Here is a 72089-nt window from a genome sequence, read left to right as displayed (position 1 = left end):
GCACATGTACGCATATACTTCAGATGAACCTTGCGTACAACCAACAATCAGAAGAGATTCAACAACAAGATGATGCATCAACAACCCCCAGCTTTTGCCTGAGGTATTCAAAGGTCTCCCTAGGCAATGGTTTGGTGAGTATATCAGCAACCTGTTCCTTAGAAGGAACATACTCCAACTTGACCTTTTGTTCAAGCACTTGTTCCCGGAGAAAGTGATACTTGATTGGTATGTGCTTGGTTTTTGAATGCATGACTGGGTTCTTTGAAACGTTGATTGCACTTGTATTATCACATAAGATGGAGATGGGTGGTGTACAAGTGATTTGAAAATCCTGCAAGGTCTGCATCATCTAAATGAGTTGAGTGCAGCAAGATGCAGCAGCAACATATTCTGCTTTAGCTGTAGACAAGGCAATCGAACTCTGTTTCTTGCTGAACCAAGATACTAATCTGGAACCCATAAAGAATGCACCACCACTTGTGCTCTTCCTATCATCCACGCTTCCGGCCCAATCTGCATCTGTATAAGCATGAAGTGTGAGATCTGTATCTCTAGGATACCATAAGCCATAGTTTTGAGTCCCTTGAAGATATTTGAAGATTCTCTTCACTGCCTGAAGATGAGTTTCCTTTGGATTTTCCTGAAATCTTCCAACTATTCCCACTGCATGCATGATGTCTGGTCAGGTACCTGTCAAATAAAGTAGACTTCCAATCATAGATCTATAAGTTGGTTGATGCACTGCTGCTGATTCATCATTTGCACTGAGGTTACATCCTGTGACCATGGGTGTACATACTGGTTTTGCTTCTTCCATACCATATTTCTTCAAAATCTGCTTGAGATACTTGGTTTGAGACAAGAAGATCCCTCCTTCATTTTGTTGGATTTGCAAACCAAGAAAATATGTCAATTCTCCAAGCAAGGACATTTCGAATTCTTTCTGCATCACCAAGGCAAAGCTTTGACTCATAGATTCTTCATTGCTGCCAAAGATAATGTCATCTACATACACAACAAGTATTAGCAATTTGTCATTTTCAATTTTTATATAAAGATTGCTATCTGCTGATCCTTTTGAAAAACCTTGTTGATGAAGATATTTGTCCAAAAGATAGTACCAAGCCCTTGGAGCTTGTTTAAGACCATAGAGAGCCTTTTTCAATCTGCATACAAGATTTGTATCATTTCCAAGAATGAAACCATCTGGCTACTCAATGTATACTTCTTCTTCTAAGTCTCCATTCAGAAAGGTTGATTTCACGTCCATTTGAAATACTTTGAACTTTTGAAAGCTTGAGAGAGCAAGGAACATTCGGATGGCCTCAAGTCTTGCAACAGGAGCAAAAGTTTCTTCAAAATCTATTCCTTCTTGCTGCGCATACCCTTTACAAACAAGTCTGGCCTTGTTTCTAATTACTTCCCCATTTTCATTCAACTTATTTTTGAAGACCCATTTTGTCCCTATAACATTCTTATCCTTTGGTCTAGGAACCAACTCCCAAGTGTTGTTCTTTTCGATCCGCTCAAGTTCTTCATCCATTGCTTTGACCCAACATTCATCTTTGCATGCCTCTTTTACATTTTGTGGTTCAGTGGATGAGAGTAATGCCAAATAGCTTGAAGCTTCTGCAATTGTTCTTCTTGTTTGTACACCTGCTTCTTTTTGCCCCAAAATCTGAGATTCTGGATGATTCTTCTGAACGTACCTGGATGGAGTCTTCTCTTCTACCCTTATCTATTCCTCTGGTTCTTCTTGAGGTTCTTCTTCTTCATCATTCTGTCTTTGAGGGTAGTCTTCATCTTCTTCGATATTTTCATGATTTACTTGCCTAGGAATGTATCCTTTTTCATCAACCACTACGTGATCCCTCGCTCTCACGTTCGAGTGTTTGCTCGTCGTTTAGGCCGATGAGTGGCATCTCTACCCATTGCAGCCACCCCTAGGGGTTATTCGCACCTGGATAGTACCAGGACCCTTGGTGCCGCCGGACTGCCTTTTCCGGAAGGGGCCTCAACCCTGTTGTTGCAACTCAAAATTAGCCTTGCGGCGAGACGCGGACATTACCCATGCTGCGGTTCCCTCCGGTCCGTTCCCGGGTCGGGTTAGGGTAACATCCGACCGAGTGCTGTAGCGGATCCAAACGCGCTCACGAGGCGCACAATAATAATAAGACCAATAGATACTTCGTAAGAGACCATTTGAGCTGCAGATCGTAATGCTCCTGGAAAAGCATATTTCGGATATGGGGGAGTTCCAGTTTCGGACTGCTAACCAATATGAACAATTCTGTGGGCCCACGCATATATATAGGCTGATGTGCTTAACTGACCTGGGTATTCCATCGTATCCAACCCGTAATGTCATGCCGTAATGACGTAGAGAGTATCTTGGGCTAACAGTAATGTCGTACGTAGAATCATCTTGGGCTAACGGTAATGCTGTCAACAATTCTTCCAAGTCTTTTATTGTAGCACTTGTATGCTTTGCTGTGTGGAGAATAACCAAGAAGAATGCCTTCATCTGCTCTAGGTTCAAGTTTGCCAAGTTGCTCATCAGTATTCTTAATATAGCATTTTCTCCCAAAGATTTTGAAGTGTTTTACCGAAGGACTCTCACCATACCAGAGTTCATGAGGAGTTTGAGTGCTATTCACTCGGACATTTGTTTTATTGAGAATAACAACCACAGCATATGCAGCTTCACCCCAGAAAGTTGCGGGAGTTCCGGACTCATCAAGCATAGCACGGGCCATTTGTTGGATTGTTATGTTCATCCTTTCCACCACTCCATTTTGCTAAGGAGTTCTAGCTGTAGAGAATTCCCTTCTTATCCCATGTTCTTCACAGAAATCAAAAAATTCATTTGAGGTAAACTCCCCACCTCTGTCGGACCTGAGGCACTTAATTTTGTAACATGATTCATTTTCAACCAAGGCTTTGAAGGATTTGAATTTTTCGAATGCTTCGTCTTTGTGCTTCAAAAGTCCTAACCAAACAAACCTGGAGAAATCGTCAATGAATAATATCAAGTATTCTTCTCCTCGAGGTGACCTCGTCCTGAAAGGACCACATACATCTGTATGGACTAGTTCAAGAGGCCTGCTGGCTAATCCTTCCTTCTCCGGGAAGTTAGTTCTAGTTTGCTTACCAAACTGACATGATTTGCATATAGTGTTGTCTGGAATTTTGATATATGGAAGACCACGAACTGCCTGATATTTGCATGCCTTCCTTATTTGTGAAAAGCTTAGATGCCCCAACCTCCGGTGCCATAACCAATGTTCATCATCCTTGCTCAAATAGAATTGTTGTTGTCCTTCTTCAAATATGTATAGATTATTTGGAGTTCTTCTACCTTTGATCAATGTTTTCCCTGTATCAAGATCACGAACGCTACATCCATTTGATCGAAATATTACCTCGGTTCCTTGATCGCACATCTGACTGACACTCAGAAGGTTATGCTTCAAGCCATCAACATACAAAACATTTCCAGCTTTGACCTTTTCTTTTAACTGAGCTGTGCCTTTTCCTTTTATAGCTGCTGGAGTATCATTTCCAAAAGAAACTTTCTTTCCCTTTTCTAAAGCAGAATATGATTCAAGTTTTTCTTTATCACCTATCATATGCTTCGAACATCCACTATCGATGTACCATAGATTTTCCTGTCCCTCTGCATAAAAGGCTATCCCACATCTTTCTGATTGTGGTTCCTTTATTCTCCATGTTCTGGTGCTTGAGGCTTGTTCCTTTGTCTGCTGAAATCTGCTCCTGCATTCAGAATCTTCATGACCGAAGTTATTACAAATAGAACATTCAATTTCATTTTCAAGAGCTGAAAAGTTGTTATAGGTCCTTTTTGTAATCCCAATCATACTTCTTTGTTTTTGAGCTTCTCTAGTCATGATTGTTTTATATGCAACACATTAAACTGCTTTGTGACCAAAGTTATGGCAAGAGAAACATTGGCCATTGAAGAAACTTCTGCGGTTATCAAATCTACCACCCAAATGATTGTAATTCTTATTGTCATCCATTCTTGAAGCAAATTGAGAAGATTTTACCTGTGGCAGGTTGTAGCTTTTGTTCACCCTTAAGACAGATTGCCCCTGGTTTACCTGGTAGTCTTTGTTAGTTCTTGATGTAATTCGTCCCTGCTTTACCAGGTGATCTCCATTGTGCTTTTGCTCATTCCTTCTTGCTGCATCAAGATAACTCTTTGAGGTGGATGCTTGAGATGTTTCTCCATTATACCCCAGACCTGTCTTGTTTAACGGAGAACGATGTACATTGATGATCTCATCCAGAGTTTCAGATCCTTTGACAAACTTAAGATTAATAGCCTTTGTTTTCTCAATTTCTTTTCTAAGGCCAACAATTTCACCTTCTAACTTTTCAAGATATTTTTCTTTTTCATCAATTTGAAATTGTAGAGTATCAATGATCATATTCTTTTCTTCTATACATGTCTTAAGTCTAGAAATCTCTTCATAAAAACTATCCACATCTATAGCATCCATGTAATCATCATCTTCAAATGCCATTAAAAGTTTATAGTCATTACCTCGTTCATCTTCATCACTATTTGATAGACCATCACTGTCTTCATGAGTGTAGTAGCTTTTCTTATTTGCATTCTGTTTCTTGTTCCATCTGGCAGGTTCCTTTCCTTTGTCAATCTTATCCTTATGAGGACATTTGGCAGCATAATGACCTACTCTTCCACAAGCAAAACATTTAAAAGGTAGCTTACCTCTGAACCTTCCAGTACCCCGTTGAAGATTTCTGACAAAATTTAATTCTTCTTCTTCTTCTGGCACGTGACTTGATTCATAGTAGTCTCCTTTGCCTGAAGCTTTAAAAGCAGCTTCTCTCCTATCTGATGGACCTCGTTTTCTCATTTCATAAGCAGTTAGAATTCCGTGTAGGTGAGACATAGTAAGAGTTCGTAGATTTTCCTTTTCTTCTATTGCAGACACTTTAGATTCAAACTTGGGGGACAATGATCTTAGGACTTTTTCAACCACAACAGCCTCTTTTATTTCTTCACCCAAGTTTCTCATACAATTAACAATCTCATCTACCCGAAGGAAATAGTTAGCCACACTTTCATCATTATACATTCTGAGATTCTCATACTGAATCCTGAGGGTTTGAAGTTTTGCACGTTTTACCTGTTCATCTCCTTCATAGCTCAAAACAATCTTGTCCCATATTTCTTTTGCGGATTTATATTGCATAACCTTCATGAATTCAGATTGAGATAGACATCCTAGAAGAGTATTAACCGCCTTTGCATTTGTTTCATATTTCTTCTTCTCAGCTGAATCTGTAGGAGTAGCTGATGGAAAAGTATACCCTGTTTCTATAATGTCCCATACTTCTGTACCCAAAGATTGAAGATAGGCAGTAACTCTTACCTTCCAATATACGAAGTTTGTTCCATCAAAAATCGGTGGCCTGATTGATGCTTCCCTCTCGTAGTTGCTCATGATGTTAGATCTTCCTTCAAGCGATCAAGCTTCTTCAGAAGGACCTGCTCTGATACCAATTGTTGGAAATAATACTGAGAGGGGGGGTGAATCAGTATTATCTAATTTTTTTTCAATATATTTATACTTTGAATTATTGTATGTCAGTACCATAAAATAATGAGCATGAACAAGAAAAACAGATAGTCACACCAAAGAACACCAGATATAAGGTGGAAACCCAATGTGGGTGAAAACCACCTGCTGCAATATGTCTCTATCTTCTTTCAATTAGAAATTCCTTTTACAATGATTTTGTACTGGTGCAGTCCTTTACCAGTACGCAGGCTGCAACCTGCAGAGAGCTACAACTCTCTCTCCTGGAAGGGAGTTACAACCCCCTACTTCTTTTCTTTCAAGGACCACTTTTCATAAATTTTCAAACTGGATCCATGAACATCAACCAATCATCAAGTATATCTGCATCAAACAATCTCCTTTTCCCAATTAGCACTGAATCAAGTAAACACTTCTCTGACAGCTGTACCCAGAACACAGTAACAGTAACCACACACCAAATTCTGAACCCAGAATACTGCAGCAATAGACAGAGGCAGCTAGATCATAATTTAAAGATATATGCTACTTCAACAACCTGAAACCTGTGTGCGGATCTATAAAGGATAATTCCTTCTTTCAAATATTCAGACACTAATTTACCCAGATTGTCAGATTTATAGATCAAGCATGCGCCTCATATAACAGATCAAAATCATACAAAGATACTATTATTCAAGCATAAATATTATGACCCATAAATAGAACTTATCCTTCTTTATGCGCTAAGGTTCCTCCTTCATTCAAATCCAGATCTGCACCATAACCCAATCACAAATATTTCAGATCTAGCACTTATTAGATATTCAATTCATTCGATAATTGTTTTTCCAAGTGATCTCCTTCCTCTTTTATAGTCTTAGGCCTTCCACAATACCACGGTCCAAAACCATAGGATCAAAAAAAACTGTTGAACTAATACCATGAGCCAACCATGAAAGTGCGTGAGATCAACACTTTTGGATGCAATACCACGGACCAAAACCATAATAAACCAATACCACAAACCCAATACTTGGGATCAACACTTCTGACGAGGTACCATGGTCCAAAACCATAGGTTCAAATACCAAGGACTAACTACCATGGACCAAAGGTAAGTTCTCCAACATATACGCACTTTTCCTTGCATGAAAGTGCGTGAACTTTTTCTCTACATGCAATACCACGGACCAAAACCATAATAAACCAATACCACGAACCCAATACTTGGGATCAACACTTCTGACAAGGTACCATGGTCCAAAACCATAGGTTCAAATACCAAGGACTAACTACCATGGACCAAAGGTAAGTTCTCCAACATATACGCGCTTTTCCTTGCATGAAAGTGCGTGAACTTTTTCTCTACATGAAATAAACTTTTCTCTGCATAAAAGTGCATGAACTTTTCTCTACATGAAATAAGCTTTTCTCTGCATAAAAGTGTGTGAACTTTTCTCTATATGAAATAAACTTTTCTCTGCATAAAAGTGCGTGAACTTTTCTCTACATTATAATTTATTATCTGAGATGAGTGGGTTTCCATCAAGTACAACATATTTATCATAATGCCAACATTTGTAAGAAGTTGGTGTGTGTTGATGAGAGCCATGGGATCTAATGGCTCCGCTCTGATCATTAGGGGCTCATTCTGCTCCTTTATCATCAACTTCCTTATCTTTGCTGCCCTTAATTCCTCATGATTCATCCATGATGCCATGGCCATTAGTTGCAGGTCCCCTAACCTAGCATTGGGGTCCCACACATTCATGTCTGTGAGGGCCATGTTATGCAAATAGAATTCTGCTATTTTTGCCTTGTCTTCTGATGAACTTTGGTCACATAGGTCCATAAATTGTCTATAATCTTGGAAAGGCATTGTGCCTCTCTGTGCCAAAGTCTTTATCTGAAACTGCAGCCATTGGTCCTTGAGGTATAATCCATATGATTTTGTTGGTGTTCTGCATTATAGTGCCTCCATGGACCAGCTGGCCATGCATGCCAATTGTGTCTCTTTTTCTTGCAGCTGTCTTTTTAGAAATTCATTTTCTATTTTTAGGTGAGTTATTATGATTGCTTCTCCATGTCTGACAGCACTTAGTTCTCTGCCTATTTCTCTGAGTTGATTCTCCATATGGCCAATATCCTCAACTCCCTTGGATTTGGCAATTTGCATCCACCTATGGCTTCTTATTCTTTCTTTCTCCAACTCAAAGAAAAGTGGGATTGCAAATTTTTGTGGAATGATTCTTCCCCCCTCAAGAAGATTGTAGTAAGAGCCCAAACTAGGCTGGGGGTCAAGCTCTTGAGCCTCTGTTGCTTCCTCCTTCCCCTGTGACTGTCCTTCTAGTCTTTTTTCAAATTTTTTGGTCTCCTGTAGTCTTGACAGGGTCTCATGTAGAACAATCTGTGCCTCCTATAGGATTGTTTTTGAGTCTTGTAGTTCTACTTTTTCCTTCCATGTGGGAGATCTAGGAGTCCCCCTTTCATAAGTGATAAGTGCCTTGGAAGGGGTTTCCTTCCCTTGGGTAGAGGGCGAATCTTCAATAACAATGGGCACTTTAGAAGAAGGTTGGGGTTTACCTTGTTTGATCCTTGTGCTCTTCCTAGCCCTAAAATACATTGAGGTCTACCTCTTCCTCTTTTGTTTTGGTTTAATTGGGTTGTTGAGGGCAGTGAGAGCAGCTACTGCCTCTCTTTCTAGGGTCTCAGGAGACACCTTGGTCTTTTCTACCCCTTTTTCTCTTGCTTCTGTCTTTTACTCTGTCTCTATTGGTTTTGTTTCCTCCTGTTCTATTTTGGTTTCTTCCTCCTCTCCTTCTTTTTCCTCAATTTCTTCCCCTTCTCCCCCTTGCTTCTTCTCCTCCCCACTATCAGAAGGACTGATATCATATGTGAGGGCCTTTATGTCATATTCTGTTGTCATGTTTCAGAAAAGCTCCCATGCTATGGGTATTATGAAGGCATGGAGGGCTTCTTCCACTAACGTTTTTAATTAACCCATGGTGAGCCAGCTGATCTGGACCTCCTGCCTTCAACTTAATGCTGGAGTCTATGAGGGACTGCAGGAGAAAATAGGTGATGCTGAGTTTCTAGGGTGTTGGAGTGTCCATGCCATATCTCAGCTCATGGAGAAGTCTAAAATGGTAGCCATAGACTATGTTATACCTCCCTTCACAGGAAATATATTTGATGATTTGGTAACTGACCTCATCCCAAGGGTAGGGTATGCTTGTCCTTCTAATGCCATTTTTTTCTTCTACAAAATGTTCATTGTTTTGGAAGAAGCTTTTCTTGGCAAACTGTCCAATTGGCTTTTCATCTTTGCTCCAGGTAATCCAAGAGGAAGGATGGTAACCCTACTGATAAATTTTGGGGTGATTTCCATGGAGAGACCTCTGAAAGTAACAGTGTCATGGGTCCTTGAGTGAGGGGCTAAAGAAAGGGAAAATTCCTGAGCAACTTCTTCATCAAACCCTTAGAATTTCTCAAAAAAAGGCATCGAATTTGCTCTGGTGAATATGGCTATTGCCTGGGATGTTCATGGAGCCTAGTTGAATTTGTGGGCTACTTCCTCATGAATCCCCCTGTCATTTTTCTTATACCCATTTTGAATGCCAAATGATGGAGACAAGAATTTTGTAGAAAACAGGAAAACTGAGAAAAACTGTGTGTGTGTGTGTTTTTTTTTTTTAAGAAAACAGGCAGAAAATTTTTATGTAATTCCTCTTCTTCTATGGACTCAATTCCTCCTTAAAATTATATCATTCCTTGCACATATTGATAATCAAGGTGGGTATGCATAGAACCTACCTCCTCAAGCCAGAAATTGAGCAAAAACCCCATGTTTTCTCCTTAAAAACAGCTTACTACCCCTCCTGTAGAACTGCCTGTAGGTGCTCCTGTAGAACCTGTAAGTGCTCATGTCGAACGCCAATAGCAGGAGGATGGATGAAAGCGATGGAGAATGATGGTTTTGAGTCTATGGGGGTGATAAAGAGCTTGTTACAACTAAGTGGACGAGGATGAAATGAAAGAAAATGTGGTGAAGGAGTTTCGAGGAGGAGTACTTATTTCTTCTTTTAGATATTTCCGATGAGGGGTGAGCTGGAAAAAAATGTACGTTGCCATATTTGGACCATTGGTCCCCACTCGCCTTGTCATCATGCTTTCTTCCCGAAATCACCTCCCATCATTGCATCGGAGTTTTCAAACCCTCCACTACCTGTCCTTGGGATTTCTCTCTGAGTTTGACTACATGCACGTGTGGTGGCATCTTCGGATGAGTGCAATCAACTGGATGAGGGTGGCCAGTTAACTGGCCACCTTTTCTCATTCAACCCTAACCATCTCATTCTCTTATGCATATTTTTCAATTACACCAATGCAACAGAGGAGCGGGTTAGTCACTTACCTGTGAGTCGAATGTATGTGTTGTGAGGCATTTTGGCTCCTTTTACTACTGCATGCTTGTATTTCCTTTGTTGCATGCCTGTATTTCCTTTGCTGCATGCTTTCTGCTTTCTGATGTGTGGCTGGTTGTTTTGTGTAGGTATCTTCTGGCTGGATCTACCTTTAGATGTCTCCTTCAATCCCATGGTTTCACTTCTTTTGTTGTTGTGGCTTGATTTTAATGGGATCAGCTACTATAGGAATTCCTACAAGTGCTCCTATAATTGCTTCTCCCTTTAAAATTTTAGATGACTTTTGTGCTAGGATCGGTGAGGATGATGCCAGAGATGCTAATGGAGATGGAGAGGTACTTGGTAAGCTGCAGGTAATATTTGAGGTGCTGCTCCCTTTATTTCTTGTTTTTTTCTAAAAACTGGTTTTTGTGTTTTTTTGACAAGAAGGAAAAAAATGATGATGATGATGAGGTGGTGTAAGTGTGGGATGGATGGCAAGGAGGGTGGATAGCTATAGGAGGGTCTACATGCTCATGAAACTTCCCAGCCCCTCAAACTGCTTACTGGAACCATTTCTAGCTCTCTGTGATTTCTACAGGAGCCTCCTGTAGAAAACACAGGGCCTCCTGTAGAACACATAGTTTCCGAAAAAAGAACACAATGGGGTGGAAGAAAGGTCAGAAATGATGGAGAAGAGTGTGGAGGAGATGAAATAGGATTTGTGGCATCTTCTCTTGCTCCCTGTGGTCCTCCTGCAACCTGCAATGCACATTAAAATTCAATTTTCTTTTTCTTCTTTTCTCTATTTTTTTTTTGAAAGACAACTAGGGTGCCTCAAGGAGGTTTTCACCCTGATTGCCTACCCTGGGCACCTCCAAGGGAGGTTTTCACCCAGGGATCTTATTCTCTTTTTTTCTCTCTTTTTTTTTTGCATCACTGGGCCGCCTCAGAAGAGGTTTTCAACCCAATGATGGGACTCAAGCGCCTCATGGAGGTTTTCACTTGAGTCCTTATTATTTTTTCCTTTTTTTCTTTGTTTCTTCAGTGTGTGGAGGCTGAGACATGCCCCACTACCATCACTGTTTTATTCAGATCTTCAATGAACTCTTGCTTGGATAGGGGCTGTTACACTAAAATTTGTCACCATGACTATTTGCAGTCAGTATGGCTCCATCAATAACCATATTGTCCTCCTTGGCAAGTCTTATACCTCTGCTCCTCATGTCAAACTCCAAAAAAGAGAGAAAGCCTTTAAAAATCAATATAACTCTGGTTACGCACTTTCTCCTACTTTTACCTGCGTGCCCGCACCTCAAGTACATAATACCTGCGTACTTGTACGCTCTGTCTATAAAGGGGTGGGTGCGTACCCCTGTAAAAGTCAAAAGGCGCAAGTTTTACTTCAAAAAACTTACTTGCGGTCGATTTTAGAGCATTCTAGAAGATGGTTTGACGTGTATTGAGTGCCTCCAGATGGTTCATGCATCCCAATGAAAGAGGAACTTATCCCATGAAGAGGGGAGCTATCCCTTTGAAAGAGGGGCTTATCCCATTGATGGTGGACCTGTTTAACTTCCTCCAAAGCATTATAAATACAGGCATTGGGCCAGAGGGAGGGGAGGTTGAAAGCTGAACATTCCTAAGGGTAGATGCTGCTGAAATTAGGACTCCCTTATAGAGCTTGAGAGGAGAGATCCCATTCCTTTCTTAGCTTCATTTGGAAGTGGGTGAGCTGATAAAAGTAGAGGAGAACTCTTGCTGGACCCTGGGAGGGACCTGCACAACACCAAGGCACTGGTTGTAAGGTTTCTTTTATTTCCAATTAATACAATAAGTTCATTTTTCTCAACAAGTTGTTATATATAATTTGTTTCATAAACTCCTTGGTCTTTATGATGAATATGTTTTATTATATGAGTTATTCAGGTGCTATGTAATCGTTTGCTTGTTAGTGAATGCAGGCGTCAAGGAGAAGGAGCTCATCTGGATCGAAGAGGCTTGGCTGCTACAAACAGCGTTGGACTAAAGGTAAGCCTTAAACACCTGGTTACTTTTATTTTAAATGCATATTTAGGGAAAGATAGTGCTTGATTGTTTTGTTTGTCACTAGAAACACCTTAGTTTCTAGGGAGGTCGGTTTTGTCCGCAAAATTGACTCTTTCTCCATGACAAAATGGCGACCATACTGGGGAATCCATGGATTTGATTGATTTCTCTTTTGATTGATACTTTGATTTGAGAAACGTTGATTTCTTTCTAGTTTTTGACTGATTAACTGTGAATTTGGGTATAATAGCTTAGGATTGAGTTAGTTTTTTATTTTTCTTGATTTTGAGAGAAGTACGCACCCTCTGCATTAAGCACAGTGCGTACCTGTACGCACTTCTGCTTTGTGCACAGAGCGGGGCCGCACCTGTGCAAACGGGCTGCCTGCGTACCCTGTCAAAAGTTTAGAAAATTTCAATTTTTTCCTTTTTACCTATTAGATTTTGTTTATAGTTTATTTATTGCTGCCCAAATCCATTGGTTACCTGTCAGAAGTTCTCATCTAGGCTTGTTTCATTAGCATCAAGGGTTTTAGTGAAGTTCATAGAAATTATAACCCTAGGTTTGATTTTTGTATTGGTCTTGTAGTGACTCTGGCTTTAGAAGTTGTAAAAACCTTGGATATCCCTGGTCTTTTCAGTCTTCTTAGGAGTCAGACCATTCATAAAATCCACCTTTGTTTGAGAAACCTACCGTTGTGTTGTCTCTTTGCGGAATTTCGAGAAGGCTTGTTTTTTAAGCTGTGAATTTCATTCTTAAGAAAAAGAACAAGAGCTTTTTATTTTTGTTTTTGACTGATTTATGATTCTGCATGAATTAGTCCTTGGTTGAATTGTAACTGAGTAAAACAACCTGGAATTATATTTTGTAGGCTTTTACCTCATTAGATTTGCTTTTAGGTAAATTTCTCTTAGATTTTCATAGATCTTAAAATTGATTTTTGTTAAGTAGTTTTACATGCTTTGTTAGAATAGGAAAAATACAAAATCTCTTTTGAAGAAAGTTTGCTTTAGTAGCGTTTGAAGTCTTTGAAAAGAGAAAGGAAGTTTTCGTGAAATAATTAGTGGTCTTGTGTTGTGTGCTTTGGAAAAGATAAAGAGATTGTTTCTTTGATTTTCATTGCCAAGAAAGTTGTCTTTATAAATTTTGCATTCTCCAACTCTCTTAGCTAGGGAATTCATTGAAAAGGAAAGATTGTTTTTTCATCCTAGGTGCATCTTTTTAGTGGATTTGAGTCAAGTCTACACATCATAAGTTTCATCTCTGCTACCTTTTGTCCTAAAGAAAAGCCATAAAAAATAACGGTTAAAGTAAAATTAACTTAGTAACTTTTTATTTACTAGGGCTCTGATACACCAACATAGATCAGGCTAGTGTCTTGGAGTAGGAGAGTAATTAACTCTCCAAGGCAGTAAAACCAAACAAGTAGCATATCTTGCGGTAGGATAAATCCAACTGTTACATTTATGCTCTGGGAAAGCTCCTCTTAAAGGAGAAGCACGAGATCGTGTCCGAACCAGTGAGGGGATCAATCCTCCTTCATTGGGAACGACGCCAGATATGAACGTACTACAAACAGTAAACCTCGGATTAACCATTGTCGAGGAGCCTGGGGTCACTTGTCGGTAAACCTTGGATTATTGTCAAGGAGTCGGCAAGGGGATTGAGCTTGTTACTCTGCCCTTGCGTGCTATCGGATCGTACACTATTCCCCCAGGTATATTTGCTGTTGTTGGTGACTTTAGTGACTATTATCTTTAGGATTCTTCCTAAGGTGACGGTGGAGGGAAGATCCCACTGTAACTGGAGCAGACGTCGGCTAGGCTCACTTGGATTTTCTGGGGGGTTCACTTCACTCGAGACGGTTAAAGTGGAGGAACTTGGTCCAGTCTATTCATTAAGCAGGTTGCCGGGGTAATTGTTCCACCCGCCATTTCTGTACTGAATTCTGCGATGTTGGATTTCATCACCAACTAGTGTTTTCGGTCCGGAAAGTTACTGTTTGCATGTGTTTGACGCCCTAGATTCTTTAGGCGTGTGATTTGAATTTGTTTGGTTCTTTAGAGACTTTAGGCGGTTTGCTTTGAGATTTTACTTTGTTTGCGTGTGCAGTAGTTAAAAGTTTTTAGCTGTGGCTGAATTACCAAGACAGTCCCGTAGACTTCGGGGCCAGTCTCCTGAGGTTGTAACCGTGGCTGATTTGTTGAGGAAGTCACGTAGACTTCGGGGCCAACCTCCTGAAGAAGTCCCGGGCCATTACGAAGGTTTGAAAGTCCTCGTAACTCCTAGTGGCAGTAAAGTAGGGTCACCTGAAGAAGAAGAGTCTTCGTTGGTTGTTCATCCTGATTACCAAACTCTAGAAACAGGTTATAATCCTGAAGCTATTTCGGTTTCCTAACTTGCTGGTAGCTTTTCATCTACTAGTGATATAGGCGAAGAACCTGAGATATCTGAACCTGTTACTCCAACATCTGGGTTTGTCTCTCCAACTTCTAGGGCTCCTAATTCACCTAGGGTAGAAAGAGTAATCACTGAAAATCTTCCTTCTGGTTTGATAGCTATTGAATAACTTGCTCCGGAAGAAGAAATAGCCATCCCTATCCCTGAAAATCAACCTCCTATTGATCTAAGGGAGCGTGAATCAATTTTTTACAGTCCACCTAGAAGTACTACTTGGTATCTTTCTTTAACTAATTATTTGGACAACTCAGGGTTAAGTTTTTCACCACCTCGTGCTCCTTATCCACCTAGGGGTTTTTATACTCCCGTAAATATGTCAGGTCAGTCGTCCATGTTTACTCAATCGCCTGAATCTTTTTTGTACGGCGGTCCTTCTGTTCCCTCTGGGTATCAGTCACTTTCTGGTACTTTTTCGGGAGCATCTCCTCAACCCATTGAACAAAGGTTATTCACTGGAAGCAATGGTGCAAAGCCGTTGAGCGTAGAAGACATTCTTATGATGTCAGGTTCTATTCCCAATTCTCAACCTCAAGGTGGCCAGTTACCGCCTGGGGGGCAACCTCAAGGTACACAATTTGCATCTGGGGGGCAACCTCAAGGACAGTACGTGCCTACGGTACATTACATTCCTCAAGGTCAACCCCAGACTCAATATGTACCCCAAGGTCAACCCTAGTATCAATTTATACCTCAAGGTCAACCCCAGTATCAGTACATGCCTCTAGGGTATCTACCCTAAGGTCAGTACTCGAACCAAGGTTTCCAACCACCCCAAGGTCAATCTTATGTTCAAGGAACGGGAAATGTCCCTTTCAATTATCAATCCTACCCTCAACCCGGTTTTGGATCTCAATATTCTCAACCTGTTATGGGTCAGTACCCCAGAATAAACATAGTGTGGGATCCCTCGCAAGTTCAACAGGTGTTGCAGCCAAATGTATAGTTGTCATCTCAAACTGGACAACCCTTAGTTTCTGGTTCACCCTAGCAACCAGTCCAGTCTAATATTCAAACTTCTGTACCTTCGGTAGTTTCTCAGTCTGGGCCTATTTCGCCCCGTACTCCATCTCAAATGACTGCTGCAACTGCTGCAACATCTGTTCAATCTACCCCACCTACTTCTGGAGTATCGACAACTCCGGTTTCTACTGTCCCTGTATCTACTCCTCAGACATCTTTACCATCGTCTGGATCCACGAATCAAACTATGGTTCAGATGCCTGTAGGACAACCTGGTTTAAGTACGGTTGTCACAAGTCAACCACAATTCACTTATCAACTGTACCAGGGACAGTACCAATTCGGTCCTGCTGTCCAGCAGCCAGTTTATTAGTATCAACCGTATCCTGGGTACACGTATCAACAACCACAACAACCCCAGTACGGTCCGGTTAATCCTGGTTTTCCAGGAGGATACAATATCCCGAACACGATTCCTATTCCTAGTTATCCTGGATATCCTCCTCCTGGGGCTGGTCTCATGACCCAGAGTTTTAGGGATCCTAATCGGAAGCTACCATTTATCGCAACTTTGGACTTACCAGACTTGTCGCGCCTAACGAACAATCCAATTAATTATCTTCTGTTTTGGCCGCCAATGCCGAATAAGTTGCCCAGTGACATTCCCAAGTTCGAAGGTAAGTCTGGAGAGGACCCGTCGAATCATGTGATGACTTACCACCTCTGGTGTGCCTCTAATTCCATCTCAGATGATTCGATCCGCTTACGTCTTTTCCAGCGCACTCTCATTGGTCTTGCGGCCAAGTGGTATATTGAGTTACCACGGGCCTCTTTTTATAATTTTAGCCAGTTAGCTACCTCGTTTTTAACTCATTTTCAGTTGCCGATCAGATATGATAATGGTACAGAGTTACTAACTTCATTAAAGCAATTGACGTCCACTTATATTTCCGATCATATTCATGAATGGAGATGTCGAAGGCGGTTAGTGAAAGTTTTTATCCCGGACCAAATCTTAGCTGAATGGTTTGTTAAATCATTGTTACCGAAGATTACTGAAGACGTAGCTAAGGCTGGAGTAGTTACTGAGGAGAAAGTGATTGCTCAAGCACAGTACCTTGACTTAGTTTATACTCAGTCAGGTACGTTACACAAAAAGATCCCCGATCTTCCCAAGTCAAATCAAATCGTTGCGGCTCCTTCGGGATCTCATGCTACTGATGGCATGATTGGTACGGTTAACACTAAAAGTAAGAAGAAGTCTTCCAAGAATTCTTCTCCTATCATAACCTTGCCTGATTCCTCGACAGGAGATTCTTCTGCTGAACTCTCCACCGATATTCATGTTGTAGAGTCATCTACAGCTAAATCAAAATCCGGTGGGAAGAAGAAAGGGAAGAAGAAGAATAAAGCAGACAAAACTCCAAAGGAGAAAACTGAAAATTCGGAATCCAATGATGAAAAGCGCAAGCGTCGTTATCCATGTCTCATTTGTGAAGAAGAACACTTTACAAGAGACTACCCTCATCGAGCAGAGGTTGCGAAAATCGTCAAAGGTTCCCAAACTCCTGCTGTTTTGAAGGATCCATTTCCAAAAGACAGCAAGATGATAGGTTCTTCCTCGAGTGCCAATGAAGAACCCATATTGATGATGTCCCATGTAAGGATTGTGACTCGATCGCAAGATTATGGTAGTAAAAGTCCTGTTGATGGCAAAGAAGCAGAATCTTCTCATTCTAATCCATCAACCTCAGCTCCCGATTCCGATCCACTACAGATCGAGAAGCCTAACCCAGACTTAGTAATCAAACCGCCCGGCAAGGGTATACTTCGAAGGTCTGCTTTCAATCCACATGCGAGAGCGGCCCAGAATTATAACATTGTTGAGGACTTAGTTGTTTCACCCTCAGCAATGTCAGCTTTGGAAGTGCTGCAATCATGCCCAGCACAACGAAAATTACTTTTGTCGGCTATAGGAGCTGTTGATGTTCAGGACCCGAACCTAATAATCTTTGATCTAGAAAATAGTACACCGTGTTTGCCTCATCAAATGGCTTTCCAGATCCCAGTGATAGTCAAAAATAGGCCTATTCATTGGACTGTAATTGATGAGGGAGCTTCAACGTGTATTATGTCGATACAGTGTTGGAGATCGCTTGGTTCTCCTTCACTAAATCGATCCCCAATAATTCTTAAGGCCTTTGATGGCCGTGGGTTTCATCCTTTTGGCATTCTACAGGATTTGCCTATAGGGGTTGAAGGAAAAACCGTTAGTCTAGATGTGGAAGTGGTTGATGCCCCTCTAGACTACAACCTTCTCTTGGGTCGAAGTTGGTCTTACGCTATGACAACGGTCGTTTCGTCAGTCTTCCGAGTAATAAAGTTCCCACATAATGGAAAGATCGTAACAATAGACCAGCTGGCTTACTTTTCATCCGACCCAACCTCTTGAGAGAGTATTCAACATGTCGGTAAAACGACTATCCCATATAAGGATGTTGGAGTAGGATTAGTTAAAGATGCCAGTTTACTGGGAACTTTTCCTTTTCCTCCACTCAACGCATCATCTGCATTTGCAACCATTCATATGATTACATCAGACACTATTTTTTATGACGATCCTTGGATCGTTCCTTCTGAATCTGAAATAGACTCATTTGGTAATTTTATGCCGTTGAGTCCGTATGAAATTTCTTATGAAGCCGTGCAGTCTTTTACCGACCCGTGTTCAACCAAAATCGACCAAATGAATGTGGTCCGTGAGGAATCACTTTTCACATCAACCTCGGAGTTAATAGCATTTCCCGAAGTTGTTTCATCTGACGAGCAACTTCGTGAAGTCCTGTGTATAGATGATTTACCATGGGACGATCTCCATCATAGATCTTCGTTTTTACCCGAGGATGATCATTTTGAAAATGATTTCTCATCAATTTTTACAGCTGAATATGTCAAGGAAGCTCAGAATCCCATGAAACATCCTGATTCAGAGTTGAATTTTGGAAACTCTCTCGAACTATTCCCATTGACATTTCGGTTAAGCCTGGAATTGTTGAGAACATTCATATAGGTGCCTCGTGTACAGATGACGAAATTCATACATACAAGGCCCTATTTCAAGAATTCCGTGACGTGTTTGCCTGGTCCTATGAGGAAATGCTAGGAATTGATCCCGTGATTGTTGTTCATGAGATCAAGACTTACCCGGACGCTAAACCCGTCCGGCAACGTTTGCAGATTCACCCATGAAAAGCTGTTGCCATTAAAGCAGAAGTTGAAAAACTGTTGAAAGCAGGTTTCATTTATCCGATCCCGTTAACGGATTGGGTATCGAATATTGTTCCGGTTAACAAAAAACAGGGAACAATAAGAATATGCATCGATTATAGGGACATTAATCGAGCTTGTCCAAAGGACAACTACCCAACTCCCTATATCGATCAAATCATTGATGATTGTGCCGGCAGTGAAATATTTTCCTTTATGGACGATTTTTCCGGATACAATCAAATCAATATTCTACCTGTCGATCAACCAAAAACGGCTTTCATTTGTCCATGGGGGACATTTGCTTATTGCAAATTGCCTTTTGGGCTAAAGAATTCCGGAGCAACTTTTCAAAGGGCGATGTATTATGCGTTTCATGACATCAAACACATTGTGCAACCGTATCTCGATGATTTGCCTGCTCATTCATTACATCGAGCTGATCACCTCATCCACTTACGTGCAATCTTCATGAGGTGTAGACATTATCATATTCGGTTGAATCCACACAAATGTGTCTTCTGTATAGAAGCGGGACGATTATTGGGATTTGTAGTGTCGAAGGCCGGCATTCGCGTCGATCCCTCGAAGGTCGAAGCTATCATCAAATTGCCTCCTCCTTCGAGTCTTCGCCAACTCCAAAGTTTGCAGGGGAAAGCAAACTTTTTATGACGATTCATTCCTAACTACACCGAGGTTACAAAGGGTTTTACACGGTTGTTGAAACAAAACGCTCAATTCTCTTGGGATGAGATAGCTCAGAAATCTTTTGATGCACTCAAACACGCGTTGACCCATGCACCGTTGTTGCATCCTCCCAACTACAACCAGGATTACTTTTTGTATCTCGCCACCTCCCATTCAACCATTGGAATGGTCTTAGTTCAGGAAGATGAATTCGGAACGGAACATGTGATATATTACCTTAGTCGGACGTTAAATCCAACTGAGCTAAAATACTCACATGTGGAGAAATTGGCCTTGGCAGCCGTTCATGTTGTCCAACATTTTCGTCACTACATTTTACTTTGTAAAACTACAGTCATTTCGGATTGCAACTTTATGATCTACATTTTGACCAAACAATTGCTAGGGGCAAGTACTCTAAATGGATTGTTATCCTGCAGGAGTTCGACTTGGAGTTTGAGAAATCTAAGTCTAAGAAATCTTTAGTTTTTGCAGAGTTAATGTGTGACTTCCCGCATGCTGACACGGAAACTGTGGCAGAGGAGCCCATTGTGGATAATCAGCACTTTAGATCCGTGGTATGGGGATATCATCGTCTATCTCCAGACCCAATCCTTTCGGCCCGAAGTTTCAAAGTCGGAACGTCGGAAAATTCGATTCCAGTCCCAACAATACAAAATTATTGGAGATACTCTTTATCGCCGTGGGGCGGACTCTATCTTTCGACGTTGCTTAACTCACAAAGAGGCTGAAAGAGTTTTAAATGACTGTCACTCTGGAGCGTGTGGCGGTCATATGTCTGGGTATGCCACAGCCCAAAAGATATTGCGCGCTCGCTACTTCTGGCTGTCCTTGTTTAAAGATTGTATTACTGCGGTCCGAAAATGCCACAACTGTCAAGTGTTTGATCGAAAGATGCGTGCTCCACCTGCTCCTCTCCACCCTATAATTTTCGTTGGTCCTTTTTCCAAATGGGGTATCGATTTTATTACATGTAACCCTCACTCGGCCGGGGGGCATGCGTATATCATCCTTGCGGTAGATTATTTTACTAAGTGGGCCGAGGCGATGCCTACATTCGAGGCAGACAGCAAGACAGCTGCAATTTTCGTGTTCAATCATATAATTGCTAGGTTTGGTGTCCCACAAGCGATAATCACTGACCATGGGCAACATTTTCGAAATGTTATGATGACAGAACTTACAGGCCAGCTTGGTTTGCGTCACGATAGTTCAACTCCTTATTATCCACAAGCAAATGGTCTGGTTGAGTCCATCAACAAAGTTTTAGTTATCATGATCTGATGAATCATTGGTATTCATCGGTCGAATTGGCACAACATGTTATTTTCAGCGCTTTGGGCGTACCGAACCTCAGTGAAAACATCAACAGGGTTCACTCCTTTCCAACTAGTTTATGGTTTGGAAGCTGTGCTACCCATTGAATGTGAAATCCCATCACTGCAAATGGCCATCGAGTTACTTCCAGCTACTTCCGAAGAGGAAAAGCGTTTATTGTACTTAGCTCAATTAGATGAGAATCGACGTGATGCTGCATTGGCGATCGAGACTCACGCAAAACGTATGAAAGCTCAGTATGATCGAAATGTGACCCCTTGAAATTTTTCGGAAGGAGACATAGTGTTATTATATGATCAAGCTAATGATAAATTAGGTGCTGGAAAATTCGTTCCTATGTGGCATGGGCCCTATATTGTCAAGCGAAAGCTAGAAAAAGGGGCCTATGAGTTGGTAGACTTTGACGGGGACTCTTTGGGTAAACCCAGAAATGGACTTTACCTAAAGAGGTATTATGCTTAAAAGATGGGGATGGAGATTTTTAGTTAGGTTAGTTTTTTCTTTCTAGCTGGTGTGTTTGTTATTTTAGACAGTGTACTTAGCTTAGAGAGTGTGTTTTCGTCGTTATTCCTGCTTATCTTGGTTTTACTCTTGATGTTGCAAATGTCGATGCCTCTCCAAACATACATTGGTTTCGCTGATGGTGCTTGTCGTAGTACACGGAATATCTCTTCCGCAGCTTGGGTTATCTATTCGCCCTCTGACGAGTTAGTATCTATGCATGGGGTGAGCCTCGGTCAAACAACAAACAACATTGCCGAATACAGTGCAGTGATTGAGTTATTGTCTGAATCTATTTCATTTGGGATTCAGAGTTTTATAGTGAGGTTAGATTCTGAACTCGTTGTATCACAACTTAATAGAGTATATGCCATTAGAAATCCAGTGTTATTAAGATTATTTTTGAGAGTGCGTCTCTTGGAACGTGAGTTTGATTACATTGAATATCAACATATTCCAAGGTCTTTAAATACATTAGCAGATGCAATTGCTTCTCGAATGTTAGACAGACATTTGCAATAATCATACATGTAAATTTAAAAACATTCCATAACATGATTTACAAGATAAGCCGGTAATAATGATATATATATATAGGAGTGTGTCAAAAAATACATCGTCTTCGATCATAGGTTGAAAAACACCTTATGATCGGCAAAAATGATAAGTACAAAAAACCAAAATGTCACATGTGTCTACAAAACGACCATCCAATCACTGGTGATGATCTCTATATGACACCACTGCACGGGCCACCCTACACAAGAACCTCCTAAAAGGTCCTGGGACCCCGACTACATAGCGCTGAAGCCTGATTGGAATATCATCTATGGTGGTCTCCGGTATGTCTGCTGTAAGACGCTCTAGGTCACTTTCCAACTTAGCCAAAGTCTCTGTGGCCTCGTCCTGTGGGGCCGGTGCCACTGCAACTGGTAGTCTCCTCTCGTAAGGCCGGAGATTGGGTGGACGACGTGGGCCTACATCTGCATTTTGAAAATTATTACTATCAATTTTGAGACGATATAAAACAAACAAAAATAATAGATACTTTTAAAAACTTGTGAAAAATGAAGTTACCTGTATCATCCCATTGTTCTCCCGGTGGAAGAACCATGTCCGGATCTCCACGAAAATCAACTCCGGCATAAGGAAAATCCTGTATAGAAAAGACCTAGTCTTCTAACCAGTGAAAGTACTCCGGAGTAAATCGGACGACCTCCGTTCCCTCATCAGGATGACGGGTCATAACCGCAACCCAGCGCATCAATTTGGGCTCTCGAGGAAGCCCAGCCTCAACAGTGAGTTGCTGTGGGATCAGCATCGGAACCCTCTCTAAGCCAAAACTCACAACTAAAGCCCCATAACCAAAGGTCTTTAGCTCTTCGTTTTTGGCTCTAGTTAGTTGGCCTTTTACATTGGCCAACACAGCATCACACCAGTTGAAAATGGTACCTCAATAGCAATCAATTGCCATCCGCATCTGGGATCCAGTGGCAATGTGTAAAGCGGAAGCCCCGCAAAGTCTGGTAACTGTAAAGGCAATCACCTTAAGTTCAGGACGGGATATAGTTTTGATCTCTATCCCCTTCTCCTGAGACTGAGTGTTACACCACTCTAGTCGAAGACTAGCAATAGCCTAGCCACCTGGCCTAGTCCCGAACAGAGTCAAGTGTTCGCATCTCTTGGGAAAACCAGTGAGAAAGTAGATATCTGCCGGCTCCATCTCAAGCTGGTGTCCTCCAATGTAAAAACACTGGTCCTGAACGTTCCATCTTTCTACCAGCCACTCTAGAAAGCTCACTTGGGCCCTCATGCCAGGTATGGCCCAGTGTTTATAAAGGCCGCATGCCTTCAAAGCATCAATTGACGGTTGATGATTAATGGCGGCCAAATCAACATCTTCGTGCTCCCTCTCGTGCCAATCGAGCATGGTGAACAATCTACATGCCAAAAAACATCCATTAGATTCCATGAAATCAAAAAAATTTGGTCCATTTTGGAGAATTTGGGGTTTAAAAACTCGTTGCGCGGGGTATGCACCCCGCCTTTAGGAACAGAGCATGGGTACGCAGGGTCCCTGAAGGCAAGGTGCGTACCCCCAACATTTTTCCAACTGAGAAAATTTCGGGGTACGCGGGTCCCTAGTGTGGTGCCTGCGTACCCTGAGAGGCGGTCTTTGAAACCCCAAAACCTCCCAAAAATGAAATCTGGGGCCCAAAAAAGAATTCTAAACGGATGAAATTGAAGAGGAGGATGTTGTAAATTACCTGGAAGAGACGGCGTTCGATTTTTATGGTCGGATTCTCCGCAATGTCCACGGGAAGTTTCTTGCCAAAAGCCCTTTTTCTCTCCTAAAATAGTAAAATGGTAAAAATGAATTGGTAAAAGCCCTTTTTATAGGTTTTTTGGGTAAATAAATGGTAAATTTGTTTATTTTTCACCATGAAAAGGTATTTTTCAAAGTATTTTTATCTATCTTCAACAGGTATGAGTAATGTGTTGGTTTTTGTGCAGGATAAAGGATTTTCAGGGAAAATTGTCATTTTTTACAAACAAAAACATCAGAGTCATCTTTAAGCTCTTTTCTGACTCCTAAAATGTGAAAAGATTGCCGAGTTTTCTTTTTAGCTCGTTAAAACGGAATTAAAAAGACGGTCCTCTTACAGCCCTTTTCTGATCGTAAAAACATGAAAAGATTGCTGGATTTTTGTCGTTTCAAATTCGATATTGGAAATAAAACGACGTGTCCTTGATCGCTTTTTACTTTTCAGATCAGAGACACTAATCATGAAAGTACTCCTTGGTCGTAAAGATCAAGCGGTTCTCTCAAGTATTATTTTATAATTTTTCGGGCTTGGGAGACACAAATTTACGAAAAAGGTCAACCCTGGAGTCTTCTTAAGTTTTTTCAGACTCTCTAAAATTGAAAAACGCCGAGTTTCTCCTATACTGGACTCGTTAAAATTTCACAGTAAAGGACCTGTTCGATTACAAACAGGAACGGACCACTCCTTCTTAGGGTTCGGATCTAAACTAAGTTGGACTCATCCGAAGGATGAGCTTATAATCAAGCAAATGTTATCCTCCTCAAGCTTGTAAAAAATAAAGAGGTACTTGCCAGAAATGGTGGGGGAAAAGAGAGGAAAATGAGCCTATTTGTTATCCTTTGTCTCGAAAAAACCTTATCACCACTCTTGAACACAACACTTTTCATTCACCTGGGTTGGGAAATCCTTTGCCTAACAGTTGATCAAACCACATTGAAAGTCTTCAGCCGGTTTCTGGGTATTAACTTTGGGTCAATTGTCACCAAGCCATCTGTTGTGTCGTTATGTGTTCAAGAGGTCACTGCAAATAAACCATTCATCTGCAAAATATCTGTCATCCATCTTGACCATCCCTGAGTCAGTCCTTACAGCTACATTTCTTCAACTTGATCTATGATTTCGTGTTGTGGGCTTGCCTACGACGGATCGCTTTCTATCGACATCAGCACATTATCTAGAAAGATGATCTAGGAATCGTCAGTACCTTGAAATCTGCATGCCTCAATGGCAGGTTTCTCGCCTTTGAAGACAGTTTACATCATTGACTTTCCATTGAAGGATTCCATGACATGTTCGACATAAAACATATTCACTCACATCTCATGGATTGTATTGGGTACTTTGAGAACCATTGACATCACTGGTGGTCTCTCTCACACTTGTTAACAGTTTACATCATTGACTGGTAATCAAGTGGTTTCTACCATGTTCGACATCAACTCATTTATTCGCATGGATAGAATCGTACTATTTCGGGAAACAGAAATGAAGACCCTGGATCTAGTTTTCGCCATCCAGGCTGCGAGGAGTTTTGTATTCATTATATAGTAGACTAATTATAAACAGATGGTTGCGTCCATTCTGTGTCTACATATGTCTATGATTATGAAGTACTGCAAAATCATTCCTATATCAGAGCAGTAGTTAGTTTGTTAGTTAAGTTTTGATCTGAGTATGGGAATGCCTACCTCAGCGATGATATGATCTCATATATGTATTTTGTGTTGAAAATTTGCAGGTTCTGACTGGGCTCTCCACAAGATAATCCTCGAAATGATAAAGTGCTTCACCCTTCCTAGATGATATAAAACCCTAATCTACTACAGACCTCGCACTTTAGGGGGCAATCTGTTACACTAAAATTTGTCACCATGACTATTTGCAGTCAGTATGGCTCCATCAATAACCATACTATCCTCCTTGGCAAGTCTTATACCTCTACTCCTCATGTCAAACTCCAAAAAAGAGAGAAAGCCTTTAAAAATCAATATAACTCTGGTTACGCACTTTCTCCTACTTTTACCTGCGTGCCCGCACCTCAAGTACATAACACCTGCGTACTTGTATGCTCTGTCTATAAAGGGGTGGGTGCGTACCCCTGTAAAAGTCAAAAGACACAAAGTTTTACTTCAAAAAACTTACTTGCGATCGATTCTAGAGCATTCTAGAAGATGGTTTGACGTGTATTGAGCGCCTCCAGATGGTTCATGCATCCCAATGAAAGAGGAACTTATCCCATGAAGAGGGGAGTTATCCCTTTGAAAGAGGGGCTTATCCCATTGATGGTGGACCTGTTTAACTTCCTCCAAAGCATTATAAATACAGGCATTGGGCCAGAGGGAGGGGAGGTTGAAAGCTGAACATTCCTAAGGGTAGATGCTACTGAAATTAGGACTCCCTTATAGAGCTTGAGAGGAGAGATCCCATTCCTTTCTTAGCTTCATTTGGAAGTGGGTGAGCTGATCAAAGTAGAGGAGAACTCTTGCTGGACCCTGGGAGGGACCTGCACAACACCAAGGCACTGGTTGTAAGGTTTCTTTTGTTTCCAATTAATACAATTAAGTTCATTTTTCTCAACAAGTTGTTATATATGATTTGTTTCATAAACTCCTTGGTCTTTATGATGAATATGTTTTATTATATGAGTTATTCAGGTGTTATGTAATCGCTTGCTTGTTAGTGAATGCAGGCTTCAAGGAGAAGGAGCTCATCTGGATCGAAGAGGCTTGGCTGCTACAAACAGCATTGGACTAAAGGTAAGCCTTAAACACCTGGTTTCTTTTATTTTAAATGCATATTTAGGGAAAGATAGTGCTTGATTGTTTTGTTTGTCACTAGAAACACCTTAGTTTCTAGGGAGGTCGGTTTTGTCCGCAAAATTGACTCTTTCCGCATGACAGGGGCTTCTTGTAAATTTTCAACCTATGTCTATTGACAAGCATGGGGATGGCATCCTCATCAATGGTTCAGATCAGAACAGAACCATTGTCATTGCATTTTTCCACAGTGTAGGGTCCCAGCCATCGTGTCCTCAGCGTGCCCTTGAAGTCTTTATACCTTGAATCATAGAGCAGTGCCCAATCTCCCTCTTGGAATTACTTCTCCTTGATATTTTTATCATGCCATATCTTCCTCTGAAGTTGAACTACCTCTGTGTGGAGGAGGGCCTGCAATCTTTGTTCATCCAATCCATTGAGCTGGAGTAGTCTTTCCTTCTGTGCATGGCTGAGTTCTAGGTCCAGCTGAGCTGCCATCCTTAGTGTATTGTATTTAAATTCCATTGACAGCAAAGCCTTCTTCCCATAGACCAGTTCATAGGGTGTAAACCCTGTGGTGGTCTTCCATGTTGTGTGTAATCCCAGGTGGCCTCAACTAATCAGTCTGCCCAATCTCTTATGTTGCTGCTCACTACCTTGGTCAGAATTCCTTCCTAAGCTCTATTAATGACTTCCACCTGCCCATTGGCTTGTGGATGGTAAGGGGTGGAAGTCATGTGCTTGATTTTATGATGTGTGAGCAGGTCTTCAATCAAATTGGAAGTGAACTGACTGCCTTGATCTGTGACCAATTCTCTTGGATACCCGAACTTGTAGAATATGTTTTCTCTTAAAAACTTAGCTACTTTTTCCTCTATTGTTGCTTTGATTGCTTTTATTTCTACCCACCTTGTCAGGTAATCGGTGCACACAATAATGTACTGCTTCTGTTTTTAAGGAGGGTTGATAGGACCCACAAAATCCATGCCCCACTTTTCAAATGGCTCAAAAGTCACTTGAGGTTGCATAGGCATCTCATCCTTTGGAGTAGGTTCCCCATCCTTTGACACTGATCACATTGGTTGGTGTATCTCCTCACATCTTAATGAACAGTGGGCCAATAGTAGCCTGCTTGCAATATTTTGAAGGAAATCCACTTTACTGCAAAATGGCCTCCACAAGGCCCATCATGATAGGTGAGAAGAATGTCAAAGACATCCCCCTCCCTGACACATCTTCTCAAGATCTGATCTGGGCCAAGTTTGAAATATTTCCCCCAATCCAGGTGAAAGGGGTGCTTTTCCTCACGATCTTTCTCTTCTTCTTTGAGGACAGGTGTTGTGGAAACTGTGTTGAAACCAAGTAGTTTGCTATATCAACAAACCATGGAGAGAGTACTGAGATAGAAAACAGGTGTTCATTTTGCATTTGATCATCAACCATTCCTTCTTCACCTGTAGGCAAATTTACTCTAGACAAAAATTCAGCAACAACATTTTCTTTACCAGGCTTATCAACATGGTCAAATCAAACTGATGCAGTAAAAGAAACCATCTAATAATGTGAGCATTTACATCTGGTTTTTTCATTAAATATCTGACTGCAGCATGATCAGTGTGCACAAAGGTTTGATAGCCTGCGATATAATTTCTGAATTTGTTTAAGGAATGCACCACAGCTAGGAGTTCCTTCTCAGTCACCGTGTATTTTAACTCTGCCTTTGACAAATTTTTTCTTATAAAGTATATGGCATAAGGTAACTTTTCATCAATTTGTCCTGAGGTTGCTCCTATTGCTTTGTTTGAGGCATCCATGTGAATGTGGAAAGATACGGCCCAGTTTGGGCCTCTCAGAATTGGGGTAGTCACAAGTTTTCGTTTCAAGGTATCTAGGGCTTCTTGACAGTTTTTGGTCCATATAAATTTGACATATTTTCCTAAAAGACCAAACAACGGAGAGGCTAACTTACTGAAATCTTTAATGAATCTTTTGTAATATCCAGCTAAGCCTAGGAAACTTCTGACATCTCTCACCTTTTGAGGAGGTGGGACCCTTTGGATGATGGCAACTTTGTTGGGGTCCACCTGCAGTCCTTGTTGAGATATTGCATGACCTAGCACGCTCCCTTCAATCATCAAAAATTCACATTTTTCTGCACTGAGGGACAGGTTCATTTCAATACACTTGTCCAAGACTTTTCCTAGGTTAGATAAAGCTTCTTAAAAGTTAGAACCATAAGGAGTGAAATCATCCATATATATTTCCACTGCATCATGAACCAGTTCAAAAAATATACTCAATACTGCTCTCTGGAAAGTGGCTGGAGTGTTGCACAAACCAAAAGGAAGGACCCGGTATGCAAAGGTACCCCAAGGACAAGTGAAAGTGGTCTTATCTTGGTCTTCTGGGCTGATTTGGATCTGATTGTATCCGCTAAACCCATCTAGGAAGGAGAAAAACTTTTTCCCCACCAAACCATCTAACACTTGATCTATGAAAGGCAAAGGAAAATGGTCCTTTTTAGTGGCTTTGTTCAATTCCTGATAATCGACACAGATTCTCCACTTACCATTTTTCTTTGGCACTAGCACCAAAGGAGAGACCCATTCACTGTCAGAGATGGGGTAGATGAATCCTGCATCAAGTAATTTTTGCAATTCTTCCTTAACAATGTCTTTAAGGGCTGGATTCATCCTCCTTTGAGGTTGCCTGACTGGTTTGAAATCTTCCTTAATGTATATATGATGAGTACATACTGAAGGGTGCACTCCCTTCATCTCCTTATAACTCCAGGCGAAGGCATCTAAATGTTTTCTCAATAAGTTGCACAGCTCCTTCTCCTGGGAAGTGGATAGGGATGGATTGATTTTCAAGGTTCTTTTTGGGCCGAACTCTATATTCTTAACACGGAGAAAGGTCAGGTCAGCCACACAAAGATCAGTTAAGGGATTTTTTTGGGTTTCTTTCACTATGTCCTCTAATGGCAAGGTACTGGGGGTGGATTCTAAATTAAATTTTGAATGATAGCATCCTCATCTTATGGTTCCCCCCCATGGCAGTTTCTAATGCACAAAGTGGTGCAAATTAGACTTCATCCTCATCCTCCTCCTCCAACCAGAGAGGTAGATCATGTTCTAGCAAGGGTTGAGCAGGAGGGTATAGGACTAATTGTTTGGACATATGCCCATTCTTGATGGTCATGTTCCCAGCCCGACAGCTAATATAGGTATCAGCAGTAGCCAACCAGGGTCTTCCCAGGATGAGAGGATATCCAGTGAGCTTTACCTTCAGCTGGAGAACCAAGAAATAAATAAGGTACTCCCATGAATTAATGGAGACCATCACATCTTTCACAATCCCCTCAGATGTCATGGTGGAACGATCTGCTAGTTGTAGTATTGCCGTGGTCTTCCTCAAGCAGCTCTGGAGGTTGAGTTTGAGCATGGTACCCTTTTTCATCACATTAATGGTAGCTCCCAGATCAATCAAGGTGTGTGGGATCATGGTGCCATTGATGTGGACATCAACTACTGGGCTTCCAGGGTCCAAATATTTCGAACAGATTACCTGCCCCAACATCAGGTTGGACAGTTTTCCTATGACATTGATGGTTGGGGCATCTCTCTTGCACCTGCCTGGATGCCTAAAGCACTTCTCTTTGATTAACTGATTGTATATGGGCACATCTTTTATGGCTTGGAGAAGTGGTATCTTTACACATAACTGTTTCAATTCTCCCAGAAGTTCAGTTTCTTCTGGGGTGGGCTATATTGTCTCGAATAGTCTCTCAGGAAAGGGTGGAATTGCTTTAGGTTTTCTTTCCTCTTTATCTTCCTCAACCTCCTTAGGGGGAGGCTGGCTACCTGGGAGACCCTTCTCAGATTGTAGGTTAATCTCTTGAATCTCCACAGCGTAAGTTGGGCTTGATGGTTCCCCATATACTTGTTGAGCATGTTTGTTGTTTGGGTTCGAGTTCGGCTGGGCAGGAATTTGGGGTTGCCTTGGTGGAGCAAGAGGCAATGGTCGTGGTTGGTAGGTGGTGGAGGCAAAAGAGCGGGAGAATAGTTGTACTGGGGCCTCCACCCCTGATGAGATGTATTCCACTGAGGTTGTGGCTAAGCATAGGATTGGGATGAATGAGCAGCTGGTTGGGCATGGTATTAAGATGGAAGGGACCAAGGAGGAGGCGTGGACAAGGAGAGATGAGAAGGAGGGCCCAAGAAGGTATGGAAGTGACTTGGTTGGAGTTGTAGTATGCCTGAGATGTCCCTTGCATCCCCTGCTATATGGTCTATGTCCATGCGGTCTCCTTTGGTTCATGAAATAGAGTGTTTCAGTGGCTCCTTCGGCCCCTTGGTATACAGCTTTATTTTCGGGCAAGGATGGGCACTTGTTTGTATAATGATCTTCTTCATAGACTGAACAAACCTCTATAGATTTTAATGGGCATTCGTTCCTAGGATGCCTCCTGGTGCACCTAGGACAAAAAATGGCCAAAGCCCTCTCTGCTTCCTCTTGTTTCCTTTTGATATGCAAAGTATCCATTTGCATGGCAAGAGTCTGCAGCATCTCACTCTTGAAGTCTTCCAACATGTTTCCAAGTTCACCTTTGATGGATGAATTGGATGAGGAGGTATTGGCTATGGGTTGACTCCCCCTACCTCTCTTTCTGGCTGCTCTAGAATGGTTTCTAAAGACAGTATTTATGTCCTCATAAGGTAGTTGGTAGATGTCTCCCCTGGCCAGTAAATGGAGGGTGTCTAGAAGGTCTTATAGAATTCCCCTAAGCAGGACCAACTTCAGAGATTCAGGGTCAAGTGTGCACCTGGCCCTTTTGTAACTGAGCTGGAACCTCTCTTCATAATCTTCAAAGGATTCATCACTTCCCATGGTCATTCGAAATATTTCTTCCTTGGTATCCTTTGACCTACAGTAGTCTCGATATTAGTTATTAAAGGCCTGTTTCATCTGAGCCCAAGTTGTGATGCTATTGCCAGGTAACCCCATGAACCAGCGCAATGCTGCATCCTTGAGAGTAGAAAGGAATAGTTTCAACTTTTGCTCATCTTCTGCATAGTCATAGGTTCGGCAGATGACAGCAAACTCAAACAAGAAGGTGTCAAAATCTTCTGTGGTCAAACCATGGAAGTGAGGTAGGGCTAAGGGACTTATATTATTCATTTTGGTGTCCCCATTAGTCTCCCGGATGGGAAAGGTACCCTCTATTTTTTCTCCATTCCCCCTAGCATTTCTGTTCTCAGCCATTGTCTCAGGAGGGATGTTTTCTTCTTCTTCTTCCCCTATAGGTTCTTCATATATCTCTGGTTGTTCACCTAAAATTTCTTCTTGATCACTGCCACCGAAGAAGAGAGAAGGTTGGCTATGTGATGTAGTGGGGGTGTGGGGCAAGAATTTTCCTGAATTATCTCTATTCCTACGAGGCATGAAAGGAATCTTTTTGGTTGGTTTTTATTTTTTTTCACTGCTTGTACCTGCAAAACTAAAATTTATTGAACAAACAAATTGCAACTAACTAAAATGAACTTGATGAAATGAAATTGCAGAACTATAAAGGAAAGCAAATTAAATGCAGAATTGAAAGAAAGGAAATGACTAATTTACTTTTGTTGAAATGGAAATTGCAGAATTGAGAATGAAAGCAGGGAAATTGCTGAAATGGAAATTGCAAAATTGAAAAGGAAAGCAAGGAAATGCAGAAACTGAAAGAAACGACTATTCTATTTTTGCTGAAATAAAATTTGTAGAATTGAAAACGAAAGCAGGTAAATGCAGAAACTAAAAGAAACAACTACTCTACTTTTGCCGAAATAAACTACTTAGCAAAATGTTGCAATAGAAAATAGAAGAAAGCAATAATCACAAAATACTCTGACACTTCCACGGCAACGGCGCCAAAAAGTGGTGAGCACCAGTATTGTAGCAATAATGTTGCAACTCCTGGGCTTCCTACTTTACTTTTATCAACCCGGTAGTTCGTAACAAACTTGGCAACGGTGTTGTATGCACAAGTACTAGTTCTTACTGCATGTTGTCACTTGATCAACTGGCGCAAGATCACTAGGAGATCAAGCCAACTTCTATGGATTCCAGAATAAGCTCTATATGTGATGAAAGAAAGGAAAGCTTACTCTATAGAGGCTACTCTACTTGCAGAAAGGAAAAGAACACTGTAATGTAAAGTAAACCTAGAAAACCCTACTTAACCAACTAATCCTACTTTTGCAGAAAGAGAGATGAAAAACCATGAAATGAATGCCATTACCTACTCAAGAAGTAAACAACATCTACTCAAGCTATTTCTAGAATTAAATGAGCAAAAAATATCTTTTTGGATTTTTATGTATTTTTATGTGAAATTGTCATGCATGTAATTTATTTGATTGTGAATGTGACAACGATTAGGTGGCGTGGAGGGCGGTTTTGGGACTTGAGAATATGTAGGATGGTGTGGATGGGTCCTAGGAGGTCTCAGGTGGCATTTTAGAGGCTTTTCCTGCAATCGGACTTCAAAAAGAAGACTACAGGAAAATCTACAGGAGGCCGTAGAGGATCTACAGGAGGTCTACAAGAGGTCTACAAGAGGATGCCAAGAGCAGTTTTGAAGGTTTTGAAGGTGTGAGAGTGCATGGAAATGATAGCTGAAGGCTAGGATGATGTGTTAAGGAGCCTAGGGGTCACCAAGGATTGCTAGGAGAGGAAAATATGGTCGGGAGAGAGGAAGAAATCCTATGGTAAAATGCAGAAAACTAAGGCAGATTTGAGGTGAAATTTGGGTGACCTATAGGGAATAGATCAGGGAGAGAATGTGATGTTTGGTAGGCTGACTTGCTATGAGAAGAGATTTGCTTCAAAAGGACCTGAAAATCAAACAAGGAGATCAAGCAAGCAAGGAAACTAAGTACATCAAAAAAAAAAAATGCATCAAGCTAATCTAGATTATGAGTTATGGAAAGAAATGCTAAAAAATGCTATAATGAGAGAAAGCATGGAAGGAAAATTATTGCAAGATAGAAATGAGCATGGTGAAAGAGATCTGAAGCAAAGCATTAACCTTCTAACAAACTGCAACACTAGGAATCCTATGGAGAAGGCAAATCTGTGTTTTTTGTGGCAACAAGAGGGTCTTGGCCTCAGTTCATGGTCCCAAAGGGAGGAAAGGAGGCCAAGGCTCTGTTGATGGCCTTTTTGTATTTTATTTCTATCATTGTTCAACCTGCTATAGAAAAATCAAATGGAAACAACCTTCTAAATTACCAAAAGCAACCTATTCCTAACCAAGAAAGAAATTTATCTAACAGCAACTAATCCATAAACTGAAACAAAGCATATAAATACAAACAAGAGCAGCTTGGATACTTGCATTGGGTCCTACCCCAAGAGCTTCAGCCCTCTAGGGTAACTCAGTGCTAGCTCAAAAAGGATCTCATCTTTATTATCAAAATAATAATAGGATTACATGAAATTGTCAACAAAAGTAAGCTCGAAGTTGAGCAGAGCAAAGCTGCAACAAAAATTTGACTAACTTCCTAATGAGGCCCTAAGAATTTCTACTTATACAACTGAAGCTCCCAACAGCTTCCTTAAAATCAAGGAGGCTTGGCTCCCAAAACTCGAGATAAACATAAGTTATCCTCCACTTGCTCAGATGCCTCCTAGTGCATTGACTTGGCTGTTAATGCTCCGAGTTGCATGAAGGATAATTCGAAGTGGGGAGTCATAAATGAGGGGGATACCCTCCTATAAATCCTCTCCTTTGTCCACTTCGAATTATTGCTACCAACTGTCCATTAAATCTTTGACTGTCTTCAAAATTCAACACAAATCTGCATTAAATACATATTAGACTCCATGGCAACATAACCAACCCAACTCACTCAATAAGCATAAATATAATCAAAAAACATGCAATAAGCTAAGAGAATGGTTGATTAAACTATGTTAGGAGGCAAAATGAGCCCATATAATTACCCATTTATGGGGCTCATCAACACCCCACTCAATTATTATCAAGACCAAGGGAAAATCCAATAAAAAATTATGACCTAACCTTGCACAAATTTGAGATATCCGCCTCACTATCAATATAGAATCTGGAGTGTCTCTCTTCATGTCCGTAAGTCCACATGTTTCCATCACTCTACCTCTGCAAATCCACACTTTGTAATTTTCTTAAATGCAAAGGTAACTTTAATACGGAGTTAATTCATATTGTAGAATGTTGTACACCTCTACATTTTTGTGTCAACCAAAATGCACCTCACACTTTTGTAGCATGCAAAATGCACCAATCTTAATACTGCCATTTTTTTTTAAACTATGGATGTTGGATACCTCTCGTCATTCTATTACTCAATACTCTTTGGTTCCACATTCTCCACTTTGCCAATTTTTTCAATCATAAATCACTTTATACTTAGCTTATTTTCATCAATTCAATGCTTATGCACCACCTTCAAATATCATTACAATTCTATTGTTGCTAGACAAGTCCCACATTGTTATGAAACCAGCTCACAAAAAGATAGAAAAGATAGATCAATGCCTTAGAAATAAGCCTCTTTGAGGGGGAAACCTCCTTTACATTACACAAATGAACAATTCTTAGATGATACAAATGACAATACCTCCTTTCTATATATAGGAGTCTAAGGGGTCATAATATAATCAAAACCGACAGAACAATAATAATGTAAGGGCACAATAATAACAATAGTGGGCTTCTATGGGGCACAACAATAACAATATGGGGACTACATGGGCATAACAATATAATAAGGTGGTTGTACTAGTAACAATAATGGGTTACACTAGTAGTATAGGGACCTAACATGCCCCTCTCCTTCAAAAAGTGTTGTCCTCAACGCTTGAGTAGTTCTTGATGCTTCTGTATAAATTCCTTTCCTCCCATGTGCAATCTTCAGCGAGTAAGTTCTTCCACTTGATGAGATACTCTAAAATTGATCTATTTCATAGCTTTCGATTTCTCGGTTTTGTGACTGCTTCAGGTTCCAATATGATTTTTCCTTCCTTGTCGAGTTCTCACAATACTGTTTAAACTGGGATCTTCTGCAACTTTTGAGTGAGTTCCCACTCCTTTGGGCATATGGATATATGTAAGGCTTGATGTTTGGAGTAACACTTCGTGGAATCAAATGAATAGCGTGATCATGATCACGAATAGGTGGGAGGCATTTCGGAGTCTCAAATACCTTGGAATGATTGTCCAAAACGTTTTGGAGATCTGGAGAAATACATGATTTCGATGTGGGATCCTCTAGTGAACATAATTGTGAAATTACACCCCATTGTTCTTTATTTAGAAGCTTTGTCATGCTGTTATAGTTGATTACCTTTCCAGGTTTTCCTTTGATACGCCTCAATTCAACTTCCTTTCCTTCCCAAAAAAAATTCAAGAAAATTTCTTGAAAATTAAAAGCTATCGTGCCCAAAGATTGTAGCCATTGGACTCCTAGTAAAACACCAGCACCACCCATCAGAATGGAAAGAGTTCAGCTATTCAATACATATTCTCCCATGGATAGCTTGATATTATGGCAATTTCCAGAGCAATTTATGGTTCCTCCACTTACAACCATCACTTGACACTCTGGTGTTGGATATAGGAAGAAATTCAATTCCTTGGCTATCTTACAATCAATAAAATTATAGGTACTGCCCGAATCAATCAACATTCTTACCTTTTTCTTCTTGATATGTCCTTCTATCTTGATAGTTTGAGGAGTGGTAATTTCTTCCAATGCATTAGAAGATATGGTCGGATTGATTTCTTGAGGCTCGATGTGATCTTTCAATTCTTGAACATTTTTCTTCTTGATATGTCCTTCTATATTGATAGTTTGAGGAGTGGTAATTTCGTCCAATGCATTACAAGATATGGTTAGATTCATTTCTTCTTTCTCGATGTGATCTTTCACTTCTTGAATCTTTTTCTTGTTGATATGTCCTTCTATCTTGAGAGTTTTAGGAGTGGTAATTCTTTCCAATGCTTTACAAGATATGGTCGGATTCATTTCTTCTTTCTCTGGGGTTGGTTCCTGGTGTATATACTCTTCTTTTGACGTTTCTTGATCCTTTTCTTCCTCCTCTCCACAATCAATGTAAATAATTTATTCTCGGAAAACTTATGATCTTTAATGTATTTGTTATCACAATTGTAACATAGCCCTTTTTCTTTTTTTTCTTCCAACTGTTGTGGTGTAATGCTTATAGGTTATGGAAGGCTAGGAGAAATAACACTTTCATCTTTATATTTTTGAGGGGTAGACTTCCTTGTCGCTATAAATTTTGCTTTCCACTTTGTAACAAAGCCCTTTTTCTCTTTTTTCTTTCAATTGTTGTGGTTTTGCTCTAAAGAAGGTGTTTCTCTTTGTATCCTCATAATGTGCTATCATTTCCTCCATGAAAATTGACCATGTAACAAGTTGTTTACGAGAACAAATCTCTTTATACCATAAAAATTGATCCGGTTCTAAATATGAAGATGCAATACATACCTTTTGTAACAGTGGTACACCATGCAGATCAAAATATTGCTCCATTTGTAGTATCCAATTTACTGGATCCTTTCCATCAGACTTCCTCATATCGCCTTTTCTCGATTTCAGGGGCTCGATCTTCAAATGACTGCAACTCTGTACATTCAGATCTCAAAGTTCTAAAATTATCTCCTGCAATATTCCTCTGAGTCCTATTTCTAACCCCGCAATTCTGATCAGAATTTGATTTTCCAAGAAAGAGTTATGCCCAATCTCCTAAGATGACCTGATTATATAATGTTTTAGTATAGCGAACTTGTATGATGTGCCATGTGTCACTATTTCGACCTTCGGATCTAAAAACAATGCACAGAAAACTACAGTCTGTCCTCTTTCTGTAAATTCTTACGAAATTTCAATTCATTGCTCAGAGAGAAAGTTATGACGATTTTCCCAAGGTTACCTATTTAGTATGTAATTCGCGAGTCTGCAAAAACCCTAACTTCCTCAAATCATATATCTGAAAATATAGCGAGACAAGATCTGAAATTCGGACCCGAGATTCAGAACGATTTCTTCTCGAATGGGTTTTTTCTTTAGCTTCTGAAAGTTTGTAGCGAAAAGGTTATAGCAAAAATACCACAATGTCCTATTTTAGATGAAATTCTGGAGCATGAAAAAACCCTAACTTCCTCATATCATATCTCTGAAAATATAGCGAGACAAGATCGTAAATTCAGACACGCGGTACAGCAAGATTTCTTCTCAAATGGGTTTTTTTTAGCTTCTGAAACGTTGCAGAAAAAAATATATAGCGAAAATACCACGATGACTTGTTTGGAGCAGTGAAACCCTAGAATCCAAAGCTCTTGATACCAAATGTTATGGAACCATCTCATAAAAAGATAGAAAAGATAGATCAATGCCTTAGAAATAAGCCTCTTAGAAGGGGCAACCTCCTTTACATTACACAAATGAACAATTCTTAGATGATACAAATGACAATACCTCCTTTCTATATATAGGAGTCTAAGGGGTCATAATATAATCAGAGTCGACATAACAATAATAATGTAAGGGTACAATAATAACAATGGTGGGCTTCTATAGGGCACAATAATAACAAGATGGGGACTACATGGGCACAACAATATAATAAGGGGGTTGTACTAATAATAATAAGGGGTTACACTAGTAGTATAGGAACCTAACACACACTTGGATTGATACCATTATTAATATGATGCAATTCTTATGAAATTTCTATATAAATTCAAACCCAAGTCATAATTACCATTAATGAATCAAATTCCTCAATTTATAATATTATAGCCAATCTGTGGTCATTTTAGTAATATTGATATCCTCATTAAATGGGATATTTTATTAACAAGATTGCCACCTACTCTTAAACTTATGTGAAAATAATGTTGAGAAATTAAAAATATGTATGTTGTAGTGATACAATTAACACCATTGGACATGAAGGTTGGGAGTTTTAGTGGTCTATGGATTACAAGTGGTATTCAACAATCTCACCACAGGAGAGAAACACAAACAAAGTATAGACATATAGAATAGCATAAGCTGGTTACATTCTTGAAGTATTTAATTTTAAAGAGTTATTTTTATGGTGTGAAAACAAATTTAACTCTAAGAAAAGGATAATTCAACAGGAAGAAAGTGAGAAGATAAAAATCCATCTCACACCAAAAAATTTCAAGAAGATGACTCTCAACACCCAATAGAGCTCTTAAGATCCCCAAAGCAGAGGCCTTTCGGAACACTCATGGTGGCAGAATGTTATCTCCAAGGTTTTGAAGAGTCTTAGACATCAAAAAAGAGTTGAGTCTAGTAATGGCCAACATCCATTTCTCTTAAGTGTTGGGAATGAGTTTCTCTTGAGTGTTTGGCATGCATTTCTCTTAATCCTAGTAGGCATTTTTATTAGTTTTAATTATGCATTCTCCAACGGAGTGAAATACAAATAAAAAAATCAACCCGAAAATGAAAGAGAGAGAGAGAGCTACAACATATTAAGTAAAGTAATTGTTTCACTAAGCCTTAATGTTTTCATTTCTCCTCAGTTGGTAGTCATCCAACCTTTCCTTTGCAAAGTCTTGAACATCAAAGGTCAATTTATAATTGTGTTTCCTCTTTTCTTCCTTGTATTTTTGGTCTATATATGGTCCACGAGATCCCTATCCCAATCCATAAGGATAAATACACTTCTTATTTTCCATATATAAACATTTATTTAAAACATTTCTTATATTTAACAAAAACCCCACAAAGAATTTGTGGCACATGGACATTGTTATCTCAAGACTTTGATTTTAAAGCATGGATTTCAAGTGTATGTCTCTTCAATTACTTTATGATTTAATAAATATCATGTTAAGTTCTATATATATGTGGACCTTTTACTTTCATGTTTCCTAATTATATCTTTTACTTTACTTCATGTTATGCTGGAAATGTTGTGCTATGAGATTCCTCACTCTATTCCTTTGATTCTTATAATTGTAATCTCTATGAATGTTTCTATGAATATTTATTTTGAGAAAACATGGTCATATCTTAGGTGTGTTTTATTTGTGTATATATTGTATCATATTAAAGAGGAGTACCACCTCTCTGACAATGTGGAAGAATTATTCCTTGTAATTTTATCTCTAAGGATTTGAACAATCCTAGATATTAACAAAGAGTTGAGTCCAATGGTGGCCAATGAGAATTTCTCTTGAGTGTTGGGCATGCATCTCTTTTAAGTCAAGTGGGAATGTGGGAATTTCTCTTAAGTATTTGGAATTAATTTCTCTTAAGTGTTGGGTGTGCATTTATCATAAGCCCAACAAGAATTTTTCTTAGTGTTGAGCATACATTCTCCAAAAAAGTAGAATATAAAGAAAACTTCAACAAGAAAATGAAAAGGAGAGAGCTCCAACATAGTAAGTAGAGAAATTATTTCAAAAAACCTTAATATTCTCCATTTCTTCTCAGTTATAATTCATCCAACCTTTCCTTTCTAGAGTCTTGAATATCAAAGGTTGGTTCCTAACTATATTTCCTCTTTTATTCTAGGTCTTTTTTTTTTATATTGTCCATGAGAGACCATTCTAGTCCATAAGAATGAATTGTATTTCTTATTTTCCAAATATTATATACCTTTATTTTAAATAAATAAATAAAATGAAATAAAATCTCCTAGAGAACTATTTGGGGCACATAGCTAATGTTATCACAAGATTTTAAATTTAAAGCATGAGATTTCAAGTGTGTATCTCTTGAATTCCTTTATGATTTTATTGAAATATCACATTCAGTTCTTTGTATATGTGGTCCTTGTACTTTCACCTTGCACAGTGGTATGTTTTACTTTACTTCATGCTGTGCTATAAATGTTGCGTTGTGAGATTCCTTGTTATGTTCTTTTGAGTCTTCTATGATAGTAATCCCTTTGAATATTATTGCAAATATTTATTTTGAGTGTCCCTAGTCTTATGTTAGGCATTTAGTATGGTATGTGTGTATAATGTGAGAATAGTAATTCCAATGGGAAAAATCTTAATGGATAGGTGTGCATTTCTAACATGCCTTTGGCATGCATTTTATTCCTTGCGTGTGCATTTTGTGTGCCTTTGGGTGTGCATTGATGAAAGAATGGCATGCATTTAGTATGATAGTCTTGCATATTGTGGACAAGGAAATTCCAATGGGATTTTTTTTAAGAGTTAGGCATGCATTTTATGCCATGGGTGCACATTTTAGTGCGTATGGGCATGCATTGGTAGAATCCTTATGGCATGCATTTAATATGCTAGGCATGCATATTTTGGGCATGGTCAGAAAAGGTTAAGATAGTTTTAGAAGGGCCTTATTTTTTGATGATAAGTTAGAAGTGAACAAATTTTATATACAAATTGTATAAAAATTTCCTGCTTTGTTGAAATATTTGGGACCCATTCATTTTTGTTCAGGGCACCTAGGGAACTAAAATGGGGACATTACACAGTATCCAATGAATCATAACCATGGATTTTAGTGTACAACAAATTAATTTTTATTTTTTAAATCATCATCCACTTGGCGAAACACTAATGTCCCAATTGTGGTCAAACATAAAATGTTTACCTAATCTATGTTAGAGATGCCCTCAATGTATAGTTGCTCTGAAGCCCACTTCTAATGGACTTTACGCGCACAAGATTTCCCCTTTGATGGATAATTCAAGATAGTTCATCACAAAATACCCTATGGCCATCATTTTTTATATTAAAGTTGTGTCACCATTTATGTTAGACATGTGACACATATCTGGTATATTGAAACTCTATAGTCATAGTAATTAAATACCTGACCATTTCTTACAACTTCAATGCACAATTTCAACAAAAGTTTAGCGGATTAAGTCTCCCCATCTACCACATGGTAGTATTTGCTTGTTGAGTGTACAACATTGTGTTTCAACTATGATAAAAGTTTGATAGTTTAATTGTCCCTACATCTACCATGTGGTAGTCTTTTTTTCATTAAACATGCAATCTTTTATCTTCTTCTTTTTTTATTTCTTTTTTCTTTTTTTTCCTTAGGAAAAATCATAATTTTATTAATAATAACAAAATTACATTTTGTAGATGCTGAAGTGCATATCCAAAATCAAGTCAAACATTGTTGTTCAAAAGACACAAATAAACAGAAAGAGAATAATGTACAATTGGGGAGAAATTAAACTTTTCTCCCTTTTTCTTCTCGACCTTTCGCCACTCACCTTGAGTCGGCAAGGACGAAACAAGTGCTAGAGAACTGTCCTCCACAGGGCGAGGATTTTCCTTGTCTGAATCTGAGTGATCTAAAGTATGGTGTCTTTTGGCACCGTTTCTATCCATTGTGGCTGGGATCTTCCCCGGCAAAGTGTTCGTCAGATCATGTGATACAAATTCCTCTGTTTCTGGTTCCTTAAATGTCGGGTTGTTCTCTTTGGGAATGGGGTGTTCCTTTTCCTATTCTTCCTCCACATCAAGGACATCAAGGTCTGGTGGGGGGAATTGCCATCCCTTGGGCTATTTTCCTACTTTCTTCTTCCTACACACATCTTTTTAAGCTTCTGGGCACAAATTTTGAAGATGTCCTGTTTGGCGGCAAATTTTGCATCTGAATGCAGTATTTTCGTAATCTAGTATCTGTGTCCAGCACCCCTGTTTATACTTGAGCTGAATTTGGTCTCGCAATCCTTTGCTGAGATCTACTTCCACACAAATGCGTGCAAATGTGTAAATTCTTTCCTCTGTTCTTTCTGTGTCCATTTTAATGAAACGCCTAATGGTGTTGCCTATACCAAATAGGACTCGATGGCTCCAAAAATGTAGTGGTAGGTTGTGAAGGCGAACCCAAACTAGCATCCGAGATACGATCATTGTATTTGGATCAAGATCTGGAAACCATGGAGTAATGAAGAGACCCGTGGATCCCATGAACCATGGTCCTTCCCTTATAATGATGTCCCTTTCCTCTAATGTACGAAATTTAACAATAAAGAATCCTTTGGAACAGAGATAAATGTCACGTGAATTAGTCCAAGTTCTGAAGACCGAAAGGATAAGGTCCATAGATTTGGGCCAAAAATAGTTGAATTTGCATATTATCGCTTTTTGTTTCCATTGTAGAACAGTACTCATCTGTTTCTGGAATATCCGTATTTAATTCTGGGGTGAAACTCAGTTGATCCACAATGTATGGAGCGGGTTCTATGCTAGCTTGCTTTGTTGATGGTGTTTTTGTTTTCTTTCCTTCAAGAATGTTCTTGAAAGATAACCCTTCGCTTTTTTACTTTTGATGCATTTCTGGGATTTTTGTTGTGCTACATCCTATGCCACTACCTGGAGGATTTGTTTTGCGTTGGTCTGTCGCGCCTCCCCTCAGCCTCAGATTGAGAGTGATGGTAGACTCAAGTAAAATTTTGTAGACCATAAGAGGTTTGTGGTCTTGGAGTACTCTGCCTCCAAAGATCAAAACCTGTGATCCTCTAGGATAACCAGTATGCTGGAAGACACTGTGTTTCAAATTCTATATAGTTTTGGTAACCTGCACCCAAGCCAGATGTGTCCTCCTAGAAGGGGTTTTAATAAAAACTTGAAAGGGAAGAGGGTTTACCAGTGATTCAGGTTCTGGTTCTATCTGAGTGAAAATTTTCCCATTCTCCTCAGATTCGCCGCACAGCTTTGTATTCCCAGTGCTTTCCTTCGGGGACTGAAAACACCAAGAATGGGCGAGATTTGGTTCTGGCTGAGTTGCACCGGTTGCTCTGTTGAGCAGATACCAAAATGGAGGTTGGGGAGGGCCCATGGTCACCCCATTCGCCATTTTTTCCATCAATCCCTCTTGTCCTTTGGCCCTAGGCCTGTTCATCTCCGCCAGATCCACACCGGTGTTGACAACAAACCTCCCTCTCGCTTGACTGAGCCGCCCCTTGCCTTTGTCTCTGGGCCTGGTCTGAGCCGTCGTGCCCTCTCCTACTTTCACTGTAGCCGAAACCCTAGCTCCCGCAAAGGCCCTCTCAAGCCCCAGTTCATTCATTCCATATTTGGCTTTGGGAGGCTGCGTTATGGTCAAGGAACCCCGGTGCGATCTGACCAAGTCTACACGTAGGGCCAGGCCGAGCTTGGCCCCATGGAAGAATGGCAAAGGTGCAGGGCAACCGGCAGCATATGAGGTGCCATATTTGGGAAACGGAATGTGTTCTACAACACAAGAAGTGGACGCCATCCTTCTCTAGTTTCCTTGGCCTTCTCTTCATGCAACTCTTTTATTTATGTTACTTTGTTCATAAACATGCAATCTTGTGTTGCAATGATGATGAATTGTTGCGACAAAAGTTCAATGGAGTAAGTCTAGTAATATCTGCCATGTGTAATTTTTTTTTGTCAAACACATGATAACTAGATTTGTGCATCTCATATTTGACGAAATGATCCCAAAGAATAGTAATAATACACTTCATTGAAATGCCTTCATGCAGTCATCAAATCATCAATAAAGTGTCATAAATTATGCCAAAATTTATAGTGCTTGGGGCTTTCCTACAATACTACATACCTCATTTTTCTCTCTAGATATGGCGAAATATATCACAATGGTGAATGTTTATTTCACTTAAATGGACACAATGGAATATTAGAATATATTTTTAAAAATGGATAGTGTACAAATGGATTAGTTGTGATAGGGAGAGACTTTAATTTCACCTTAGGAACATCAAAAGTTTTTGGATTGTCTACTCAACTAGATCCTCTCTCTAGTTATTTCATCATAAAATTCGAAGAAACTTGTCTTTTTTATATTGAGCCTTCTAAACTATATCCTACCCAATGTAACAATAAAGTTTGGGAAGCTAGAATTATTGAGAGGCTTGATCAATTTTTAATCTCTAAAACCTTGAATCTTAAATGAAGTCATAAGAATCAAACAATAAGTCACCACAAAGGGAGGACTCTGGTCATAATATTGTGGTGTTAGAAATTGCCCTCTACAATAGAGAAACTTTCCATCCCCTTCAAACTAAATTCAGAGTGCATGAATGTGCAGGATTTTTGTTCAAAAAATCAAAGTTGTATGGAAACATTATAATGGTGATCCAAGAGATTCTACTTAAATTCAATTTCACCAAAACTTCAAAGAGGAAAAAAATGTGGCTATTAATTTGCTAAGGGAAAAAAATATTAAATATGATAGGGTTCTCCAAGAAATAGAGAAATCCTTCGAGATACTCTACAACAATGAAGGCTTTGGGTATTTGAGTGAGGAATAGAAAATTGAAGTAAATCCACTAGAAGATCAAAGGAGAATCATTCTTTTGGAAAAAAAGAGAAAGAATGGAGACATAAGAGCAAGACATTATCACTATAGGCTCGAGATGAGAACACAAAATTATCTTATAGGTATGCAAACTATAGAAAGATTATAAACTTTGTTTGGAAAATTGAAAGGGATAAGATATTTGGATACAAATTTCAAGGACATGGATAAGGTGTAAATCATTTTTCCTCGCTTTTCAAGGAAGACACTAATGTTGCAATAGAAAAAGTGATAAAGATGTCAATATCATTCTCTATTTTATCAATAAAGAAGATAATAAAGCCCTAATAAAGTTGAGTTTCCAAAAGGATAAAATCCTTGGCCTTATGTATATCTAGTGGAATTTTTCGTAGGATGTTATGAATTTATAAAGGAAAATTTATGAAGCCTTGGTCGAAACTTCAAGAACTTAAAGAAAAATTATGGGAGACTATAATACAATATTCCTAGCTCTAATTCATAAAGAAGATAATCTCGCAAACTTTGAGAAATTTACACATGTGTCTTTATGAAATTTCATATACAAAATCATCTCAAAGTTCATTACCAAAACATTGAAAAGTGTTCTATCAAATCAAATATCAAGAGAACAATTTGAATTCTTAAGGGGGAGATAGATTTATGAGATAGTTTCGTAGCACAAGAATTAATACATTCAATAAAGGTTAGAAATCAAATATTTATGGTGATGAAAGTGAACTTGTCCAAATCCTGTGACATGGTTAGTCAGCTTTAAATTAGACGTATTCTCATGCATTTAGGCTTTTGTCACAAGTTCATTATCTAGATAAGGAGTTACATTTCCTTAGTATATTTTGTTTTTTATTAAATGGAGAAAAAAACCTTTCTTTAGATCAAGAAGGGGCATCAAACAAAGATGTCCCCTTTCCCTCCTTCTCTTTCTTTTATTAGATAAAGATTTAAGTAGGTTACTTAAAGAAGAAAAAAGAAATGTTAGTATAAAGTGGGTACCCATTGGAGTTTCATGCAATATCAAACATCTACTATTTGTATACGGTGTTCTTATTTTTTGTGAATGTACCAAAGCAGTCATCGAGAAATTCAATAGTATCATAGAGTTGTTTTTTTTAAGTAACTAGCACGGTTATTAATATGGAAAAATATATGATGCCCTTAAGGGGGATATCTAAGAAGGAAAATAACTTTATTAATCAACGTTTTCCCTTTAACGTGATTGATCTAGAATATGCTTGAAATATATGCACTTATATTTGAATCCAAACCAACATTAAAAAGGTTATTAGTAGTGGTTCATAGTGACTCAGAGTGGAGAAGAAAACAAGCATATAATGTAATAGATGGTTGTTGATGAAAATGTGTTTGGTTTTGGGAAAGAAATTTTAGAAGAAGCTCTAATATATTTGGTATCCCTTGCTTGAGTCCAAAATTTGTTCTAAAAATTGTTACAAAAAAATTATACAAGTTTATATAGTTTGGAGGCAAAACAAAATGTTTAGAGTTGGCCTCATGGAAAAATTGGCATTACCAAAATCTTTTCAAGGATAGGGCCTCAAATCCCTTTCTCTTTCCAAAGGATCTTGCTACAAAAAAATGCATATTGGTTAATTCAAGGAATAGTTTGTGGACCCAGGTCATAAGAGTTAAGTATATATCCCCTAATATAGCGAATGAATGGATCATATTCTTTTCAAATGACAGAATAATGATTCAATAATATTGAAAGCTATTTCCTATGCCTTACACTTAGTTAGAAATTAGTTGATTTGTAAAATTGGAAAATGGGATAAATTGAAAATTGATTTTTCTCCCTGGCCTATAGGGAGAAAAGGTAAGCACAAACCTCTACTCTAGATGATTTAGGAATTAAGGAACATGGGTTATTTCAATCTCCATCAAGTTGTAAAATGGGAAAAGACAACTACCTGGAGCTAACATTGGTTAGCCTGGGAAGAAATTGGATTTGGGATCTAGTATGTTGAGGATTAGAAAATATACACAATCATCCTAATACATAGAAATGTTAGACTCAAGGAATAAAAGTACCAGTTAACCTATTATTTGAATCTAGCTAGAGCATATGGTCATATATTAGGCTGCAAAGCACTAGTAGAAGAAGGAAGAGAAGACCATAAAAATTGGTGGTGGAAAATTATATCGAAATCAAATTGTCTTAACAAAATCAAGATCTTAATGTGGTTTAGTTGATTCATTAAGGCACCCACATGGGGTGTTCTCCACAAGAGAAATTTTATAATATCTAGATGGTTCAATCAATGTCATTATGCAGAAGAACATATTTTTCACCTCATGGTGGAATTTCCATACCCCAAGGAGGTATGGAAAGAGGTGGAAACCTTTATAGTGATTGGGAAATTCTAGGAAGGAAGAATGCTTGAAAGGGCCTTCAAGACAGCGTGTAATAGAAAAGATACTTCCAAAATCAAACCACTACATCTCAAGCTTGAGTATGGCTTGCTAGAAATCTAAATATGTTTGAAGAGAAAGACACGTCCTCTTAAATATGTTGGTCGGGTCATAAATATTTTAAATTCTTATACATAGGTACAGGAAAAAAATATCCCTCATAGGCAAGGTGAACTGGAAATAAATAGGGGAACCCCTCTAAGGAAGGTTTAGGAGGCATATTATACCTATCTTAAGATCAAATAATTTCTTTTAAAAGTAGAATCGATCAAGAAACCAAAATTTTCTATGAAATTATGGGCTTAAATATAGTTATGAAATTAGCGAAAGAGTTTGGTGTAACTCGATTACAAATATTTCAAGTCTCAATGGTGGTTATCAAATGGATGCACAAAGAAATTGTCACTTAGAAATTTTACATTAAAACCCTTGTATAATGAATTTCTCAATCTACTTAAATCTTTCTCATATAAGTCTTTGACACATATTTGCAAGGATAGGAATAATATTCCAGAGATGTTCTCAAAATCTAGAGTTGGGCTAAACCGAGGGCCCTCAAATATTCAATAATATATAATGGACACATTGAATAATATAGCCATGATCTATGGACCTAAATTTTAGTTTTTTATGTGTTTTATCTTATATTTTTATAATCATGGTCTTTCACAATTTACTAGATGAATAGTTATTGTACCACTTCGAATCATTTCTTTTTTGAAGAGACTATAGATGCAACTAATTATAAATAAACTTCATTTTTATCTTTGATGTTGGATAGGACATAGGAATCTCATGTAAAGGGCTCAAATAATTTATGTATTTTTTGTTATATTAATAAAAGTACAACTTTCTTCCTTGGAAGAAAAAAGTTTCAAGTTCAAGTGGAAAAAAATTATTTGCAAAGGTGCATAGCTATATTGTTAAAAAAATCACAATTGTTATAATTTTAGTGTCATTTGTATTCAATTGTATGGTATGTTTTTCTCCATTGGTTCTCTTGAGGTTTCATAGCATTAGACAGTACTAATTATTTAAAAACGGTTGTAAGGAAATGTTTTACCATATATCTAATTATTTTAAGTCTTTTTCTTTGTTTGAGGGGTATGCTATATGACAATGAAACCTTTAATGTAAACTTCCGTTTAAATTGGTCAATGTACTAATGTTGGATACCACTTCAACCAATACTATGTCGTTGTCTCTTAAGGCTCTCTATTAATTATCTTCTAAATTGGTCAATGTCCTAAGGTTTAATGAGACTTTCAATTAATATTAATGTTTGGTTTCTTTCCTTGAATATTTATGGAACTGCTTTGGCCCAAATGTTAGAAAAGTTATTGTATATTAATATTGAAAATTAATCGCCAAATTACACATTAGATTCCTAAAATATTTCATTTCAAATATTATCATTAGATAAGAATACTAAATTATATAAAGATACCCTTCATTTATAAGGTGTCCAAAGTGAATGGTGGAATATTAGTTTTCCTTCCTCCAAAAATACACAAAAATAAAAACAAATTTGATGCATGGTCTTGAAGGCCTCCCGCTTTTAAGGAGACTTAGCATTGTCAACTCTTCATTATCTCAATTACCAATATATATTTTTTATTTATTATATAAATTTAAAAACCAATACTTAAAATAGTGGTCAAGATATTCTCTAGTTTCTTGTGGTCTTTCATAAGATGCCATAAATTTATCTCATGAGCTACAACTTATTCCTCAATGGAAAATGAAACTTTGGAAGTTATAAATGGAATGTGGCTCCAAACAATAAAATCACAAAAGATTTAGGATATCTTTAATTTAAAGTAACATCAATGAAAAAAGGGACCAACCCAAGGAAGCTAATAAAGAAGGTTTAATAATAAATCCCTCTTCGGTCTTGTGGTTAATGGTAGATGGTTACATTTCTGGTAAATTGGATAATAGGTCGTGTTATTTCTCTTTAGATGGTATTTAGGGTGCAAAGCACTTGAATAATTCACATAAGAAGATAGAGCTAATAAAAGTGAAGGATTTGAAGTCTTCAACTAAAATCTTAGGGTCATCCTAAATGTAGATGGGATCTAAGTTCGTAGCTTAGGTAAAAACCTATGATCTCATGGTTTCAATGGAGGCTTTGTCTAGAGTAGTTGGTAGGCTCATTACATGACCCATTATAGGTCATGCCCATCCAAATCATGATGTGGTAGTTAATGGGCTAAGATAGGATGTTTATTGATTGGCTAAAGATGCACTCCATGTTGAGCCTTCCTCCTTGCACTTCATAGTCTCTTCAGGTAATGGATATGTAGGCAAGACTCCCTCCTCTCCCCGGTAGGAGTTTATGGAAAAATATCCATCCAATGTCCCATGGAAAGAGCTAAACTAGATTTTTTATTTAAGGTTAAATCCCCTCCTTCATGAAGAATAGTCAAGGACATTGTTTCAAATATATATCCCACCCCTCTTATTGAGGATAGTTGTCTTTGGTGAGCACAAAATTAGTATACAAGATTAATTAAATCATATTCAGAAAATTATTCAAATTCTATATTAAGATTATCTTGATATAATTTTTAAAAAGTGTAACAGTTATAGCATTACAAAAAGAGATGAGGCTAAAATGATAGACAAATGGATACAAGTTTTAAAATATTGGACTCTAAATACTATAGATACCTTCATGGAGTACTCTAAATTGTTTAAAATGGAGATCCATGTCCACTTGCTTATTTTTAAAATTATCAAAGAGAAAATTAATTTACTAAAAAAATATAAGAAAACACAACTAGAAAAAAATCACAACATAAACACAATGTTTTATCTTGGAAAACCCCACTCTAGGGAAAAACCATCTAATTATATTAGTTCCATTTTCCAAACCCTTCCAAATCGACCAAGTGATCCTTCACTGCTTACCTCCTAGTAATGTTACAATATTGTATTCCCAAGCCTTTTAAAGTGTTTGTTACATGCAATCCACGAGCGCAAAACCATGGGAAACCAAACCCATGTGCCTAAAACCACCACTTTCTCACTAAGCAGCTTTGACTCTTTCACCGATTCAAGTTTTACCTAACAATCCCCCCTTAAACCTTGACTTTGGACTTCCCTTAACCAAATATAGCCAAAATGGACTAGTGAACCAATACCACTCACCTCTAGACCCTACCCCCCTCAAAGTTTATATCCAAGGTATCTGGTAATTCGACATGACCCTTAGTCACCTCAGTCTAGCTCCAAACTTTATCAGTAATTTCCCTGGGTACACATGCCTTACCAAGTCTTACAACCATATTCCCATTAAAATTACCAAACAAAAATTTACCCAGAGAAGATTAAAAACAACCATAAACACATCATAAATCATAAACACAATTTTTATCCTAGAAAAACCCCAATCGGGAGAAAAAACTATTGGCATTATGATTTAGGTTTGGCACTATGGCACAGGTGTTGTACTTGATGGCAACTCAATCAAGTGGAAAAACTTTGTTCAGGCTCTCAAAATGATAGAAAATAAGGGGTTCGCAGGTACTCCGTTCAAAAGGTGTGGACCCGCAGGCACGCCATTCACAAAGTGCGGTCATGTCCGCAGGTTATCTGAACAGAAGGTGCGGACCCCAGTACACGCACTTTCATGCAGAGAAAAGCACACGTACGTGGGAAATCCTATGGTGGTCCATGGTATTTAGTCCGACGTATATGATCATACGGTTTTGGTCTGTGGTATAGCATCTAAATTATTGAACCCCGGTTTTGGGTCCCTTGTATTGGTTTTCTATGGTTTTGATCCATGGTTTGAGTAAGGGCTTGCCTATAAAAAGGAAAGGAGATCATTTGGCTAGTCACTTGTGAAATTTGAATATCTTAAGATCTGAAATTTTGGGTGATCAGTTTGAAAAGCTAGATCTAAATCAAGGCGAAATCTATAAATTGTAAGGCGAAACTATTGATAGGTCATGATCTCTCTGGTGCATGATCATATCTGTGGATCTGACTATTTGTGGCACATTGGAGGACTGTTAATTTGGCTCTATTCGGAGGTCCGCAAGCGATCCACAGCGCAGGTGCGGGGGTCCGCAGCGCAGCAGAAGGCGCAGGTGCGGGGGTCCGCAGGCGATCCACAGCGCAGGTGCGGGGGTCCGCAGCGCAGCAGAAGGCACAGGTGCGGGGGTCCGCAGCGCAGCAGAAGGCGCAGGTGCAGGGGTCCGCAGCGCAACAGAAGGCGCAGGTGCGGGGGTCCGCAGCGCAGCAAAAGGCACAGGTGCGGAGGTACGCAGAGCAGCAGAAGGCACAGGTGCAGAGGTACGTTGTCGGGTAGACAGTGCAGGTGCGGAGCTACGCAGTCCAGACACAGAAGAACTACAGATATTCACAAGTTTCTATTGGTGAAGTTGCGGACTTTTCTTAAAATATTCGTTGGCTGCCTTTTATCTATTGCTGCAGAGTTTTGGGTTTAGATTACTGGTATTGCTTTTCTGGTTACTGCATTCTGAGAAGTTATTGGTTGATTCATTGGGTGATTGTAAAAAGATATTGGTTGATTCACATGTACTTGATGATTATTTGATGTTCATGGATCCAGTTTGAAAATTTATGAAAAGTGGTCCTTGGAAGAAAAGAAGTAGGTCAGCACCTACGTACTAGTAGTTCAGCTAGTACAAGAGCTAAGGGGGTTGTAGCTCCCTTCCAGGAGAGACTGGAAAACGGGAGATGGTTGTAGCTCTCAGCAGGTTGTAGCCTGCGTACTGGTAAAGGACTGCACCAGTACAAAATCATTGTAAAAGAAGTTTCTAATTGAAAGAAGATAGAGACATATTGCAGCAGGTGGTTTTCACCCACATTGGGTTTCTGTAGGTTTTAACCCTGTACAGAAATTACCTGCATACGAATTCTTAAACAAAGAAAATAAACAATGCGAGAGCATAACCCATAAAACACATATGCACAGAGATTTTTCCCTGGATCCCAAAACCGGGACTACCAGCTTGATTTTTCATTATGTTCCTTTCAATGTTACAATACATATTTATACATGCCGAAGCATCCAATACCATGGACCGAAAACCATCGCGTCCAATACCATGGACCGAAAACCATCGCGTCCAAAAAACATGTGCGAAAATCATGCACAAAACCATAGGTGGGTCCGCCCAACCTAACATATGGTCCAAAACCAAAATTTTCCGGGGCGCTGCCCCGGACCCCATAAAGTGGGGTTACGGGTGCCCTTCAAACCCCCTATTAACTATGTGGAAAGAATATAACACAACCCAACAATCTCCCACTTGTTGTTTTCTTTCCACAGGGGGCCACAGCAGAGCTTAGTCATTTTTTAGCCCTGAGATTCCCATTGCTTCTCTACACCAAGAGAACTTCTCAGAGCTCACAGATTTTGTCAATGCATCTGCATTATTCTTCAAAGTGTCCACCTTTACCAGCAACACCTTTCTGTCTTCTATCATATCCCTCACACAGTGATATTGAACATCAATGTGCTTTGTCTTTGAATGATAAGCAGGGTTCTTTGCCAAGAAAATTGCACTTTGGCTGTCACAGTCTATTCTTATAGCTCCCTGTACTAACCCCATACTTGAACACAATCTCTGCAACCAAACTTCTTCCTTGCTTGCATGAGTGGCTGCCATGTATTCTGCCTCTGTAGTTGATAGTGCCACTACAGATTGTTTCTTACTCATCCAACTGACTGCACCTCCAAATAGGTTAAACACATACCCACTTGTAGATCTTCTCTGATCCAGATCTCCAGCCCAATCTGCATCAACAAAGCCATGAATATCCAACACTCTGTCCAATCCTGGTCTTCCTTGGTAGCACAAACCATAATCACTAGTGCCATGCAAATACCTGAAAACCCGCTTCACTGTTGTCCAGTGCTCCTTCCCAAGTTTTGACATAACCCTGCTCAATACTCCCACTGCATGTGCAATGTCTGGTCTAGTACAGACCATTGCATACATCAGGCTACCCACTGCACTTACATATGGAACACGGGACATGTCCTCTTCCTCTTCTTGTGTCTTGGGACACTGTTCAGCAGATAACCTCACACCTACAGGAATAGGAACCTTCATTGGTTTACTATCCTGCATATTAAACCTCTAGAGTATTGTCTCGACATACTTCCTCTGGTTTAACCAGAGCTTCCTCTTTGACCGATCTCTTTTAATTTCCATGCCCAAAATATAGTTTGCAGCACCAAGATATTTCATGTCGAATTTGGAGGACAATTGGGTCTTCAAATCCTGGATAATTTCTTTGTCATTTCCAACCAGCACCATATCATCCACATACAAGACCAGATAAATAATACAGTCACCAATTAATTTAAAATACACACAATGATCTGCTTTGCTTCTGGTGAAGTCAAGTCCCCGTATAAATGTATCAAATTTCTGATACCACATCCTTGGTGACTGTTTTAACCCATACAGAGACTTCTTTAACTTGCATACCAGTTCTTTCTTACCCTTCACCGCAAAGCCTTCAGGTTGCTTCATGTAGATTTCCTCTTCCAAATCCCCGTGAATAAATGTTGTCTTCACATCCATCTATTCTACCTCAAAATCAAAAGCAGCAGCAACAGATAAAAGTAATCTAATAGAAGTTACCTTGGCAACAGGAGAAAAAATATCACCAAAATCAATTCCCGACACCTGGGAATAACCTTTTGCTACCAACCGAGCTTTGTATTTCTCCACCTTTCCTTCTGCATTTGTCTTCTTCTTGAACACCCATTCGCTGCCAATGGGTTTCCTTCCAGCCGGCAACTCCACCATATCCCAAGCCTCATTTTTGTGTAAAGATGCCATTTCATCGATCATGGCCTCTTTCCAGAGTTTTCCATCCTCTGAATCCACTGCTTCCTTCACAGTTCTGGGATCATTATCAGTAACAGACAAAGCAAAATTTGAACTGAAAGCAGATGGACTATAACTTTCTGGCTGCCTTCTTTCTCGAACTGATCTTCTCACAGCCAGAGTTTGTGGCTCTTCATCTTCTGATTCCTCCTCTGCTGCAGAGTCTGATTCTTCCTCCTTTGGCTCAAACTCTATCTTCTCAGGTTCCTTTGGTTGGACTTCATGTTGAATAACATCTTTTACCTCTCTGAACAACACATCTCGGCTGTACACAACCTTCCGTGTGACTGGGTTCCAAAGCTTATAACCCTTTAAACCATCCTTATACCCAATAAAGATGCACTTTTCAGATTTATTGTCCAACTTGGTTCGTTTCTCCTTTAGAACATGTACATATGCATCACATCCAAATACCCTTAGATGTGAAAGAGAGGGTTTCTTACCAGTCCATACTTCTTGTGGAGTCTTATCCTCCAACGGTGATGAAGGTGATCTGTTGATCAGGTAACATGCAGTATCCACCGCCTCTGCCCAGAATTCCTGTCCTAACCCGGCACCACTGAGCATGCTTCTTGCCTTTTCCATCAACATCTTGTTCATTCTTTCTGCGACTCCATTTTGCTGAGGTGTATATGGAGTAGTCTTCTGCCGTGCCATACCACACTTCTTACAAAATTCTTCAAATTCCTTGCTGCAAAATTCTCCACCATTATCTGCCCTCAGCACCTTTATCTTCTTCTCTGTCTGATTTTCCACCAGAGCCTTAAATTCTTTAAACCTGTCAAAGACTTCAGATTTCTTCTTAAGAAAATATATCCATGTATTCCTTGAGAAGTCATCTATGAATGATACATAGTACACAGACTTACCCAGTGATGGAACCTTCACAGGTCCAAACACATCATTGTGCACAAGCTCTAATATCTGTTTCGTCCTCTTACCACCAGAGGGGAAACTCACCCGATTTTGCTTCCCATATACACAATTTTCACAGAAATCAAAATCCAGAGAGCTATTATTCATACCTTCTACCATACCTTTACCATGAAGTATTCGAAGGCCCTTCTCTCCAATATGTCCAAGCCTTTGATGCCACAACATGGTCTTCTCTCCAGAGTCCACTAGATTCTCTACTCCATTTTCAGGAACCATAGAACTATTGCACCCATCAACAGCAGTGCTACCTTGCAGCTTGTACAGAGTTCCAATCCGAACTCCCTGCATTAATATCAGTGCTCCTCGAACCATCTTGCAGGTATCTTTCTCGAACACCGTCTTTACACCTGCATCATCCAACTTGCTTATAGAAATTAGATTTCTGGCCAATGCAGGAATATGTAGAACACCCGGAAGTGTTCTAACCCTTCCACCTTGCAACTTCAACTTTACTTTTCCCCGACCAATGATTCTAGCCTTCCTATCATCTCCTAAGAAGACATCACCACCATCGTATTTCTCATACTCGCAGAACCACTCTCTATGGGGAGTGAAGTGAAAGGATGCACCTGAGTCAATCAACCATGCCTCATGATCTACATGTGTACTTGAAGAAGCCAGGTACACATCCCCACCTTCATCTGAGGTGGTTTTCGCCTCTGCATAAGGAGCATCATCAGATCCCTTTCCTTTATCAGGAGCTTTAGATTTACAATCCCTTCTGAAGTGCCCTTCCTTTTCGCATTTCCAGCACACCACCTTTGTAGGTTTTCCTGGAGATTTAGATCTCCCTCTAGATTTAGATCTCCCACTCGATGACTTATTTTTGTTTTTGTTCTGGGACCGTCCTCGTACAGACAAGGCATCACCATTCTGGTTGTCCATATTTTTCCGTCTCATCTCCTCCGTCAGCAAGGCTGAGACTATTTCATCAAACTGCAAAGCAGTTGCATTGCTACCTATTGCAATAACCAGACTATCCCACGAATCTGGTAGAGAACACAACAGACTGATGCACTTATCTTCATCTGAAATTTTAATATCAACAGATAATAACTGACTTACCACAGTATTAAATGCATTCAGATGCTCTGTCACCGAGTCTCCATCTTTCATCCTCAGGTTATACAGCTTTTTTCGCAGGAACAGTTTATTCACCAAAGACTTAGATTGGTACAAAGTCCCTAACTTGACCCACAAAGCCTTTGTCGTAGCTTCCCCTGATACATTCAGCAATACTGAATCCAAGACACACAATCGTATTGTGCTCTTTGCCTTCCGATCCAACTTCTTCCATTCTTCATTGGTCACTCCCGATGGTTTAGTACCCGGATCTACCGCGATCCACTGATCTTTATCCACCAACAGATCCTCCATCTTGAGTTTCCACAACTCAAAATTCTGACCATTGAACTTCTCAATCTCTATCTTTCCACTGCTCGCCATCTTCTTTCACCACCACAATCGATCTCGCAGATCTCCCACTGAACAGGGTCTACCACAGGCCCGAGCGAAACCCCTCAGCAACAAAGGCGTCCCCTTGAAGCCAAAACAGCTCTGATACCAAATGTAGGTTTTAACCATGTACAGAAATTACCTGCATACGAATTCTTAAACAAAGAAAATAAACAATGCAAGAGCATAACCCATAAAACACATATGCACAGAGATTTTTCCCTGGATCCCAAAACCGGGACTAGCAGCTTGATTTTTCATTATGTTCCTTTCAATGTTACAATACATATTTATACATGCCGAAGCATCCAATACCATGGACCGAAAACCATCGCATCCAATACCATGGACCGAAAACCATCGCGTCCAAAAAACATGTGCGAAAATCATGCACAAAACCATAGGTGGGTCCACCCAACCTAACATATGGTCCAAAACCAAAATTTTCCAGGGCGCTACCCCGGACCCCATAAAGTGGGGTTACGGGTGCCCTTCAAACCCCCTATTAACTACGTGGAAAGAATATAACACAACCCAACAGTTTCCACCTTATATCTGGTGTTCTTTGGTGTGACTATCTGTTTTTCTTGTTCTTGCTCATTATTATATGGTACTGAAATACAAATTAATGATCAATATCTGAAGAATAAATTAAAGTATAAATCTGGAAGATGTATTGAAAAGAATTTGATAATACTGATTCACCTCCCCCCCCCCCCCGAGTATTATTTCCAACAATTGGTATCAAAGTAGGTCGTTCTGAAGAAGCTTGATCGCTTGAAGGAAGATCCATCATCATGAGAAACTACGAGAGAGAAGCATCTATCAGGCCACCAATTTTTGACGGGACAAACTTCATATATTGGAAGGTAAGAGTTACTACCTATCTTCAATCTCTTGGTACAGAAGTCTGGGACATCATAGATACAGGGTACACTTTTCCATCAGCAACTCCTACAGATCCGGCTGAGAAGAAGAAATATGAAACAAATGCAAAGGCTGTCAATACTCTATTAGGATGTTTATCTCAATCAGAATTCGTGAAGGTTATGCAATATAAATCCGCAAAAGAAATATGGGACAAGATTGTTCTGAGCTATGAAGGAAATGAACAGGTAAAATGAGCAAAACTTCAAACCCTCAGAATTCAGTATGAAAATCTCAGAATGCACAATGATGAAAGTGTGGCTAACTATTTCCTTTGTGTAGATGAGATTGTTAATTGTATGAAAATTTTGGGTGAATAAATAAAAGAGGTTGTTGTGGCTGAAAAGGTTCTAAGATCTTTGTCCCCTAGGTTTGAATCTAAAGTTTCTGCAATAGAAGAGAAAGAGAATCTACGAAACCTTACCATGTCACAGCTGCACGGAATTCTGACTGCTTATGAAATGAGGAAAGGAGGACCATCAGACAAGAGAGAAGCTGCCTTCAAGGCTTCAGGAAAAGGAGATTACTATGAGTCAGGATACGTGTCAGAAGAAGAAGAAGAATCAAATTTTGTCAAAAACCTTCAACGGGGTGTTGGACGATTCCGAGGTAAGTTACCTTTCAAATGCTTTGCTTGTGGAAGAGTCAGTCACTATGCTACCAAATGTCCTCATAAGGATAAGATTGACAAGGGGAAGGAACCTGTTAGATGGAAGAAGAAACAGAATGCAAATAAGAAAAGCTATTACACTCATGAAGATAGTGATGGACTTTCAAATAGTGACGAAGATGAACGAGGTAATAATTATAAACTTTTAATGGCTTTTGAAGTTATGATTACATGGATGCTATAGATGAAGAAGGTCTTTATGAAGATATTTCTAAACTCAAAATTTGTTTAGAAGAGAAAAATGTGATTATTGATTCTCTGCAATGTCAACTGTCTGAAAGGGAAAAACATCATGAAAAATTGGAATGTGAAATTGTTGGTCTTAGAAAAGAGATTGAGAAAACAAAAGCTCTTAATCTTAAATTTGTTAAAGGATCTGAAACTCTAGATGAGATTATCAATGTGCAGCATTCTCCACTAATCAAGACAGGCTTGGGATATAATGGAGAATAATCTCAAGCATCCACCTCCAAAAGCTATCTTGATGCAGCAAGAAGGAGCGAGCAAAGGCCTAATAGAAATCATCAGGGACAGTTTACCTCAAGAATGAACAAAGACTATCAAGAAAATCGGGGGCAATCTACCTTAAGGACAAACAGAAGCCACAACCAGCCACAGGTAAAAGCTTCCCAATTTTCCTCAAGAATGGATGTCAGTAGAAACTACAATCGGTTGGTTGATAGATTTGATAATCGCAGGAGTTTCTTCAATGGCCAATGTTTCTCTTGCCATAACTTTGGTCACAAAGCAGCTCAATGTGTTGCCTATAAGACAATCATGACTAGAGAAGCTCAAAAACAAAGAAGTATGACTGGAATCACGAAAAGGACCTATAACAACTTTTCTGTCCTTGAAAGTGAAATTGAATATTCTATTTGTAATAACTTCGGTCATGAAGATTCTGAATGCAGGAGCAGGTTTTGGAAGACAGCTCAGAAGGAACAAACCTCAAATGCCAGAACATGGAGAATGAAGGAATCGCAACCAGAAAGATGTGGGACAGCTTTATATGCAGAAGGACAGGAAAATCAATGGTACATTGACAGTGGATGTTCGAAGCATATGACAGGTGATAAAGAAAAACTTCAATCATATAGTGCTTTAGAAAAGGGAAAGAAAGTTTCTTTTGGAAATGATACCCCTGCAGTCATAAAAGGAAAAGGCACTGTTCAGTTGAAAGAAAAAGTCAAAGCTGGAAATGTTTTGTATGTTGATGGCTTGAAGCATAATTTACTGAGTGTCAGTCAGATGTGCAATCAAGGAACTGAGGTAATATTTCGATCAAATGGATGTAGTGTTCGTGATCTTGATACAGGAAAAATAGTGATCAAAGGCATAAGAACTCCAAATAATTTATACATATTTGAAGAAGGACAAAAACAATGCTATTTGAGCAAAAATGATGAACACTGGTTATGGCACCGGAGGTTGGGGAATCTAAGCTTTTCACAGATAAGGAAAGCATGCAAGTACCAGGCAGTTCGTGGTCTTCCAGACATCAGAATTCCAGACAACACAATATGCAAATCATGTCAGTTTGGTAAGAAAACCAGAACTAACTTTCCTGAGAAGAAAGGATCAGCTAGCAGGCCACTTGAACTTTTCCATACTGATGTATGTGGCCCATCTAGGAAAAGGTCACCTCGAGGAGAAGAATATTTCATATTATTCATTGATGACTTTTCCAGGATGTGTTGGATAGGATTTATGAAGCACAAAGATGAAGCCTTTGAAAAGTTCAAATCATTCAAAGCCTTGGTGGAGAATGAATCCATCACAAAATCAAATGCCTCAGGTCTGATAGAGGTGGGGAGTTTACCTCGAATGAATTTTTCGACTTCTGTGAAGAACATGGAATAAGAAGGGAATTCTCTACAACTAGGACTCCTCAGCAAAATGGAGTAGTGGAAAGGATGAACAGAACGGTTCAACAAATGGCTCGTGCTATGCTTGATGAGTCTGGAACTCCCGCAACCTTCTAGGGTGAAGCTGCATTTGTTGCGGTTGTTATTCTCAACAAAACAAATGTCCGGGTGAAGAGCACTCAAACTCCTCATGAGCTCTACTATGGTGAGACTCCTTCGGTAAAACATTTCAAAATTTTTGGAAGCAAATGCTATATTAAGAATAATGATGAACATCTTGGCAAATTTGAACCTAGAGCAGATGAAGGCATTCTCCTTGGTTATTCTCCCCACAGCAAAGCATACAAGTGTTACAATAAAATACTTGGAATAATTGTTGACAGCATTGATGTGGTGGTTGATGAAGAAGGAAACATTCCTAGGCAAGTAAATTATGAAAATATCGAAGAGGATGAAGTCCATCCTTCAAATCAGACTGATGATGAAAAAGAACCTCAAGAGGCACCAGAGGAACAGATAAGGATAGAAAAGAAGACTCCATCCAGGTACGTTCAGAAGAATCATCCAGAACCTCAAATTTTGGGGCAGAAAGAGGCAGGTATACAAACAAGAAGAACAATTGCAGAAGCCTCAAGCTATTTGGCATTGCTCTCCTCCACTGAACCACAAAATGTAAAAGAGGCATGCAAAGATGAATGTTGAGTCAAGGCAATGGATGAAGAACTCGAGCAGATCGAAAAGAATAACGCTTGGGAGTTGGTTCCCAGACCAAAAGATAAGAATGCTATAGGGACAAAATGGATCTTTAAAAACAAGTTGAATGAAAATGGGGAAGTGATTAGAAACAAGGATAGACTTGTTTGTAAAGGGTATGCTTAACAAGAAGGAATAGACTTTGAAGAAACTTTTGCTCCCGTTGCTAGACTTGAGGCCATCTGAATGTTTCTTACTCTCTCAAGCTTTCAGAAGTTAAAAGTATTTCAAATGGACATGAAATCAGCCTTTCTGAATGGAGACTTAGAAGAAGAAGTGTACATTGAGCAACCAGATGGTTTCATTCTTGGGAATGATCCAAATCTTGTATGCGAACTAAAAAAGGCTCTCTGTGGTCTTAAACAGGCTCCAAGGGCTTGGTACTACCGTTTGGACAAATATCTTCATCAACAAGGTTTTTCAAAAGGATCAGCAGATAGCAATCTTTATATAAAAATTGAAAATGACAAATTGCTAATACCTGTTGTGTATGTAGATGATATTATCTTTGGCAACAATGAAGAAGCTATGAGTCAAAGCTTTGTCTTGGTGATGCAAAAAGAATTCGAAATGTCTTTGCTTGGAGAACTGACATATTTTCTTGGATTGCAAATCCAACAAAATGAAGGCGGTATCTTTTTGTCTCAAACCAAGTACCTCAAGCAGATTTTGAAGAAGTATGGCATGGAAGATTAAAAACCAGTATGTACACCTATGGTTATAAGATGTAGCCTCAGTGCAAATGATGAATCTGTAGCAGTGCATCAACCAACCTATAGATCCATGATTGGAAGTCTGCTTTATTTGACAAGTACCCGACCAGATATCATGCACGCAGTGGGAATAGTTGGAAGATTTCAGGAAAATCCAAAGGAAACTCATCTTCAGGCAGTTAAGAGAATCTTCAAGTACCTTCAAGGAACTCAAAACTATGGCTTATGGTATCCTAGAGATACAGATCTCACACTTCATGCTTATACATATGCAGATTGGGCCGGAAGCGTGGATGACAGGAAAAGCACTAGTGGGGGTCCATTCTTCATGGGTTCCATATTAGTATCTTGGTTCAGCAAGAAACATAGTTCAATTGCTTTATCTACAGCTGAAGCAGAGTATGTGGTTGTTGCATCTTGTTGCACACAACTTCTTTGGATGATGCAAACCTTGCAGGACTTTCAAATCACTTGTACTCCACCTATCTCCATCCTATGTGATAATACAAGTGCTATCAGCATTTCAAAGAACCCAGTCATGCATTCAAAGACCAAGCATATACCTATCAAATATCATTTTCTTTGGGAACAAGTGCTTGAACAAAAAGTCAAGTTGGAGTATGTTCCTTCTAAGGAACAAGTTGCTGATATACTCACCAAACCACTGCCCAGGGAGACCTTTGAATACCTCAGGCAAAAGCTGGGGGTAGTTGATGCATCATCTTGTTGTTGAATCTTATCTATTTCAGAGATTGTTGGTTTTATGCGAGTTTCATATGGGGTATACGTGTACATTCGCTGGTTTATGGATTGGTCAAAGACCATCTGGCATAGGTTCAAGGGGAGCATTTATTCTTCTAAAAATACATTGTTGGCATTATTATAGAAGATCTTGGAGGAGAAAGTTCAGAAGGATGTTGATCTAAATATTGTTGCTAATGTTTTGTCTCTATGTCTTATATCTCTTTTTTTAAGGTCATTTATGGTGTATGGTGGATTATGGTTCTTCTTGAAAAAAATTTCCTACAGTCAGGGGGAGCATGATCAGCACAGCAGAGTAGAGTTTTCAGCTTGTTCTCAGGGGGAGCATAACCCTTTTCCCTTGATGACAAAGGGGGAGAATGACTTTGAGGAATTTTGGGTTGCCATCAAGTCCAAAGGGGGAGATTGTTGGCATTATGATTCAGGTTTGGCGCTATCGCACAGGTGTTGTACTTGATGGTAACTCACTCAAGTGGCAAATCTCTGTTCAGGCTCTCAAAATAATAGAAAATTAGGGGTTCGCAGCTGCGGACCCGCAGGCACGCCATTCACAAAGTGCGTTCATGTCCGCAGGTTATCCGAACAGAAGGTGTAGACCCCAGTACACGCACTTTCATGCAGAGAAAAGTGCACGCATGTGGGAAATCCTATGGTGGTCCATGGTATTTAGTCCGACGTATATGATCATATGGTTTTGGTCCGTGGTATAGCATCTAAATTATTGAACCCTGGTTTTGGGTACCTTGTATTGGTTTTCTATGGTTTTGATCCATGGTTTGAGTAAGGGCTTGCCTATAAAAAGGAAAGGAGATCATTTGGCTAGTCACTTGTGAAATTTGAATATCTTAAGATCTGAAATTTTGGGTGATCCGTTTGAAAAGCTAGATCTAAATCAAGGCGAAATCTATAAATTGTAAGGCGAATCTATTGATAGGTCGTGGTCTCTCTGGCGCATGATCAGATATGTGGATCTGACTATCTATGGCACATTGGAGGACTGTTAATTTGGCTCTATTCGGAGGTCCATAGGCGATCCATAGCACAGGTGCGGGGGTCCGCAGCGCAACAGAAGGCGCAGGTGCGGGGGTCCACAGCGCAGCAGAAGGCGCAGGTGCGGGGGTCCGCAGCGTAGCAGAAGGCGCAGGTGCGGGGGTCCGTAGAGTAGCAGAAGGCGCAGGTGCGGAGGTACGCTGTCGGGTAGACAATGCAGGTGCGGAGCTACGCAGTCCAGACACAGAAGAACTACGGATATTCGCAAGTTTCTATTGGTGAAGTTGCGGACTTTTCTTAAAATATTTGTTGGCTGCCTTTTATCTATTGCTGCAGAGTTCTGGGTTTAGATTACTGGTATTTATTTTCTGGTTACTTCATTCTGAGAAGTTATTGGTTGATTCATTGGGTGATTGTAAAAGGATATCGGTTGATTCACATGTACTTGATGATTATTTGATGTTCATGGATCCAGTTTGAAAATTTATGAAAAGTGGTCCTTGTAAGAAAAGAAGTAGGTCAGCACCTACATACTAGTAGTTCAGCTAGTACAAGAGCTAAGGGGGTTGTAGCTCCCTTCCATGAGAGACTAGAAAACGAGAGAGGGTTGTAGCTCTCAACAGGTTGCAGCGTGCGTACTGGTAAAGGACTGCACCAGTACAAAATCATTGTAAAAGAAGTTTCTAATTGAAAGAAGATAGAGACATATTGCAGCAGGTGGTTTTCACCCACATTGGGTTTCCACCTTATATCTGGTGTTCTTTGGTGTGACTATCTGTTTTTCTTGTTCTTGCTCATTACTATATGGTACTGACATACAAATTAATGATCAATATCTGAAGAATAAACTAAAGTATAAATCTGGAAGATATATTGAAAAGAATTTGATAATACTAATTCACCCCCCCCCCTCTCAGTATTATTTCCAACAAAAACTAGCTAACGAAATATTTTATTAATCCTTTGGCCAAAACCCAACCAAGTCGACCAACTGAGCAATCACTTCTCACCTCCTTGGCACATTACAATGAATTCTTCCAAAACCTTTTAAAGGCTTCTTTACATGTAATCCATAGGAACAAACCATAGGCAACCAAAACCATGTGCCCAAAACCACCATTGTTTGACCAAGAAACTTTGATTATTTCAATGAGTCAAGTTTACCTAACAATCCCCCTTAAACCTTGATTTGGGTTCTCCTTTAACCAAATCTAGACAAATTAGCCAAGTGAGTCAACACATCTCACCTCCAAGCCCTACCCCCATCAAATTTTATGTATAAGGTATCCATTAATTTGACATGCCCCCTATAACTTAGTTCTAACTCCAAAATTTATTGTAATTTCACATGTTGAAAATGAGGCATCATGTACACTTGCTTATCCACATGCAAGTACAGTGTTTATTGAATTAAACCAAGAATGTTTTAAAATGATAAAACATTAAAAATACAAACTAAAATAAGGTTGGGTCCCTAGTGAAGTAGTATCCAGCAGTTTAAATTTCCAATTCTTCTGCAAATTATTCATTGTTCTTTAGGTTGGGTTGTTTGGAGTGGATATGACGATAAATATCATTCACATAGTGTTCCAATATTTGGAGGGCCCCTTCTCCAACTCATGCAATTTCCTCCACTACATCTACCCACCCACCCCCCACCCTACCCCTCACCTTTAAGGGCATTGGAAATGTTACTTTGGATTCTTATAAATTTTCCCTAGTTCACCTCTTCTTCCTTTTATTCGTTTAGACACTTTCTCCCGTATTGCACTACCCCATTAATGGATTTTGATTCCTCTTTAATAGAGTGTCTCGATATGCTTCTTCAACATATTTTGGCCAAACTTTGACATTCTCATGGGATGGTTACTTTACAACTAAGGAACATCAAATTACATGGTAAATTTATGTGTCAAAGTTTTTCTATTGTCAAGTTGATAAATTCATAGATAGGGAAATATATTCCAAGAAGGGCATTAGCAATGAGGGTAAATTCAAAATTTTCTTGACCTCCTAATTTTCAGATTTCATTAATCCATCAACCATGACCATGTCTTTTGAAGAAATTTGGAAATGATATTAAACACTTAAGGATTATAATCTAATACTCAAATAGAGTAAACTCATATTGCACATCACGCAAAAGATCAACACCATATGTATAGATGTGAAACCACAAGATGGGAGAACATCCACTCTCCATTTAACTTTATTCTAGTATCAACGTTGCAATAGTAAGTGTGTTACCTTAGAAAACATGTGTGGGGGATCCATTATATAGGAAAACTGCATGACAAACCTCTAACAAATGTTTTAGGTTACGCAACTGTTATAAAATTAGAAAGGCGAAAATATTTTCTTATACTTGATAATTACTTGTGATGTTATTGATTTCTTATTAGGTTTCTTTATATCTTCTTTACTTTATTTCATCAATCAATTACCAAAGCAATAGAACATAAATCAAGGGACACTAGATATAGGCTCATAGCCAGGCAAAAACCCCTCTCTAGGGGAAAACCCAATCAGTAATTCTTCCTTCGATAGCTTTTCCTGAGATATTCCAAGACTCTAGACCTTGACACAAACTTTCCTCCACACCAATTCAACCTTCTTCTTCTCTTGCAGATGATTCTACTAGACCTGGCAGCAGTAGCAGCACTTTCTTCGACCCATCAAATTCAACCTTTCTATACAGAATCTGATCTTCACTGAAAGACTTCGATCTTCACTTAGAAACTTCAATCTTGGCCAAATACAACTTCCAGTAGCAGAAACATCCAACAACAACAACTTCGACCTATAGCAACAGCAACATGTAGCAACTGGCTATGGTATCACCTAGAGAACTTCGATCTTCCAAGCCAGAGCATGAGAGAGAGAGAGATAGATGCACTAAGACTTAGATTTTAATTCCTTCCTTCTCCTAGATCAAAAACTCACACTCATTTTTCCTTCTTTACTCCACTTCACACTTTTTCCCAGCTTCACGAGATATCGAACTTGCTTGATTTGATTTTCCTCCAAATGGAATTCAAATTTCTTCATTTATAGTCCTTAGGTGAGGTCGAATATCCTGCTTTGAGGTTGACTTGATCACCTTAAGGCCAACTTGGTGTGCAGGTAACATAATTCATGTTTGACTCAATAATTAACCTTTTTACATGATTCAAAAGCCCAAGAAGGGTCTCTTTAAAAGTACAATGACTCTATTGACTCAAAATAAATCCTAAAAGTCCTCAGTGGGGACTTTAACCTAAAACGTGATGACCCAAGCATGAAACCCATGCTTTAATAATTCATAATAATAATTATTATTATTATTATTATTTTCTTTACTCTTTTGACAAGTACATTACATGATGACTCAAATACATTAATGAAGACCGAACCTAGTTACATTTTCGAACACTCCCTCTTAACTAGAGAGTTATTCATCATAAGTAAGTACAAGGAAGATCTCAACTATATGAACCATGAAGAATTTTAGGCATCGCAATTCCATGGACTAGATTCCTAACCTGAGAAATATATCCATTGGTCTCTCAAGAATTTAGGCATCGCAATGCCATGGACTAGATTCCTGACTAGGGTAATCTATCCAAGTGAGACTAAGATGGACTCAAGTTTTCGGCCTCTATAAGTACCATCAGGCTTACTTTCCAACCATCAACCTAGAGATTCAAGTGTGTATCCAAAATCAGAGTTATATGTCCAACACCACCTTTCCAACTTCAAGACCTAGACATCAACACAAAGTGACGACTAGATGTCCTCCCAGGAAATGCTTCACTCACAAAGCCTTAACATTCCTTGATCCAGTATATCAAGGACAACCAATCTCTCCCAATAAAAATTATTGGTAACCAACATGCTATCAAAACCTACGAGAGATTCACTTGTATAACCCTAATCAATAATATACTTTCACATATTCATAAATAAACACAAACCTTCAGGGTTTTCCTAATGTTTCTTCTCAACACGGTAAGGTTGTCAAATGAATCTTTTCCTTTTCTACTTTTCATGCAGAAACATATCCTTCAAAAATTCATTCTCCAATCAAGACTATGATATGCCCTTCCTCTGAACTAGGAATCTTTCCTCTATCCAGGCTCCCTCTTAATCTCATGGACATTTCTTTTATCCAGGCTCCCTCTTAACCTAGGGAGATCAGCTTCTTCTTTACAACATTGGAGAATCTTTCGTGGCTTCCATTCATCTCATCAGAGTTATCATTACCATTACTATTCATATCATGCTTATCATATCAACTTTTACTTTACAAACATCTTCACTATGTACCTGAACAACTTAGATAGCAAGTAGAACCAAAAACTATAGAAGCATGAAGTTAGACATAAAAAAATATTATAATAATGGAATCATTTTACAAATAATCAGCAAGAGACTATACTTCAACTTCTTGCCCATTTTTTCCTAAATCACGTTCATAGCTCATCAAGATATCAAACTCATTATATCTAGGGTTTCAATATTATTTTAATGACATGACACGATATTTCCTATAGAAAACCATAGAATAAAATCATATTAATGTATCTAACAATTTGTAAATTTCATATGTTATACTACCTACAAGGATTTCATATAAACCTTAGATTTCCATCTACAAATTCTCAGCAATCACTATATAGATTCATAGCTTCCAGATTGTCATATCACACATACTAGAGGATTTAACTACTACTAGGGTTTAGCTGCAAAACCCTATATTTACAAAATAGCATTATCCTATAATATCAAACTTTGACTAGGGCTTGTTTCCAAACCCTAGGACTCATGACAATCAATAATTACTCATATCTAGGAATTCATTATCATGAATAAGCACGTTATATGTCAGACAACATTAATATATTAGACATACACTGACCTAGACCAAGCTAGGGCTTCAACCAATGGACACATATATAGCTAGGGATTCAATCCTAGGATCATACTTTAAATACATAACAATGGTTTCTCTTATACACCCAACCAAACCCTAAGTATCTAGGGTTTCATAACATAGAAAAGCAAACCCTACTATATCAAAAACTTCAAAGGTTCGGGATTTCAAACAACAGTATTTCAATCCTAACAAGTTAGGGTTTTCATGATTATATTAAAAACTCCAAAGATGACATTATCATAATAGAAATTTCCTAATAACCTAAGCAGGCTAGGGTTCCAAACATTAACATTAGCATACCCTTAGGTTAGGTTTTTCCATAGAACTTGTCTAGGGTTCTATAAGATCAATTTAAGAATATGAGTTGGGTATATTTATCAAGTGATTAATCACCCAAAACAAGAATCAATAAGATTCAATACAGCTAGACATAACGATGTTAGTGATAGATTATCAAATGAATAAACATTTATTATAAAGAAATCAATGTTTTTTTAGTTTAATTCGTACCTTTGTTCCTTGACAAACCTTGTTTTGGGAGACCTTCCATACTCCTTGAGGATAGAGAAGATTTTTTTCTAATTAAGACAATAGAGGCAGAATGGTGATTAGTATTTAACATAATCAAAACTTAAATAAGTATATGAAACTAGAAATTGAAAGTAAATGAGATACTTATCTTTGGGAGATGTTGGGGGCTCCCTCCAAAGCTTGATGGATACCTATAAACTTATAAAACAAAATAAAATTGTAGTTTCCAAAAACATGTTAAAACCTATAAATTATAAACATCAAAAATACAAAATATAATATCTAAAACTAGAATCAAAGGATCTTGGATTGTTATGATAGACACTCTTGTAGTGACCTTTCTTGTGACATTGATAGAATTCTACTCGGGACATGTCTACCTTCCTCTCTGGTCCTTTTGGTTTCTTGAAGTTTCCTTTGTGTTGAGCAGTATAGGAATTTGAGACTCCTTTAGAGTTGGCAACTAATGAGATCCTTAATTATTCTTGATTGCAAGTGGTCCATAGTTCTTCAAAAGTGGGAGCTTCCTTCTAGCTATTGATTCCAGCAGCAAATGCACCCCAAGTAGGTGGAAATGCTATTATAGAAGTGATCACAAGTTCTTTGTCTAGAACAATTTCATCAATGGAAAAAACATCATCTCTGATTCATTCTATCTTCACAAAGAAGGAGGCCAATGTATCTCATTTAATCATCTTTGTGGTCCTTATTTCATTCTTCAGGCTTGCCACTTGACCAATGTTCTTAATAGTGAATAAATTTGACAAAGCCTCATACATTTCTTGAGCGTGGTCAATGTTGGCTATGAATGGGATGAGATTGTCCTTTATTCCTTCTACCATTAGGTTCATGGCCACTAATTCCAAATCTTTGAACTTAACTTTATCAACATCATTGGAGTCTTCTATAGGCTTCTTTACTTTTCCTTTTACCAAGATTAGTACCTTGTTCTTTTCAAGGATGAGGTCAATCCTCTTCATCCAAGATTTTTAGTTTGAGGCTCCTTTAAGTTCGTTCTCTCCCTTGATTGTGTTAGAAACATTCCTTGAATATAGTAGACTTTTTCATTGAAATAATCATTTTGAATGATCCCTTGATCAAATGCTTGAGACTTCATTTAGCTTCTTTCTTCACCAAAGCTTTGATAGCATGTTAGAAAATCGGAAAGGCATAAATTTCTTCTTATACTTGATAATTACTTGTGATGTTATTGATTTATTATTAGGTTTCTTTATATCTTATTTACTTTAGTTCATCAAGGAATTACCAAAGAAATAGCACATAAATCAAGGGACACCAAATATAGGCTCACAGCCAGGGAAAAACCCCTCTCTAGGGGAAAACCCAGTTAGTAATTATTCCTTCAATAGTTTTTCCTGAGATATTCCAAGACTCTAGACCTTGACAGAAACTTTCCTCCACACCATGTCAACCTTCTTCTTCTCCTACAGATGATTCTAGTAGACCTAACAGCAGTAGTAGCACTTTCTTCAACCCAACAACTGTGACATTTCTATAGAGACTTTAATATTCACTCAAATACTTTGATCTTCACTTAGAAACTTCAATCTTGGCCCAATACAACTTCCAGAAGCAGCAGCATCCAACAACAACAAATTCTATTTATATCAGCGGCATCCAAAAACAACAACTTCAACCTATAATAGCAGCAATTGGCTACGGCATCAACTAGAGAACTTCGATCTTTCAAACTGTTGGGTTGTATTATATTGTTCTCGGTCCATGGTTTTGGGCGTGATGGTTTTTGGTCCATGGTATTGGATGCTTCGGCATGTATAAATATGCATTGTAACATTGAAAGGAATATAATGAAAAATCAAGCTAGTAGTCCCGGTTTTGGGATCCAGGGGTAAATCTCTCTATATATGTGTTTTATGTGTTATGCTCTCGCATTTTTTATTTTCCGTGTTTTAAAATTCGTATGCAGGTAATTTATGTATGGGGTTCAAACCTACATTTGGTATTAGAGTTGTTTTGGCTTCAAGGGGACGCCTTTGTTGTTGAGGGGGTTCACTCGGGCCTGTGGTAGACCTTGTTCATTGGGAGATCTGTGGGATCGATTCTGGTGGTGAAAGAAGATGGCGAGCAGTGGAAAGAGAGAGATCGATAAATTTAATGGTCAGAGTTTTGAGTTATGGAAACTCAAGATGGAGGATCTGCTGGTGGATAAAGCTCAGTGGATCGTGATAGATCCAGGTTCTAAACCAACGAGAGTGTCCGATGAAGAATGGAAGAAGTTAGATCGAAAGGCAAAGAGCACAATATAATTGTGTGTCTCAAATTCAGTATTTCTGAATGTATTAGGGGAAGCTACAGCGAAGGCTTTGTGGGACAAGTTAGGGACTTTGTACCAATCTAAGTCTCTAGTGAATAAACTGTTCCTGCAGAAAAAGCTGTATAACCTGAGGATGAAAGATGGAGACTCGGTGACAGAGCATCTTAATGCATTTAATACTATGGTAAGTCAGTTATCGTCTGTTGATATCAAAATTTTAGATGAGGATAAGTGCTATATTGAGGCTTCTATGATCCATATCAAGTTTATGAGAGATTCTTCGGTGTAAATCACATGATATTTCATTTGTCGACGCGTTTCAAACCAACCAGTGTGAAATGCGTCGACAAATGAAATATCATGTGATTTATGCCGAAGAATCTCTCATAAAGAGGATAAGTGAATTATTTTGTTGTGTCCTCTACCCGATTCGTGGGATAGTTTGGTTATTGCAATAGGTAGCAATGAAACTGCCTTGCAGTTTGATGAAATAGTCTCATCCTTGCTGACGAAGGAGATGAGACAGAAAAATATGGAGAGCAATAGTGGTGATGCCTTGTCTATACGAGGACGGTCCTAGAACATAAACAAAAATAAGTCATCAAGTGGGAGATCTAAATCTAGAGGGAGATCTAAATCTCTAGGAAAACCTGTAAAGGTGGTGTGCAGGAAATGCGGAAAGGAAGGGCACTACAAAAGGGACTGTAAATCTAAAACTCCTGACAAAGGAAAGGGATCTGATGATGCTTCTTCTGCAGAGGTGAAAACCACCTCAGATGAAGGTGGGGATGTGTACTTGGCTTCTTCAAGTACACATGTAGATCATGAGGCATGGTTGATTGACTCAGGTGCATCCTTTCACTTCAGTCCCCATAGAGAGTGGCTTTGTGAGTATGATAAATACAATGGTGGTGACGTCTTCTTAGGGGATGATAGGAAGCCTATAATTGTTGGTCGTGAAAAAGTAAAGTTGAAGTTGCAAGGTGGAAGGGTTAGAACACTTCTAGGTGTTCTGCATCTTCCTGCATTAGCCAGAAATTTGATTTCTGTAAGCAAGCTCGATGATGCAGGTGTAAAAATAGTGTTTGAGAAGGATACCTGCAAGATGGTTCGAGGAGAACTGGTATTGATGCGGGCAGTTTTGATTGGAACTCTATACAAGCAGCAAGGTAGCACTGTTGTTGATGGGTGCAACAGTTCTGTGGTTCCTGAAAGTGGAGCAGAAAATCTAGTGGTCTCTGGCGAGAAGACCGTGTTGTGGCATCAAAGGCTTGGA

The sequence above is a fragment of the Pinus tabuliformis genome, chromosome 3_2 (assembly GCF_031772625.1).
Source record: "Pinus tabuliformis cultivar Carrire ecotype Pingquan chromosome 3_2, CPIR1, whole genome shotgun sequence".
Lineage (NCBI taxonomy): Eukaryota > Viridiplantae > Streptophyta > Pinopsida > Pinales > Pinaceae > Pinus > Pinus tabuliformis.
The sequence above is the reverse complement of the archived record's forward strand: the minus strand, read 5'-3'. Positions refer to the sequence as shown.